Here is a 72089-nt window from a genome sequence, read left to right as displayed (position 1 = left end):
CAGTAAAATTCTCTCCGATGATTGAACATCCTGACTCCTGGTCTTCATTTCGCATATCTGGTCTATGGGTCAAAACTGTAACCCCCAACAATATATATATATATATATATATATATATATATATATATATATATATATATATATATATATATATATATATATATATATATATATATATATATTATAATAATAATAATTATGATTATTATAGATTGCTTTTAAAATAAAAATATATCTATAATTTTATAAAAAAGTATTCTGTTGTATGCTAAAAAAATAGAAATGTGCACACTGCGTGATGTTTAAACTATTTTGATCTGTAACCAAAGTCTGGACAAACAGGATATCATCTTGGTCAAGGAAGACGTGTCATGTAATGCTGATTCTTTATAGCTACGTAATCTGAGATTTATGTAAATTGGCATAATTGTTCATTTCCATCAACTTTTGAAGTTGATCAAATAAATACTGTTATCCACAGGGCTTTATAATTGCACTAAATTTAACGAAGGACTGAATTAATTTGTTAATTCTCATTCACTACAGGTATTCTAGATGAGACCGTGGATTATATCCAAGACCTGGAAGCCAAGCTTAAAAAAGCTTTACCACACCCTGACCTCTTCAGCCGGTATTGTACATCAGATGACCAGATGAGATTTTACACTAAATTTCCATCAGAGCGCGTGTTTAAGATCTTCTGGGATTCCATTGCCCCATCTGCCTCTCAACTGGTCTACTGGAGTAAAGCAAAGAGGATAAGTGAAGGCACCAGTGAAAACACCAGTCCCAGTCCCCCTCGCAGCATGCCATTAATTGATGAATTTCTAATTTACTGTATGAGAGTAGCTGTTGGCACGAAGGAGCAGGTAATTGCTGACATGTTCCAGATAAGTGTAACCACTGTGAGCCGTGTGACCATCACCTGGGCCAATTACCTCTTCTTCATTCTGGGGACGCTTCCTCTTTGGGTGAGTAGGGAGAAGGTGAAGTCAGTCATGCCAGAAAAATTCAAGAAATACTGTCCCAATGTCCGTGTCATACTGGACTGCACTGAGATTGCTGTGGCGACGGCCTCTTCACTGACCCTGCAATCAGAAACCTTCTCCCACTACAAAAACAGGACAACCTTGAAGGGACTGATCGGAGTTGCTCCCAACGGTTTAGTGACATTCTTCTCACCGCTGTACATTGGAAGCATCTCTGACAAGGAGATAACAAAGATCAGCGGAATCCTTCCCTTACTTGAGTCAGGTGATGAAGTGATGGCCGACAAAGGATTTATCATCGAAGATCTCCTTTCTGGTGTTGGGGCAAAACTTATCATTCCACCCTTCAAGCGTTCAGCCCAATTTACAAGAGAGGATACTGAGAAGACACAAGCCATAGCGCGTCTCAAGATAGTGGTCGAAAGGGTCATAGGCAGAATTAAGTCCAATCACATCTGGGACTCACCTGTACCTCTCACTCTTATGGGCACTGTCAGCCAGATCTGGCACAACTGTTGTGTTATGGTGAATTTTCAAGGACCTTTGTCTTTTGAAGAAGATTGAGATCTGGAGAGTATATTGCATGTGATGTTGCATACTTATCCTGGTTTTAGGTTTGCTCTCTTTTTGTCATTGATGTATATCTGTAAATAACTGCCGCTGTCACTTCCTTTGCTGGGTAAGACACATACCATATACCTCATACTCGGGAAGGTTAAAGGGTTAGTTCACCCAAAAATGAAAATTATCCATTACGCACCCTCAAGTCATCCTAGGTGTGTATGCCATTCTTCTTTCAGACAAATAAAAGTTGAGTTATATTTAATAAAGTCCTGGCTTATCCAAGCTTTATAATGACACTGACAGTTGCTCTATTTTTGAAGTACATAAAAGTGCATAAGTCCATCCATCCATCTATCCATCCATCCCTCTCTCTCTCTCTCTCTCTCTCTCTCTCTCTCTCTCTCTCTCTCTCTCTCTCTCTATATATATATATATATATATATATTAATGCTCCACACAGCTCCGGGAGGTTAGTAAATGTCTTCTGAAGTGAATTGATGCATATATGTAAGAAAAATATTCATATTTAATACTTTATAAAGTAAATGATCTAGCTTACTCTCTGAGCTATGTGGAGCACTTTAATGATGGATAGATCAATGCACTTTTATGTATTTCAAAAATAGAGCAACAGTAAGTGTCATTATAAAGCTTGGATTAGCCAGGAATATAACTCTTGATTTTGTTTCTCTAGAAGAAGAATGGCATACACACCTAGGATGACTTGAGGGTGAGTAAAATCATGGATAATTTTCGTTTTTGGGTGAACTAACCATTTAAGGGAAGGGATCTTAAATATTGTAACAAGCACACTTCTTATTCTGCTGTAAGTGGAACAATATCATTTTGGGCTCTTGTGTACCAGAAGCGACTGATTATTTTGACATTAAAGCCATTAACTGAATAAACAACTTTTTGTTTTAAAAAAAACTAATGTCACAGTTTTTTACATTAACATAATAACTTTGCATTTTATAGTACCAGTAAGTAAGGCAAGAAGGAACATTAGTGAGGTAATGTGATAATTTATTTGACTTATTTAACTGATTAATAAATTAACTATACGGGTTAATTCAGGAACCTAAAAAATGTTAAATAAGTAAGCACAACTGATTAATAATAAAACATTCCCATTACAGCATTGCAGCAAATATTTTAAAAGACATGTGAGAGTCAAAAGATAGTGAGAAACAAGAAACTGATTGATTGATTGATTGATTCATTTACATGAAACCTGTAAATATCTAATGAAAGTTTAGGACAGTTCGGTCTTCAGTGCGAGTTAAAGTACACATCCATGTATGTGTTGTAGTAAAACAGGTCTAATTTGTCCTTCATTATGTGTATGAATGAATCATCTCCCCAAATTCTTTCAACATATACATTTGTTTGAGTGTCCGTGACAAAGTCACACCACTCAAGGCCAGTTACGGCTAATTGTCCCTGAACCTGCCAGTAGTATCGGTGTGACTGCCTCAGGCTGACATAGCCATTTTCCCTCTTAAGGTGTGTAACACGGCAACAGTTGTCAGCACAAAATTAAGTGTTACAATACTCAGAATATGCTTTAGAATAGGGCTAGGTTCGACTCTCAGGAGGATAAAAATGAATTTTAGGCCAAAAGGTGTGGAACAGCTAGCAGCCAGCACATTTATTGCACAGAAAACACAACAAAAAAACAAGTGCCAGTGACCAGAATAATACTTTGTTGTATAGTCCCAGTACAATAATCAGAAATGGGAAAATTCCATTATTCAGTCTGGGTTGTGCGTAACTGGTCCAAGAAACAAATGAAACAAAATAGAAGAAATAAGAAGATTAAAAGAAAATGTCCGAAAGTTCTCCTGGGTTCTTCTCAAAGTCAGTGTGTAGTGTAAAAATGTATCTATAAGGCCTTTTTTTCCTACTACCCGGGTAATGTGTGTATAAAGTAACAGCTTAGCTGAAATCAAATGAATCCCGCGATGGAAACGGGTCCGAGTTGAATGTCCGCAGGTCCTTCACCGAATCACAGGGTCTGGCTCGCCATAGATCGCATAACTCACACAGTTGTCACAGGATGGAATCGGGCAACAAAAAAAAAAACAGTCTACACAGAACAAAACAACTCGGTTAACATCTCTTAATGTTCACAGTGTCGTCAACAATAAACTCCTTATGAGTAAATTTAAGTCGCAAAAGCATCACTCACATGCTTCACTCACACGTGCAGCTAAGCATATTACCATCAATACACGTGAGCATACAAAACTCACCAATAAATGTGTGTCCAACACACTGTTTAACTATCTGCATTTCAAAAACTCACTTTCATGTGTAAATCGTTTTTTTTTCTCCATATATATATATATACAAAAACCTACTCAAAATTAATTTGACATGAAATGACTCAATAAATCTCCATTTGTAAAACAAAATTTCTTTCAAAGAACATCATCTTTGAACTCTGACTGTTTTTTTCATTTATCATGACATATACAACTTTCTGAACATTAATCAGCGCATTCAGTAACATTTCCTTTAACACAGAAACTCACCAGTTCGCAGAAATAAAGTCTCTCAGTTAACATCAGTCGGAAATCCTTTTGAACCACAAACACACTGCAACGATTTATATGGAAAGTTCAAAGATCTCATATTAGAACGTAATATTTATGCAGTAATGATTTTATATTTATACATTTGAAATTCAGCGCTTGATCACCTCGTGCGTACCAGCAAAGAACGGTCTTCTTCTCTTAGTCTCTGGGTGTAAGCCAACCAACTCATATAGCGACCCCTTCAGGCAAACTATGGTACTACATAGAACTGTGTTAAATTCTAGGGGGTTACATCCTCCCCTCCTGAACCTGCATGCGTCTCTGCATGTAGAATATTTATAAGAGTTCAGATGTATCAGGCGCTAGTACTCTAACTTGAGGGAAAGCATCAGCTTGAAAGGCTTGGGTGAAAGCTTGGTTTAGACCTTCTAAAAGGGAATGCATAACTAATGCCAAAGGATTTCCTGACGACTTATAATTTAGTCTATCAGGTTGTTCCCTATGTCGTGTAGAACGTCTGAGTTCTGGGATCTCTTGAGCAGGTATGTCTTTATTCCCTAGTTCATGCTCGACACTCACAGTTTCACTGTTATTGTGTTCATCTTCTCTTGCTTCATTCTCTTTTTGCTCAGCAGGTTCAGCATTATTAAGAATCAACTCCTGACTGGACTCATCATTCCCATCAATGGACTTTTCCAAGGACTTCCCAGGTAAGTTATCCTCTGCCAAGACCTCTCCAGGTAAGCAGTTCTCTTCCAGAATGTTCCCAGGTAGCACCTTTAAACAGTCCTTTCCTTTCTTCCTGGAGGTTCAAATGGCCTTGCATTAGGATTCAATGTACTCCCACTTGTATTCTCATTTGTAAGGGTGGATCGCCTACAGTGGTTCTGACTGCAGGGTTGCCGAACGACTAAAGAAATGTTATCAGCGTGATGGTAGAAAACTGTACATTTCTTGTCTATAACCACCCACTGCAACTTATACCAACGACGGAAATAAGCGCAGTTACAATAGCAAAATATGTGGGAGAGCGTTGCTTTAATGTGACTATATTGTATTGCAATAGGGAGCACTTCAAAGTCAATACCAAACCAAAACTAGTTAGCAAATCATTTATAATTGAAAGAATTTAATGACAAAATCCGGTTATGGTTACACTTAAAATAGTTACAAAATAGATGAATGAGATGATAAAACTTATACCATTAATCGTACCCAGCATATATAGAATGTTACCTGAGAGATAGGGAGAGATAGAGAGAGATAGAAAGATAGAAAGAGAGAGAAAAAGAGAGAGCAAAGAGAAGAGCCAAAGAAGGCCCTAGAAGAGACAGTCAGAGCAAAAGACAGCGTCAGAGGAAAGAGACCCCCAGAGAAAAAGAGAGAAGACCGTCAGAGCAAGAAGTCCCAGAGAAAAGACCTCGAGCAACAGTTGCAATCTTCTTTTATACATCCCTTGACCATGTGACTGAAACCCTGAGACATTCAAACTGACCAGTCAGACCAGATTTCCCCCACTGTACTACAGGTGTGGCACCATTTGGCCTACAGGCCCTCAACATCTCTTTGTCTTTAGGAATCCCAAACAGCCCCACTGATAAGAGAGAGGGGGGTGGAACACAGTAAAACAAATGTCTTTGTTCAAAGAAAAATATCAAAATATCTTTGATTATTTTGGATTCTTTCAGTCCTCCCATGGCATATTTGGCCACGCTCATAAAGTGTCCAGAGGTGACACAGAACACAAAGACATTCTTCCAGTTGTGTGTAGATGTCATCTTCAGACTTGTCGTCCAGAAATGTTGCAAAAGCAGTTTGCCAGTTTGGTCTTTGTTCTCATTGCAGTCCTGCATGGGAAGACTCCATCAAATGGTGTTGCATCCTTCTTTGATATGCAAAACGTCCATTGAATACCTCACACCTCGAGAGAACAGTCACTGAAGGTATAGAGCAAACGCTTGTCCCTCTTCCTGAGGACACAGGATGTGAACTTGTCCAGCAGGTATCCTGTGATTAAAAGAACATATAGCACCACAAAGAGCAAAAGCATACATGGCATTTGTCATTGGTCAGAAGTTTGATATGGTCAGATTTAAATGGTCTCTAGCAATAAGCCGTTAAATCGATATACTTAATAAAGTGGTCAAGGTTGAGAATAAAAGAAGATCTCACAAGCTCTTACATTGTTTCTGGAAACATTAAAAATAATTTACATTATAACAAAACAACAATCATTGCTGGTTTTAAACCCTTTTTTTCATGAAGAGTATCAACAAAGTATTCAGTGTAACCAAATACAGAGATTCAATTGAATGGATGTCCTAAAACATTGTTCCAAATCAAGTGGACAAAATTCAAATAATCAAAAAAGTTCAAAATCAAAAACATTGTTGCAAGTCAAATGGACAAAATACACATAATCATATAAGTTTCAGAAATGTTTCAAATCAAATTCATTGTTACAATACAATGATAAAATAAATGTTTGCACTTAGGTAAGAATGAGAAATACTAACGTAAATTTTGATATTTAACTTGGTGAGACAAATAATAACTAACTGAATTAGTAAATCAAAGAAAAACAAAACAAACAATAACTGGAAGAAATTCACAGTTATAATACAGTCTAGATGTAAATAATTTTTTATGAGGCAGATATAGATTTGACTTTGTGTGTGAAGATCAAATCTATGTGAATGCATTTAGCTGTGGCTATGTGTGAATCATGCCCCAAACATGGTGAGGAGGGTTTACAATTGTGATGTAAATTTGGTCCTGTTGAACAGGCAGCCAGCTGAGAATGTGAGTGAGGTGTGGTTGGCTCAACATCTCCCCCCACCAATGTTTGAGTTAGAGGGCATGATAAAGTGCAAAAGTCAGAGTGACTGAATCCTGCTGTGATGAAAACATTTTCATGGTTAATGCAATTGTAAATTACAATGTAGCCAAAATGGCAATTCTATGCTCCTGTACATGGTTTTACTTCAGCTATATGAAAAATAGCAGAGTTTTCCACTTAGGAGACAAACAAATTCCACATAGAAACACATGAAACTTAAAATTGCTTTACAATTCAAGTATTAACGTTATTCCAATTTTCACAAGATACATGTGTGGCACCATGAGAGGTTCAGGATCTTAGCATTGTGCAGGTTCCCTGGACAAACACCACTTCAACAGTTTCTTTAGTATGCAGGCGTACAATTTTTTAATGATCAAACAAAAAGAGAAGTCAAGTTCAACATCTGTTCACGACAAGACAACTTAATCCTTCTGTGGCTCCCGATCCCTCTCCTTCCACAGCCACACACCCTCGCTTATATCCTGTTCCTCATCTCATTAGCTGCACCTGTTCTCTCAGGCAGCCTGGGTTTTGTAGTCCTTAACAGGCCGCCATCTTGCCCCCTCGTGTCCACGTGGGGTACCCTGGGAAGGGTAGTTTTTACAAGACGCCCTCTTGCTCCAGCCATCTTAGAGCAATGTATCTGTCTTCTACCACACGCCCTCTTATGATGCCACATACCCCCCTCCATTGCTCTGAGGCCCTTGGTTGGCAGGCCATTGTGAAGAGGACATCTTTGCGTGAGAGGGCATCAGCATTTCCATGGTACAGTCCTGGCCTGTGGACAACAGAGAAGTTAAATGCTTGCAGACTTAGAAACCATCTAGTTATTCTGCTATTGCTCTCCTTATTCCGGGCCATCCATTGCAGCGGTTGATGGTCTGCCATTAATACAAATTTCCTCCCCAATAAGTAGTACTTGAGTGTCTCTAGTGCCCATTTAACAGCCAGACACTCCTTCTCAATGGTGGCATAATTTTTCTCGTGCTTCGCCAGTTTCCTACTGATGTAAAGTACAGGATGTTCCTCACCTTTATGTGTTTGAGACAGGACTGCTCCTAGACCCACCTCAGAGGCATCGGTCTGCACCATGAATTTTTTTGTGAAGTCTGGGGATTTCAAGATTGGTCTGGAACACAGCATCATCTTTAATTTGGAGAAGGCCTCCTCTGCCTCTTTGCTCCATCTTACCATTCTGGAGTGTCTGTTAGATGTTAGTTCTGTAATGGGTGCAACCAGACTGGAGAAGTTGGGCACAAACCTCCTGTAGTAATTGGCCAGGCCTAGGAAGGACTTTACTTGTTTCTTGGTTTGTGGTCTAGGCCAGTTTTTAATTGCCCCAACTTTGGCTTCTTGAGGTTGTACTGAGCCCCTGCCTATTGTGTAGCCTAGATACTCTGTTTCGCTGTAGGCAATCTTACATTTTTTGGGGTTTGCAGTCAAGCCTGCCTCTCTAAGGGAATCCAGTACCTTCTGTACCAATCCAAGATGGCTTTCCCAGTCTGAACTACGGATAACCACATCATCTAAATAAGCAGCGGCATACTGCTGATGGGGTTGAAGAACACGGTTCATGAGCCTTTGGAATGTGGCTGGTGCCCCGTGAAGGCCAAAGGGTAAATGCGTATAATGGTATAGCCCCTCTGGGGTTGCAAAAGCAGTCTTCTCTTTGGCATCCGGAGCCAAGGGAACTTGCCAGTAGCCTTTTGTTAGGTCTAATGTTGTAATGAAGCGGGCTTTACCTAGCCTGTCAATCAACTCATCAATGTGGGGCATAGGGTATGCATCAAACTTTGATATCTCATTTAATTTCCTAAAGTCATTGCAGAACCTTACAGTACCATCTGGCTTGGGGACCTTCACTATAGGGCTTGACCATGCACTCTGCGACTCCTCTATGACCCCCAACTCCAGCATTTTCTTCACCTCTTCCTTGATAGCTTCTCGCCTAGCCTCTGGGATTCTGTAAGGGCGCTGCTGTACAGTTTTCCCTGGAACAGTATGAATCTCATGCTGGATGATTTTAGTATGGCCTGGAACTGGGGAAAACACATTTTTGTTACGATCAACTAGCTCCATCACCTCTTGTCTTTGTTGTGGGTTTAGATCTGGGCTCACCCTGACTTCTTCTCGTGCTGAATCACTGGACTTCTTTTGGGGAAGAGAACACACCATTACGTCTCTAGGGTGCCAGCGCTTCAAGAGGTTGACATGGTATATTTGGTCAGGCTTCCTCTTGCCTGGTTGCCTAACCCTGTAGTTTACCTCCCCTACCCTTTCCATGACCTCAAAGGGTCCCTGCCAGGAGGCTAAGAATTTACACTCTACTGTGGGCACAAGTACTAACACCCGGTCTCCCGGTTGAAATTCCCTTGGCTGGGCTGGACGGTTATAAATAGCCTGCTGCTCGCGTTGTGCTTTCTCCATGTGTTCCCTAACAATGGGGTAAATGGCGGCCATTCTGTCTCTCATTTCCCCCACATGCTCAACAAAAGACCTATGGGGGCAAGGTTGTTCCTCCCATGCTTCCTTTGCTATATCCAGCAGTCCTCTTGGCTTGTATGGGTACAAAAGTTCAAAAGGGGAGAACCCTGTGGAGGCTTGCGGCACTTCTCTAATTGAGAACAACAGATAGGGTAAGAGTTGATCCCAGTTTCTGCCATCTTTGTCAATGGTCTTACGAAGCATTTGCTTAAGGGTCTTATTAAAACGTTCCACAAGTCCATCTGTCTGTGGGTGGTACACTGATGTTCTTATCTGCTTTATCTTTAGGAGGGTGCAAAGCTCTTTCATTACCCGAGACATGAACGGGGTCCCCTGGTCTGTAAGGATTTCTTTTGGGATGCCCACTCTACTACTAATCATGAATAGTTCCTTGGCAATCTGATATGTTGTGGCTTTCCTTAATGGCACCGCTTCCGGGTAGCGAGTTGCATAGTCTACCACTACCAAAATATATTGGTGACCTCGGCCGCTCTTTGGGAGTGGCCCTATAATATCCATCCCAATCCTCTCAAAAGGGGTTTCAATGATGGGTAGAGGAACCAAGGGACTACGAAAATGAGGCTTTGGAGCGGAGCGCTGACACTCCGGACAACTACGACAGTAATTCTCTACCTCCTTGTGCACCCCAGGCCAAAAGAACCGATTTAACACTCTTTCTTTGGTTTTTTCCACCCCTAAATGTGCCCCAAGCAGATGAGTGTGGGCTAACTGCAGTACTGTGGCCCTATGGGTTTGAGGAACAAGCAACTGCTCTATCGTCTCCAGTGGCGCCTCCAGAAATTTTTCATAGGGGTGGCCAGATGGGGCCACTTAAAATCTTGGGGTGGCACACCAAAACTAGAAACCATAATTTCAGAATTGTATTCTTCTGGTGTAGTAAACCGGCCTGTAGCACGTCACGACACATAATTCTGCGTCGTCTTTTACTAAAAAATATTTTTGACTTATTTACTTACCAGTAGTCTTCGTCTTCTAACGTTAACTTCTTTACACACAAAATGACTTATTTTAAATATAAAATACATATATAAAAGTCTTGGGCATGTCAAAGATTTGTAACAACTTTAGCTTTGATGCATTGTTAGTTTTTGTGCAGCATCAGATTTTTTTCTCCCTCATTTACTGTTCGTGGCTGTTTTTGCCCCATTGACTTCCATTATAGCCACAAAAAAATTATTGGAAAGCCATGACACCATATAATCATGCATTCTTGATTGTTGGTGGTTTTCCCAGTTGGGAAGAGGTAAAATGTGTAATTTTTACAGTTGATAACCAGGTGGCACCATTAACCCTTAAGATAGGCCTGTGCTGAAAAAAAAGAAGCTTAGTTTCTGGCATTTGTATAGAGTATAATAACTGCATATAAATGAGGGATTAAAAAAAATGTAAATCTGATGCTGCAACTAACAATGCATCAGAGCCAGTGTTGTTACTAATCTTTGACATGTCCAAGACTGTGATAAAAGGTCAAAAAATATCCAGTCCACAATTACTTTTTATATTGAAAATAAGTTATTTTGTGTGTATGTTTTTTTCCAAATCAGTTTTGAATCCGTTTTTGAAAATAATTTATGAACTTAGTTAAAGAGTTAAAGAGTGATAAGAGTGACAATGAAACAATGACAGCAGCTCAACAATAAACATGGAATCAAGTATGTAAACTTGCAACAGAACACATTTTAAAGTATTTTACTTTTGATTATTTTATTTATTTCTAAAGATCTCTTTAGTAGCCTGTATTGGTGTACTTTAAAGGGATAGTTCACCCAAAAATGAAATTTCTGTCATCATTTACTCTCCCTCATGATGTTCCAAACCTGTATGAGTTTCTTCGTTCTGTTGAACATAAAAGAATATATTTTGAAGAACGTTTGTGACCAAATGTTTACTTTGGGGGCAACATTGACTTCCATGGTAGGAATGTGTCTTCATATGTATTCTACATAAAGAAATGTATACAGGTTTGGAACAACTTGAGGGTGAGGAAATTATGACAGATTTTTCATTTTTGGGTGCACTGTCTCTTTAAGCAGTCATTCTGAACCAGTAACCACTTTACTGACAATTCTGAAATTCAAAAATGTTTAATCATCTTTATTAATTTACTATTATGACTATATTATTATGTAATTATTTGTCCCATTTTAATCTAAATATTTTTTAAATATCAAACTGCTAAATGATAAATTGATAACATTAATATGCTATAATCTATTATTTAACCGTTCTAATATCTAGAAAAAGAAGTCTGCCAAGCTCTGATAATGTATGAAATATTATATTATCCATTAAAAAAACAATAGGCCTACCTTTAGTTCACGGATGTGTCTGTCATCGCATGCTTTCAGTCCGACAGTCTGAGATACTGAAATGCTTCTCTGCAAAGGGTGCAGTTTGTCTTAGGTTCATCTTAAGTTACTGGACAGACCCACTCATGATACCTTTTTTTTCTATTCAGCCTTATATCTGGAAATCCTCTTGCGTTCAAACTGTGGACGCGAGCTCGACATGTTTTTAAAAAAACGCGCAAGTTTCCAGCGCATGTTCTCGAGACTCCGTCGCTATGGCAGCAAAGCGCCGCTAAAACGCAATCTTGTGCATCGCGTCCGTATTGGTTTGATACGGGACGCGTCATTTTGCTTATTCTAAATATTGATTGGGACTAGTACCTAGCGTCCCCCCCAAACCTATGCCATGGCCAGCCCTGGCCACCCCCTGGTGGCGCCACTGATCGTCTCCTCCCCTTCTTTCTTTATTTGGTAGAGCAATCCTTTCTTGATTGCAAAATACGGGTAGGCTATTGGGACACCACTGATATCTACCTCATCCACTACTCTCACGTTCTTTAAAGCGTTAATGAACGTAGGGTCATTTAATTGGGCGGTTCCATACTGGCCTGTTAACCTCTTACCCCCTGGCACTTCTGGACCACTCTCACTTCCTTCGGTTGACCCTGGCTCCTCTGCTGGTTCAGAGGTAGACTCTGTCTCTTCCGGGTTGTCTCCCCCATCCGTCCATGTTTGCACTGGAAGGCAATGGTGTATTACACTTTGATCATTTTGATTTACATGATTTTTTACCTTTTTTCTGCTTTTACCCTGGAGCCGCTGTGGTTCTCTTGTTCTCCTTGCTTGTACATCCTGCCATAACATGTGAAACACAGGGCAATCTCGACCAATCAATACCTGTACTGGCAGGGAAGCCACCACCCCAGCTTGAATTTCATACATTCCTCTAGTGGTGACAAGTGTTACTGCAGATGTGGGGTAGTTACAGGTGTCCCCATGTACACATGAAACTGGAACTGGGTTTTCTTGTGAGACTTGCTTTGGGTTGACCAACGATTTGTGAATCAGGGTAATCATGCTTCCAGAGTCTAATAAGGCCTGTGGACTAGCCCACCTGGGGTTAGGAGCTCTAGGGGACTTTTGTTGGGGCGGTCCACTGAATGGGAACCGTGTGTTCAGCATATCTGCACTGGCTTGAAATCGTTCAATGGCTTCTATCATGTCTTGGGGGGAACTTGGGTTATTCTGACAGACAAATCGTTTGGCTTCAAGGGGTAGGGCTCTCACAAACCTGTCCATCACCAAGGAATCAATAACCTCGGTTGCTGAGTGCCTATCGGGCTCTAACCACTTCTTAGCCAAGCGCATCAACTCATGCATCTGGGTACGGGGTGGCTGTTCTTTCTTGAAGCACCATGCATGGAACCGTTGGGCCCTCCCAAACTCTGTAAGGCCACTACGACTTAGTATTTCTTTCTTTAGGGAGTCATAACTATTGGCTAGTGTAGGGTTTAGATCTAGGAATGCCTTCTGTGCCTCTCCCGATAAAAATGGTGCCAATAGCTTGGCCCATTGCTCTGTTGGCCATTTTTCGCTGACCGCAGTACTCTCAAAAGCGTGCAGGTAAGCTTCAACATCATCATTCTCTCCCATTTTCGGAATAAAGTCACCAGCCCGTATCTTGCTACCATCTTGAGTTTGTTTTAGTTTCAATTCTTGAACTTTAAGGTTATTAGCCCTCTTTTGTTCTTCCAGTAATGCTGCTTGGATTTGGTGCTGGATTTTACTACTTTCTATCATTGCTTTCAGTAAGTCTTCCATTTTACTATCAATTGACTGGGTACTTAGCTTAGAAAACAGGCCTGTGAGGTCCTCCACTTCACTCTGGAACATCAGCAGTCATCCAAGTGCCCGCATTCTCCACCATATGTGGCACCATGAGAGGTTCAGGATCTTAGCATTGTGCAGGTTCCCTGGACAAACACCACTTCAACAGTTTCTTTAGTATGCAGGCGTGCAATTTTTTAATGATCAAACAAAAAGAGAAGTCAAGTTCAACATCTGTTCACGACAAGACAACTTAATCCTTCTGTGGCTCCCGATCCCTCTCCTTCCACAGCCACACACCCTCGCTTATATCCTGTTCCTCATCTCATTAGCTGCACCTGTTCTCTCAGGCAGCCTGGGTTTTGTAGTCCTTAACAGGCCGCCATCTTGCCCCCTCGTGTCCACGTGGGGTACCCTGGGAAGGGTAGTTTTTACAAGACGCCCTCTTGCTCCAGCCATCTTAGAGCAATGTATCTGTCTTCTACCACACGCCCTCTTATGATGCCACACATGGTCTAGAATGCATAGCATCTACAACCTTTATCCTAAGTGTTTCATACAACACTTACAGTAAAGCAATCATGTGTTTTAAAGAATAAACTTAACTAGTCTATGTGTATTTATTAACACAAACAACTATAATGTGTTTTCAATGCGCACAATGCGTTAATACAATTACAAATTTGAAAATACAAACAGGATCATTGCAATTTGGATGTTTAACTATTAAACTCACTGCTGTTAGGCTGCTAGCCCACTAGCCAGTGAGGTTAATAGTTGAAGGCCTTGCATGAACAATGCAGTTAACTCACTGAGAGTTTACCTGCAAATGAACGATAATCTTTGCCCTTAGAAAGGAATTTCCTATCTTTCTGAAAGTAAGGTGGAGGTCGACCTCGGCCCAGTGACCAGCATTTTACCTCTAAATGGCCTATTTTCTGACAGGAACTGCAAAACCTGTTCTCTTTGCCATAGGTTTGTCTGCTATGTTCTCCTGGAGTTGGAGGATTTTTATGACTCTCTAATGCTTGAACACGAAGCGTACTGGTACATGACTCTGCGCTATTGCGGTGCTGCATCACCTTAAGAACTGAAATAGGCACATTTCCTTGAGTTGCACATGCATTTTCTGAACTAAATGTTTCAGATTCATTAGAGCAAGTCACCTCATCTAAGAAGTGAACATGCTTTTTAGTCCCATCGCTGTTAAGCGTTTTGGGATGCATGGACTTTTTAGCTATTAGCTTAGCCTTGAGATCTGCAATGGTCTCCTTGTGATTTTTACACTTCTCAGTCAGGGCTAACTGATCAGCTAGTAATTTATCTAGCTGTGCTTGAAGATATTGAATCTTTGCCTCAGACTTTTCTGCTTCAGCATTTTTAGAATCAATTCCTTTACATTTAGCCTCTAGGCTTGATAGTAGAAATGGTGTCACAACATTATGTAGCCTTTTACAACTTATGAAGTTTAAAGCCTCAATTATTTCACCATGTTTTGATTTCTTTTGGTGTTTGCCAATTATGTCCCACCATTTAAGCATTTTATCATCTGAACTGTTGATTCCAATATCCTCTTTCTTAAGTTTGGACAAGATAGGCTCAACTTTTTCGCTCCATAAAGCAAACAATATCTCACTTTTATCAAAAATGTTCCCTTCCATCCCGAGGTGATATTCTGAATATTCTCAGATTGTACAGTAATGAGACTACTGAAGCTGTTTAAAACCTTCTTCTTGGATGAAGTTCTGTTTCATGCAATTCATAAACAATGAAAACAGACTTACCCAATCCTTAGTCAGAAGGCCAGCTTTAATCCATACACAAGATCAATTGTGGAAAAATGTCCTCATTCTGACGAATTTCAGAAAATTCACTGCAAGGGATCCCGGGTTTTGGCACCATCTGTAAGGGTGGATCGCCTACAGTGTTTCTGACTGCAGGGTTGCCGAACGACTAAAGAAATGTTATCAGCGTGATGGTAGAAAACTGTACATTTCTTGTCTATAACCACCCACTGCAACTTATACCAACGACGGAAATAAGCGCAGTTACAATAGCAAAATATGTGGGAGAGCGTTGCTTTAATGTGACTATATTGTATTGCAATACAAAAGTCAATACCAAACCAAAACTAGTTAGCAAATCATTTATAATTGAAAGAATTTAATGACAAAATCCGGTTATGGTTACACTTAAAATAGTTACAAAATAGATGAATGAGATGATAAAACTTATACCATTAATCGTACCCAGCATATATAGAATGTTACCTGAGAGATAGGGAGAGATAGAGAGAGATAGAAAGATAGAAAGAGAGAGAAAAAGAGAGAGCAAAGAGAAGAGCCAAAGAAGGCCCTAGAAGAGACAGTCAGAGCAAAAGACAGCGTCAGAGGAAAGAGACCCCCAGAGAAAAAGAGAGAAGACCGTCAGAGCAAGAAGACCCAGAGAAAAGACCTCGAGCAACAGTTGCAATCTTCTTTTATACATCCCTTGACCATGTGACTGAAACCCTGAGACATTCAAACTGACCAGTCAGACCAGACTTCCCCCACTGTACTACAGGTGTGGCACCATTTGGCCTACAGGCCCTCAACATCTCTTTGTCTTTAGGAATCCCAAACAGCCTCACTGATAAGAGAGAGGGGGGTGGAACACAGTAAAACAAATGTCTTTGTTCAAAGAAAAATATCAAAATATCTTTGATTATTTTGGATTCTTTCACATTCCTGACTTTGTCGTAAGGTACTTCTCGAATAATGGTTATGGTAGGACATGATGTGTCTTGTGTGGTTTGAGGGAAATAATAATCCACCTCAGCATCAGGGTCCTGGACTGATTCTTCATTAGGATAATGAAACTCATTCTCCAACAATGTTTCTTTTGGGCAAGAGATTTCCTCTCTCTCCTCTTTGTCACTTTCATCAGTGGGATTGGTGGAAGTCAAGAATCCACAGGGCAAAAGCAAATCTCGATGAAGTGTTTTTTCTGGACCATTTGTCGTAAGAGGTTTTACTACAAAAACAGGAGACTCGTTTATCTGTTTGACCACTTGATAAATCGTGTTGCTCCATCGATCAGCAATCTTATGTTTACCTCTTATTCCCACGTTTTTGACAAGAACACGGTCCCCAACGTGCAAGGTAGACTCTCTCACCCTCAGATTATACCTTTGTTTGTTACGAAGAGCTGTCTTCCTGCTGTGTTCAACGGCAATTTGGTAACTCTCTTGTAAACACTCTTGCAGCTTTTTGACATACTCCGTGTGAGTGACTTTCTTCCCTCCTTCTGGTTTGATACCAAAAGCCACGTCTATGGGAAGACTTGGCTGTCTTCCAAACATTAACTGATAAGGAGAGAAACCAGTTGTATCATTTTTGGTACAGTTGTAGGCATGTACCAGAGGTTGAACATGGTCACGCCATCTCACTTTCTCTTCTTCTTGGAGAGTACCAAGCATTTGAAGAAGTGTGCGGTTAAATCTTTCTACGGGATTCCCGCGCGGGTGATAAGGAGTTGTTCGAGTCTTCTTTATCCCTAGCAGGAGACAAAGATCCTTAATCACCGCAGACTCAAAGTCACAACCTTGGTCGCTGTGTAACCGTTCTGGAATCCCGTAATGCACAAAGAAGCTATTCCACAGAGTTTTGGCAACTGTCTTTGCCCTCTGATCAGCTGTAGGGACTGCCACTGCGTATTTAGTAAAATGGTCCGTGATAACTAGGATGTTCTTGGTACCTCTGCCATCTGGTTCTAGAGAGAGATAGTCCATACAGACTAATTCTAGAGGCCTGCTGGTTTCTATATTGACCAAAGGAAATGCTCTTTCGGCCTTAGCCTTCCTCCTGATGCACCTCTCGCAAGTATTGACTTTGCGTTCAACATCTAAGAGCATCCTCGGCCAGTAAAAGCGTGTGCGGACCAGATCTAAAGTCCGCTCCCCTCCCATGTGACCTACTGAGTCATGCAGGGCTTCCAGCGCAACTTCCTGGAACTTCTGAGGAAGCACAAGTTGATAGGACAAATTCCCTTGGTTCATACGCTTTCTGTATAGTACTCCATCTATGAACATAAATTGGTCCATCACTCTGAGCATCAGCTGAACTTCTCGGGTCTCATGACATCTGACACGGTATGAGAGTCGCTTACCAGTATTCAGGAGTTCAATCTCTACTTATTGTGGGATCCCTGGACTGTTCTGCAATCCACTCTTGCGGTGACATTCTGGGGAGAGTGCTTGACCCAGGAATTAAATCTGCCTGCAAGAACTCTGCTGGAATGGCATCAGCATTCATGGCCAAACATTCCAAAGCAGCAGGTGAATAAAATTCATCTCCTCCTGCCTCAAGCTCACACAATTGATGCTTCTGGCAAATGGCTTTTACTGCTTCATTATTAAACGAGGTTACATTTCCTTCTTTCATGAACTGGGAAATAAATTGATGGATACCGTCATCCTCCATTTTAGAACTGAAATCCATGTCTGGTTGGGCGTGCGGCCGCCGGGACAGAGCATCGGCGTCTTGATTTTTCTTCCCGGCCCGGTACTGAAGGCTGAAATTGAAATTTGATAAGGATGCTAGCCAACGGTGTCCAGCAGCGTCAAGCTTTGCGGATGTTAAAATATACGTCAGCGGGTTATTGTCTGTCATGACGACGAACTCTGCTCCATACAGATAGTCATATAATTTATCTGTTATCGCCCACTTCAATGCTAAAAATTCCAGCTTGTGTGTGGGATAACGTTTCTCACAATTTGATAACCCTTTGCTGGCAAATGCAATAACCCTGAGATGGCCGTCTTGCTCTTGGTATAAGGCAGCACCCAGGCCATGCAGGCTGGCATCTGTGTGGAGGATATACTGCAACTTTGGGTTTGCAAAACCCAACACTGGGGCTGTGGTGAGTTTTTTAATTAATGTCTGAAAGGAAACATCACACTCGGGTGTCCATCTACTGCCAAAAGGCTTCCTAAAGTCAGCATTGGATAGAAGTTTAAACCCCTTCTTCTTCCGGGGTGGACAGTAACCAGCGGTAAGGGCATTTAAGGGCTTTGCGATCTTCGAGTAGTCCCTGACAAACCTCCGATAATACCCAGTGAATCCTAGGAAGGATTTTAGCTCACTGATGTTGGTGGGTTTCGGCCAGGTGGTAAGTGCCGAGATTTTATCGGGGTCAGTCTCCACACCATTCTCTGAAACAATGTGTCCAAGGTACTTTACGGACTTCATGAAGAACCGACATTTGTCTGGGGACAACTTTAGGCCAAACTCTTTCAATCTGTTTAAGACCTTCATGAGGCGTTCCTCGTGTTCCTCTAGACTACTTGAAAAGACGATTAAGTCATCAAGGAAAACAAGTACTTCTTTTAGATGCAGGCTGCCCACACATTTCTCCATAACACGCTGGAAGGTGCTAGGTGCATTCGTCACCCCCTGTGGCATCCTGTTAAACTCCCAGAATCCCATCGGTGTCACAAACGCTGTTTTGTATTTGTCCTCCTCTTCAACCTCAACTTGATAGTACCCCGATTTCAAGTCCATAACAGAAAACCATTTAGATCCTGTTAAGGCGGAGAACGTCTCTTCAATGTTGGGCAGTGCATAGGCGTCCTTTATTGTTTGATTGTTCAACTTCCTGTAATCTATGCAGAGTCAAATGGAACCATTCTTCTTTTTTACAACAACTATGGGTGAAGCGAATGGACTTTCGGACTCCCGAATGATCTTTGCATCCTTGAGTTCCTGAAGGTGAAGTCTAACAGCCTCATGATCAGAAGGGTGGATAGGCCTTACCCTTTGTTTAAAAGGGCTTGGGTCAGAGAGGCGAATTCTGTGCTTAACTGCCGTGGTATGTCCGTAATCGAGATCATTTATAGCAAAAACTTCAGGAATGGAATTTAGTTTTTTTGCAATTCTGTCTCTCCATTCTTCAGAGAGAGGTGAGCCGGTGAAATCAAAAGTGATCTTGTTATCATGACAGGTAGAACACATGGTGTTGCAGTGAACTACGGCGGAGGGAGGAAGCATTTGGGGCTCATTCTCCTCAATAGAGGTATCCTTTAGCAAAGACAGAGCAGATGGAACGTAAAGCTCAGCTAAGCAACATTTCTTTGGAAGGGTGATTTCATGAGCGGTTCCATTCTGAAGAAGGATAGGAACTTTGAATGATGTTCTTCTGGGGCTTGTGAGGACATAACTACAAAGAAGCAAACCACCAGGAAGACTGGAGTGAGCGCATGGCTCCACCACAAGGGGAGAATTTCCAGCTGTAGACACACCTCTTACATATCCATCCAGGACTATCTTCTGACCAGCAGGTATTCTGACATTCTTTTTCCCTTTCAACTTGACCTGGCCCACTTTGCCATTTTGTTGCTCAATGGTGTATCTGCGCAACAGGTTCTGGACTAGAGGTGAGTGTGGACATCGACTGTTGAGAAAAGCACGACCATTACTGTTTGTGACACAAGACTTGAACAAACTATCTAGGGTGTTAGTGCCAATAAGTACTGGGATTTCAAGATTGAACTTGAAGTCGGGAATGACCAGTGCTAGAGTGGTGACCGCTTCAGCTTTTCCAGTGATATATTCAGGGAAACGCATGCTCACTTCAATATAGCCCAAATAGGGCACAGTCTGACCTCCAGCTCCTTCGAATTCAATGAGATTGTCCAGGGAGAGAATTGGATGGGATGACAAGTGAGCATCATAGAATGACTTGGACACAGTTGTCACCTGTGACCCTGAATCGAGAAGGGAGACGCAGGGGTTCCCTTCAATGACAATTTCAGCAGTGCATCTGGGACCTATAATACTAGGACTTAGATCATTGTCATTTGATGAAACACGGGAATGGGCTTGACTCTTGATTCTTTCTTCAGTTAATCCATTGGGACAATTCTTTCTGCAAAGGGCCCCAGTATGTCCCATTACTGAAACCCGACTCGGTTTAACGGCATTCCGTTTCTCTTTGTCCAGTTTGGTCTACTAGGGCTTTGTTAATGGAGCCTTCACATAGTCTGGCTACATGGCCATCTTCTCCACATCTAAAGCAGAACCATGGCTTTGGAGGTTTACTTGTTACTTGCTGGACATTTAGCTCTCCTTTAGCTGGCATGACTTTTGGGCTTTCTGCTAACTTAGGCTCACGTCCTTCTTTCTTTTTAGACTTGGATGTCAACTGCATTTGCAGGTCGGCCACTTGCTTTCTCAATGCCTCAGTCTCAGACAGGCAAGCTTGCAACACACCAGGGTCGCCATAAGCAGAGACATCAGTAGCAAACTGTGCATGACTCATAACCTTATGCTTTGAACCACCTATGTGTCGCTGGATCCTATCAAGTTTTGCAGCTCTTCTGTCTTCTTCAGTTCTGAGCAATAACAGCAACTCAGCAAAGTCAGGTGGTGTCTTTGTTTTAGACTCAAGCTGAAGAGTAAGTATCAGGGAATGATCCCAACACCCACGCTGGAATTGTTTCAGTAAGTGGCGATTTGCGGAGGACTGTTTTACTCCCTCCCGCCTGACAGCAGTGCTAAGGATGGTCTGCAGTCTCTGCAAGTAGTCAGAAGCCTTTTCACCAGTGTCCTGGTGAGTGTTTAAGAACCTGGCAAAGATTTCATCGCCATCCTCCACCAGCCCATAAGCAGAATCAAGAAGTTTCACATAATCACGTGGAGGGGCAGTGGAACCAAGTTGCTTGAACACATCTGAGGCCGGTGGTAAGAGACTTTCAAGGATCCTCCTCCGCTGAACATCTGGAGGGAGAGAATCTTGTAGCAACAGGTCAACATGGAGGCACCATGTGTCAAAATCGGTTTCACCTGGGGGTTTGGGAACTTTGCCAGAGAAGGAACGCAGCCATTTTGAATGCGCTTGTACTGCAGAAGCCTCATTTTTAATGACATGTTCAACGACTTTGCGTTGCACCTCAGGTGGGTTTAATTCATCGGAAGTAAGTGAATTCAATGCAGACTTTGGAGTCTTTCTCCTCCCTACTGGGTCAGATTTTCTCTCTGAATTAGGCATGATAGCCTTCATATTTGATCTTTTAGACTGCAATTTCGTTTTGTGTCTTTGCAGGATGGATGTGCTCTGGTCAGAAGATGTCGCATCTGAACCACTCTCATCACTACTGGTCGCACTTGCATCTAGTGAAGGATGTTCAGCTTGGGCATGTGACTGCTTAAGTGGGGCTAACACTTTGACACTATCTACATGCCAGATAACTGTGGGGTCTCGCACATTTTTAATCTCCAGAGGGAAATCAGGCTCCATGAGTGCAACAGGAGTGTGTGTATCGAACTCTACTACTGCAGTAGACTGCCCTGACTGTACTGTACTGGGGGCCACTCTCACTACTTTCACCACAACTCCATATTTTTCAAGAGTTTCGGCAATTTCATCATCAGTGTCTGTATCGGTAATGCCTAAAACACACACGGTACATTCTGCTTTGACATTGTAGCATTTCTCAATATCCGAATAACTAATTTTTTTTTTCAAAACACTTTGCAAAATGTGTACAGGAAATGATTATAAAATAAAACTCTGTTCAATCAAATAACTTGTGCTCAGGCTGTAATTATCCTCCTGGCTGGCTCGCCACAAAAAGGGTTGATGTAACACGGCAACAGTTGTCAGCACAAAATTAAGTGTTACAATACTCAGAATATGCTTTAGAATAGGGCTAGGTTCGACTCTCAGGAGGATAAAAATGAATTTTAGGCCAAAAGGTGTGGAACAGCTAGCAGCCAGCACATTTATTGCACAGAAAACACAAAAAAAACAAGTGCCAGTGACCAGAATAATACTTTGTTGTATAGTCCCAGTACAATAATCAGAAATGGGAAAATTCCATTATTCAGTCTGGGTTGTGCGTAACTGGTCCAAGAAACAAATGAAACAAAATAGAAGAAATAAGAAGATTAAAAGAAAATGTCCGAAAGTTCTCCTGGGTTCTTCTCAAAGTCAGTGTGTAGTGTAAAAATGTATCTATAAGGCCTTTTTTTTCCTACTACCCGGGTAGTGTGTGTATAAAGTAACAGCTTAGCTGAAATCAAATGAATCCCTCGATGGAAACGGGTCCGAGTTGAATGTCCGCAGGTCCTTCACCGAATCACAGGGTCTGGCTCGCCATAGATCGCATAACTCACACAGTTGTCACAGGATGGAATCGGGCAACAAAAAAAAAAACAGTCTACACAGAACAAAACAACTCGGTTAACATCTCTTAATGTTCACAGTGTCGTCAACAATAAACTCCTTATGAGTAAATTTAAGTCGCAAAAGCATCACTCATATGCTTCACTCACACGTGCAGCTAAGCATATTACCATCAATACACGTGAGCATACAAAACTCACCAATAAATGTGTGTCCAACACACTGTTTAACTATCTGCATTTCAAAAACTCACTTTCATGTGTAAATCGTTTTTTTTTCTCCATATATATATACAAAAACATACTCAAAATTAATTTGACATGAAATGACTCAATAAATCTCCATTTGTAAAACAAAATTTCTTTCAATGAACATCATCTTTGAACTCTGACTGTTTTTTTCATTTATCATGACATATACAAATTTCTGAACATTAATCAGCGCATTCAGTAACATTTCCTTTAACACAGAAACTCACCAGTTCGCAGAAATAAAGTCTCTCAGTTAACATCAGTCGGAAATCCTTTTGAACCACAAACACACTGCAACGATTTATATGGAAAGTTCAAAGATCTCATATTAGAACGTAATATTTATGCAGTAATGATTTTATATTTATACATTTGAAATTCAGCGCTTGATCACCTCGTGCGTACCAGCAAAGAACGGTCTTCTTCTCTTAGTCTCTGGGTGTAAGCCAACCAACTCATATAGCGACCCCTTCAGGCAAACTATGGTACTACATAGAACTGTGTTAAATTCTAGGGGGTTACAGGTGCGCAACCTGTGAAGCATCATGTTTTGTAGTGCTCTTCACTTCTACAAGTCCAAACGGCGGTGACTCTGAAGGGTCATAGACCCTACCGTCTGGACTAGCCCCAAGATGTGGTGCTTCTGGGGGAATGACAAAAATCTGGATCTGCATTTCCCTCCCAGGAAGAGCAGGCCTCTCGAAAACGACTGGCAGTTAACCGTGGTTGATGTAACTGCGCCCACGCAGGACATTTGGACTGCTGCCTGGTCCCCTTCTCAATTTCACTTGCCATTTGTGGTGACACTTGCAATGACTGTAGGTGCAGTTGTTGGTGCAATGTTGGAACAAAGTCCAGGTTATAGAAATGATGCTGATCTAAAGGAAGAGCCGGGAATTCAGGAGCCAAATGGTGCAGGATAAGGTCACTGGATGTTTCTAGTGTAGGTGGACAATGGTATGATAGGGGGGATCCACGTGGAACACGGCCAAATTTGGATGGCGTCAGCTCTATCTCAGACAAGCCATCTAACACAAGAGCAATGAGAGGCTGGGGTTGCACATCATGCATTTTGGCTCCAGCAGACATCAATTCAGGATTAGGAAATGGTCCTAAAGAAAGAAAAGATACAGTAAGTCAACATTTAATTCAACATTTTGATTTTCTAGTAAATTTAAAATAGACATAAGTTGTCTTCTGAGACCTGAGTATGCCTGGTACAATGTGGACCTAAGACCACTCTTGCCCACTGTTGTTGGCTTTCGCACCACCACATCACTCACAGGTTCTAGATGGATTCCCTAAAATTCAGAATAAAATATGATTGCTGTGTGTAGCCTGGCTCCACCCGCCTACGTACTTCCACTTAATTTTTATTTTCCTTCAGTACTATGAATGAAATGCACAAATGAAATGAAGTGAAGGGGTCTAATTAGGACCAGGCAGAGGTGTGTGTGTGTAGCAGTATTTCAATCATCCATCCTTAAAGGGATAGTTCTCCCAAAAATGAAAATAGTCATAATTTACTCACCCTCATGTTGTTCCAAACCTGTATAATATGGAGCCAGAATGGTGACTTTAAAATTTGGCATCACAAATTAAAATTGTCATTGAAAACAAAAGCAGAACTGAAAAAGGAAACATTGGCATTGAAACATTTGCATTGAAAACAGTTGTATTGGCATTGAAACAAGTATTGGCAATGAAAAAATAAAATAATTAAAATCTTACAATCTTATTCTTTTATTGTATTGGGATTTATTTGTATTTTTCAATGACAATCTTCAGATTTTTTCTTCATGTCACTCTTTTTCAGTGACAGATTTTTTTTACAATGTCAGTTTTTTTTCAATGTCACTGATTTTCAGTTTCAACTTTCTGTCACGGTTTTGGGGTGGAGAGGGGCGGGGTCTGAGGGGAGGGGTAAGTAGAGCGTAGTTTGCATATCATTTGCATATAGGTATACTGAAGCAGTAGGCCGAGCGTCACTTTACTGGAACCCGTCGTCAGCTCTGAAGCTTCTGGCATGACAAATGTCCAGTTTACCGGGAACTTCCAAGCCGCAAGTAAGTCTGTTTTTTTAATCTGCCATTTACATGTTTATTGGCAGATTTAAAAAAAAAAAACAGACTTACTTGCAGGCTAAAAATAAATAAATCCCAATATAATAAAATAATAAGATTGTAAGATTTTAATTATTTTATTTTTTTCATTGCCAATACTTGTTTCAATGCCAGTACAACTGTTTTCAATGCAAATGTTTCAATGCCAATGTTTCCTTTTTCAATTCTGCTTTTGTTTTCAATGACAATTTTAATTTGTGATGCCAAATTTTAAAGTCACCATTCTGGCTCCATAGTATGAGTTTCTTTGTTCTGTTGAACATAAAAATATATTTGGAAGAATGTTTGTAACAAAGCAAATAGAGCAACCATTGACTAACATTATTTATTATTATATATTATTTTTATTTTGTTTATTAATATTTTTCCCCTACTATGTTAGTGAATGGTTGTTCTATTTGCTTGGTAACAAACATTCTTCCAAATATCTTATTTTGTGTTCAGCAGAACAAAGAAACTCATAAAGGTTCGGAACAACTTGAGGGTGAATAAATTATGACACAATTTTCATTTTTGGGTGAACTATCCCTTTAAGTCATGTGAAAAAGAGTTGGCTAAATAAACAACCTTATCTTAAACCCACCTGTGTTCTCGGCCTATGCCATCGCTGTAAATCACTTGTGCAGGCCAGAGGTGGAGGAACAGTCTTCTCGCCAAGCTGCAAATAATGTGCAGTCTGAAATAGGAGGGCCACAATGTGGTTGCAGAAACCTTTTCCAGCTACGCAGCTGCAGGAATAGGCCATCAACTGTCAGCAGCAAGTGATATCTACTCACACACACACACACACACACACACACACACACACACACATAGGGAAATGCTAATAAGAATTGTGTACATCAATGTTCATGACAGTACATCACTGTCAGGAGTAAATGGAAATAACTTTTTATGGAAAGAATTGAAATAGCAGTAGAGAGTTATAACTTATAGATGAGATGGAAGAGAAATAGTTCAGTCACAGCTCCTGCACATAATTGAGGGAGATTTCCCTCCTAGCCTAGTTTGTGAGGCTCCTCGTTTTTCCTCTGTGATGGGTAGCATCTAGCCCTCACAAAAATCTGCCCGTTTACTACATTTGATACTGACACGCAAACACACGGACATAAACACAGACATTGTCAGAGAAAAATGTTAACTGATGATGATGCCATTCGGGTAACATTATTGTCGCTAACATACACACAAGACGTTCACTTGGACAACCATAGACAGAACAAATTGATACCATAATGCCTAATTAAAAGCAGACTTTAATGTTTTAGTAATATAGTCTATGTCCTACTATACATACATAATGTCTAAGTGGACACGCAAATAATTTGTCACTCAGTAAAAGTTAACGTTAGCCAGATCGCTCTCTACTTACCTTGATAATTATGAACAAATTCCTCGTGGAAAAATTTGTATCCTTTATTAATTTTTTTATTTTTGGTGATGGAGTTTTCCTCCACGAGTCTTGAAACATCCGCAAATGTTATATTTGGCAGGTTAGTTAGTGCAGTTGTGTAAACTAGTCTCTGGTCCATTTTGCCGATTTTGCCGGGTGATGTATTACTTTGTTGACGCTTGACAGGAACTCCGCTTCCACAACGGTTACGTATTTCCGGTTTTTGTGAGAAAGGTCTATTGAACTGCCGGTATTTTGTGTGTGTGCAGAACTGTGCCACGATTCACACGAACAGTGTGAGAAACACGGACTTGAAGCGCTTTTGTATAGAAAAGTAAACTGCGTATTCGTTTTGGCCGATTGCAATGTATTTAGTTCAATAAAACCTGTAATGTAAGCGGTTATGGTTTTAGTTAATGATTTACCTCAGATATGAGCGAGTGAGCTTCAGTGCATTGCGCTCAGACTGCAGAGATGTGCTTGTGTAAAAATCAGGACGCAGTGAATAATTGATCAAAGTGCGGAGAAAAGTTGCGGTGATTGGTCAAAATTGCGAGTCGCACTGCATTTTCTGTAACGTCCGTGATAGTTCTGTCACAAAACGATACATATCCTCACACTTTTTAAGTGGGTATACGGAAATCCTTGTCCTTTCCTAGTGGGTAGGCCTATACGGCGACACGGATGACATCATTACACAGAATCGGTGGGAGAAAAACAGGACATTTTAAAAATGTTTTTTCTAGCCTGCCAAGAAAAAAACGGGAAAGGGTGGAAGGAAACTTGAAACTTCATTACATTTAGTAAATAATCCATTAAACAAGTTGCGATTTGAGGAGCGTAAACTAATATTTAACTTCAAGGACATGCCCATAATAAAGGACTTCTCATGAATACCCCCACTGGAACAGGTTTTCCCTGTAACTGAATATTACGCAACCCCAAAGTGAAACTCCGCCCATTCATTCATTCATTCCTTCATCCATATAGTGCCCCTTTGATGACATCACCTGGAATAACAGTGAGGACTCACGTCATGTGATTCTGGCAGCATAAATAGAGGATCAGAATCAATCTGAGAGACAGACTGCCTGAAAATACAGTTTATTTCAGCCAGACTTTGATCATCAGCACTGCAGCAATGTCAGAAATTTCATGTGGACAATGGAGCGAAGAGCAGCTTGTCGATTCAGAGCAGAGGTCATAAATCCTCTGCTTAATATCATTAATTCATCCTTGACATTAGGATATGTAGCCTACCGTAAACTTTTAAGTTGGCTATAGGCCTAATTAAACCACTTAAAAAAAACACAACTTGATCTTAAAAACCACTTCAGCTCTACTTGGGCAACTTATAAATGACTTACAACTGAACATTATTATAAAGTGTTACCCAATCTTGAATCAAAGGTCCAAACCATTTGTTAAAATTAAAGTTGTGGTACTTGACTGCTGTAGCAATGAATATAGACACAGTTTAGATGTTAGTAATTTGACCTGATGCACCACTCAGTTAATTTAAAGAAACAATAAAATAAAACCTGATAAGACTTTTACTGAGTGTAATTGAAAACAGTGCAGTGATTAAACCTAGCCATGGCTACACATGTTGACATGGTTTGACAGATATATTAAAGCAAAATCCCCATAAAAAAAGAAAACGGATAAAATCAAACTCTATACTACACCAAAGAAAACCCCAAAACCTATAGGCATGTATCGGCACACAAATCATTAGAGGATCATTGGCCATTTGAAACATCCTAAAATGTGAAATACACCAGTATAAAAACAATTGATTGCTTTTCCCTTTGTGTTCATTAAGTGATGCATTTTTTTAAAAAAGAACAAAAATCATTCCGGAGATCTCTATTAAAAACCATTAAAAACCAATCCTCTGCATCTGATCTTGGGCAGCATTAGAAAATCATTCTTGCCCTGGATATAAATGCCTTCTAGAATTTGTCAAGTTTGAAGACTGCACTTTCTCTATGAACAACATCTACAGGTAATTCTTGGGTATGATGGGGTCTCCGTACATGCAGTCCTCTTCAATGGCGAGATTGTAGTGACTCCCACTACCGCCCTCGAATGCACTGGTGACTATTCTGAGCCAGCCTTTCTCTCCCTAAATAACAAGAGCAGGACATAGATTCAACATCTTGATTTGTGTATAGCGATTCACCAGCATATCTTTTCAGGATTTGCGTACCCATGGCTCTCCCCAAGAGTTACGAACAATCCAGTATTCCACTCCACTCTCATCAACGCCCCAACCAGCTACAGATACGATGTGGTTTATTTCGGGATCCTGTACGTATTCCCAATACAAGCCACCAGTGTACGCATCAAGCTTCTCTGTTGCCCTAATACCACAACTACAAAGGCAAAATGTAAAATCTCCAAACGTTGGTTCAAATATAAGACCTAATAATACAAATCCAGTCTGTATACCTGATGGGTCCTCCAGAATAGATCTCAGCTTTCATCTGGTCCAGCCCATTGACTCTGCCATAGTCTCCAACTTTCCAGAGGGTGTAGTTCGTGATATTTTTGCACACGCCAAAGGTTGTGCAGGTTCCACACTGATTAAAGGGTTTACATTCTGGAAGAAAAAACAGAATAGCACATTAAATTATTACTGCAGGCCAATCATATTGACTGCATATCCAATCTAGCAAGATGCTTAAACCAGACAACATTTTTTACCCTGATCCTTGGCCTGGTAGTTGTTGCAGGTTTCATCAGGAATGCCGTTAGTCTTCGCATATTTCCACACTCCAGAATGATCTCCACCATGGCAGGAACCCGCACCGCCACAGTCAATCACGTTCTGGACAGAGAGATATGCAGGAGGCCATGCTGCTTTCCGCTTGATGTTGATACGATCTGACATAGAGAAATAAATCAATGACTTCGAAATTATGACTTGTTCATTGATCTGACGCAACCCGACACAACACCAACAGTATTAATTAATAACACATTAAGGAGTAGCCCTATTTTAAACAGGGTTTTAGCTACTAATGAGAAAAAAGGTTGCCTTTATAAGTGGAATGACATTGAATAGCTATGAGCAAATGCGTTCCTGAGAGGATTTTATGCAAGAACAAGAACGCAAGCCTTGGCGTAGAAAGAACAAAAAAGGTGGCAGCTTTTATTGAACATATTCTGATGGGTTATTATGGGGAATATGATGATTGATATCTTTCAATCATGTAATGCTCTGCAGAAGAGAGAAATTATTCTCACTGCTTCTCTTGTGAGAAGTGAATCTCAGTTATACTGATCCACAGCTTGTGATTGGCTGTTCCCTACTGATGTCACAGCTAAACGTCTGAACTCAGGATCAAAGCCTGAGTTGACAGAGAAAGCTGATGATCAGCATCATGGTTAGCCTGACGTGGTCATACTCAATTCTGAAACTGGGGTTGAAGCAACTATTATGTGATATATAGACCCATGAGTGCGAATTTTAGCAGGCATCCTTGCAAAAATAACACATTTTACCCCCCAAACACCATTTTTCCCCCGGAGAACCCTCCGAGAAGCTATTGTTTAGGGCTACCCTTGGCAACCCTGTCTGCACGCACGCTGAAAAAAACGATCTTTGCCGGTGTTGTAAAAAAATAAAATAATTTAATGATAAACAGAGTACTTACCCAACATGATCATCATCTTTGAGAGAAATTGTGAAGGTGAGTGACGATACAAACAAGCTCTCCGTTTAGGATTCAATTAAATATAATCCAAGCCCCTTTGATGACGTGATGATTACGTTACTGTTAATCATCTGTCCGTCATCGTCTAAAGCCCGCCCTGATGATTTCATTGGTCAGAACAGTTTCTGTTCGGGGATAATTTCTCCTCTATGGAGCGATGCCAGACCGAACTGCCCGACCTAAAAATATTGTGGGCGGGGCTAAGTTTGGCTGGCATCCAGGCTACATCATGGTAGCAACAAAGCCTGAATAGATTGGTTTGGTTTTGTCAAATCAAAACTAATCCTGTAACCCTGAGTTTGTTAAGCTACCATCATGGTACAGGCCCCAGGTTAGGATTAGTTATTATGTTGACAAGCGCGTGTGTTGTTTAAGACTTAGTTTAGAGACCACGATTAGAGAACTGCTTGCTAAAATTCATAAAGAAATATTAATGTTCATCATAGTTCAAATTGCAAGTTTCACCCACAGTCAGGTGATTGACACTATTGGTGCGAGACGCACTCGCAGTCGCAATCATGTCAGTTTATGATTTGTGTATAACTGATCGCATGGTTTTCGGTTAAAATGTCAAAATGATTGCATATTATTTGAAAAACATTTAAAAATTATTGCAATATCATAATTATTATTATTTTGTCAGCTTTATCACGGGATTATGATGAATAGGTCTATGCATGTTTTAACCAAGAGGGAAAAACGAGACATCCCGGGTGTCCTGAGACACAGTACAGTGCTCTTCTGTAAGGTGTACTGTATCATATAGCCTACCTTCTGACGTTCATATTTTGTTCTGTAACTGGAAAATAAGGGAAGCTCGCTTCACGTGTAGCCTACATGATCCGCATTATGAGGCGCTCACGCTTTTGTAAAGAGCGCGACATCTAGCCTACTGTTTGAATATTGATACAAATTTAACAGGAAGTGGTGTTATGACAAAATCAGTTTATTTATATCTCAGTCATGCCCCCATCTTTCTGCAAAATGCTTACTGTTTACTTTAACTGTAAAAAAGGGATTCTTTGATTCTTGTTTTGAAGGCATGAAATGAATGAAAAGAATTAAGGCTATATGTATTATTACTTTCATTTTACAGTTAAATTATTATTATTATGTAATCAGGGAGTTTTTTTATGTCAAAAGCACATTGTTCCAATATTAACTGACTACCTCTTTGCACTTCAATAAAAATATTATGACTTTATGATATTTGTCATATTGTTTTTGCTGTAGTTTTTAGGGGGTTATTTTCCTGTAAAGATAGAGATATATATCGTATATCGAGATATAGCAAAATATCGCCCAGCCCTTGGGTAAGTGCTATCTGGTAACCATTGTTTATATTTTAAATCACCAAAACAAACACGCCCCTACCCCCAAAAAGGGTCCCACCCCTATTTTGATAGCTCCACCCTAATCCAGGTCGAAAATTCAATGAAAAAGTTACCCCTTCCATCACAAAAACACAAACTTGTTCTCATGAACAACTCGATAGTACACAAGCCTCGACAGTCCAACTGACGACATATTACAATTATGACCAGATTAGAGTTAGCGATCACAAAAACACAAACTAGTTCTCATGAACAACTCGATAGTACACAAGCTAGTCCAACTAACGTCATATTACAATTATGACAGGATTAGGATTATATAGATTATGAAAAGAGGAAACAAACATATATTAGGAGCATAGTATCTTACTTGTAGGATTGTGACTTGTACTTTGTGAGCTGACGCTTGAAACAAACAGTGAGGAGATAGTTAGATGCTCCATACAGTGTGGAAATGAACAGGTCTTTATCATTGCTGAAGTGAGCCACAATACGATCGCAAATGGACAAACAAGTGAACATGACACACAAGCATATTCAAGCAAAAAACAGCATATATTAGTTCTCAGCTAATGTCCGTTATGTGTGTCTTGTGTTTTAAATAATGACGTTGAGCCTCTCTTCTCACCATCAAAAGTAGACACGCCCCTTATCTGCTGATTGGCTACAAGTTTGTTATTCCACTCAGCCCGAGTCCTTTTTCTAAAACGGTTTTGAAATAACACTTACCCCACCTTTAACATTTTAACAACATTTTCTCTCACCTGCCAAAGCACTAGTACTTCCATGTGCCCAGCACGAGCCGCAGTACTGGGGTATGTGTTGGTTGCGTGTGGTGCTGACGTAGTTGATGCCGTCTATGTTTCTCCAGTCCCATTCTTTGGGGGGATCTTTTAGATTCATATATTCATAAGGACGTGGTCCAGTCCTTAAGAATACAAGAAAAAGTTGTTCAGTCACCTACATACAGTAGATTCTTCATAAAACCACCGAAAGTACATTCATCATACATAGTATCAAGGGAGGAAAATTCAGGAAAAAACCTCATCCAGGCCATCTGTTCTGTGTTCACAACCAAAAATCTGAAATGAACCTTAAACCTCTCATGATGGCTACCTGTTCACCTCTTTGCTGTGTTTTTCTCATCATAATTTCATGTGATGAATTGCCATGGCATAAAAAGTGCTGATCAAAAAATGGGAAATCTGATTCACGCACTACGCTGGAAATCAAAAGGAAATTTGAGTGCATTGCATTGTGGGATACAGCGCTGTGGTTAATACTGCACCTACACTGTAACAAAATATTTAGAATAAAAGTTACCTGGTTGCCTTAAAATTTTGAGTTCATTGAAATTAAAATTGAGTTAATACAATGACAATTTTTTGAGATTCGACAACCTTAATTAAAATATTATTAAAAGATTTTGTAAGCATATTGGGTAATTGTGTGTGTTTTATTTCTGATGAAGCAGTGAAACATGCCAAATAGTGTTATTTTCATGATTTATCAATTTTTATGTGGTTCAGATACCATAATATTTTGAGTTTCTATTTATTAAACAAATTTCCTTCATTGTATCAACTCAAATTTTTAATTTCAATAAACTCAATTTTAAGGCAACCAGGTTACTTACTTTTTTTAAGTTAAACCAACAAAAAACAACCAATTTTTTTTACAGTGTATTAACAAATCTGTTCCAAGCAGAAAATTCTTATAAGATACACATTTTATACGACAAAAATAGTAAAAGTAGTAGTTTTTCTGAACATAGCTAGCCCATTTGAGCCAGGATTAAAAAAATAATAATATCATAATGTACCAACGCCCAGCTTGGCTAATATCTATCAGATGCCAGAGCACAATATTAAAAGGTTTTATTCTGTCATGATTTACTCACCCTCAAGATCTCACAAACCTGTTTGAATTTCTTTCTTTATTTTCCTGAGCACAAAAGATGATATTTTGAAGAATGTTGCTGACAATACAGTTGAGCGTAACCATTGACTTCCATAGAAAAAAATAGGCTACTGGTTTCCAGTTACCTATATTCTTCAACATATTTAACAGAAGAAAGAATCCCATACAGATTTGGAACAACACACGGGTGAGCAAATTGGTGACAGGAGTTTCATTTTGGGGTGAACTAACCCAAATTAACCGTGTTAAGCACAACAGGAAAATACATTAGCATGAAAAAACAATCACAGGAAATAATTAAAAATGTTTGCATTTTTCACAGCATGAGATTACGGAGAAAGTTTATTTTTTTGCTTACAGACCCAGAACAGATTTTTTTTTATTTTTTTTAATCTTTTTTAAAAGACATCTCAGTAACATTATTGCTGCCTTCACGAGCTATCGGAATTATCGTAAATTATTTGTCAAATTTTATTTGTGATATTATTTCACGTGAAAGCAGCATAGCAAGTCGCCTGACTCGATCCCTAAAACTCTAGTTAGGCAGCGCACTGGATTTTGAGACAGAGTTTCAGATTTCTTGCAGTAGGTTACTCGGGAATATAAATCACATCCTAAATCGTATAAAGTTTAGAAAGGTGATGATCTGTCATACTTCACTTCTTGTAGGGTTGTCCGCGGCTGGGGTCTGTAGCAGGGGTCATCCTCATTAAAATACTGTCCGGCGAAAACACCCGACAGAGTAAACAGAGAAAAGAGCAGCACGCGACCCATGTTGAATCTCAGGCGGTCGATCATGACCATCACTGAATCTGAGCTGCGGTTTGATCCTTCGGGTCTGCCAGGAGGAGGGGTGGAGAAATTATCGAAACTAACTCTTTTATTGGATATCTCCTAACGAAAAAAAAAAAGGTTTATAAATATTGTATATTTGTCAGATGCTCTCTCTCTCTCACACACACACACACACACACACACACACACACACACACACACACACACACACACACACACACACACATTTGCTACATTTAATTTGCTTCTATTCTCATTTATTTTAATACATCTCCTCATGGACTGAATATGGAGAGGCGGTTACTTTCAAGCCCATAAAATACTTTCAAAATGCACTAAATTACCCACATTAATGTTTGATTGTAATGTGTTAACTTAAAAGAACGTGTTTAAACATACATCATTCTATGTTCTCTTTAGAGTTTATTGCGTTTTTGAAACCTAATTAAAATAATACAAAGCGGAAAAAAATACTAAATGCATCACCATAAATAATGAGAGAATTAAATGACTTTGATTTAGTGACAATAAATGTCCATGATTTTATTGTTGCTGTGCTCCAGTTTTTTTCTTTTGAGTGGTGTGTGTGTTCGTACCCTTACTGATTATTTAAAGGTTAAACACATGAATAGTGCCAGTGTCACACACTTCAATGAAGAATGAATTACTCTTTTGACTCTAAAATTTCTTTAGAAACAGAATTCAGTCCATGCTGGTTTTTCTTCATTCTTTATGTCAAATTCTTATCTTGTGTCAATGGTGATTTCTAAAGAAGACAACTCAACAGATAATGTAACGATGGAATATTTAACGACAACATTTTTAATCTAATGTATTTCAATCGGAAGTAAAATTCGCCACGTTTTCTATGATGGGTAGATTTAGCGGTACGGTTAGCATAAGGGGATAAAATATACAGTTACAGTCAGGGCCGTGCACAGACATTTTGAGGGGCAGTGGCCAAAACCAAAAAAAGTGGCACTAAGGGGGTTGAGTATAAACTTAATATAGAGAATGAATAACAAACCTTTTCCAATACTGTAAATACAACTGTTAGGCTTTAATGCTCATTCAGTGTATGTTGATGTAATTATGCTTCCAAAAAGTTGATTCTGTGCTAATTTGATTTCTTTTTTTTTTGTTCTATTGGAGATTTAAGTAGCAAATGAGAATCACTAAAATTATTTAATATATTTTGAGACAAAGGTCTTGTTTATGATTTTTGTAAATCATATGCAACAGATTTACAATAACAGAATATGTAAAAGTATGGTGGGGTAAAAGGCATATTTAGCATGATAATTAACAGCTGACTGACTTTAACATTTGTTGACATGACATGGTTATGAGTCAGATGATTAATATATCATATTAAGTTGGGTGTCCACCTTAAAGATAATCCAGCCTGTCCTCCTCCGAAACACGATATAGGTCCATATAGGTCGTTTGTGCATGCAGCGTATTACGACCTATAGTCACGTTTTAAAAATGAAGCGCCCACTAGCTGTCTGATTAATAATGACAGTCTCGTTTTTCGGGTGTGTCGTCCTCAAATGAACTTTGACCGTAGTTGTCAATAAAAAAAATGAGATGACAGGAAGGAGTCACCCTGAACTTTGTAATCCAGGTGGGTTTTATTTTGTTCTTTTTAAATTATCATTCTGATTGTCTGCAATTCATGTGTAAGTGCAGTATGATGTTTACAAATCAGTTGCAAATGCCACCGAACGAACGCGATTTTAGTAACGTTAACTGTTGCTCAATCCTGTTAGTAAAAGCCAGGTGACCACAAAGCTTACCATGTTTTTACCACAGCAACTGTGCCCTTGTGAAAAAGTAGTGTGCTTAATTGTATTGAAAGTGTATTTTTTGTGCACTTAATATATTTAAAGTATATTTTTTAAAAACTGCACTTGTAGATAATATGATATAATTAAAATTAAGTGCCACTTAAGTGTACTTAAAGAGAATACACTTTAATGACAATATTTCTAAACACACTTAAGTACACTTTTTTAAAATTCACTTTGTAATAATATCTAATTAATTTGTATTTTTAAAAAGTACACTTTCATGACAATATTTATAAACACACTTTAGTACACTTATAATAAGTGTACTTTGTAATAATATATAATTAATTTGTACTTTAAAAAGTACACTTTCATGACGATATTTATAAACACACTTTAGTGTACTTTATGATAATATCTAATTAATTTGTATTTTTAAAAAGTACACTTTCATGACAATATTTATAAACACACTTTAGTACACTTATAATAAGTGTACTTTGTAATAATATATAATTAATTTGTACTTTAAAAAAGTACACTTTCATGACGATATTTATAAACACACTTTAGTGCACTTTTAATCAGTGCACTTTATAATAATATCTAATTAATTTGTACTTTAAAAAGTACACTTTCATGACGATATTTATAAACACACTTTAGTGTACTTTATGATAATATCTAATTAATTTGTATTTTTAAAAAGTACACTTTCATGACAATATTTATAAACACACTTTAGTACACTTATAATAAGTGTACTTTGTAATAATATATAATTAATTTGTACTTTAAAAAAGTACACTTTCATGACAATATTTATAAACACACTTTAGTACACTTATAATAAGTGCACTTTGTAATAATATATAATTAATTTGTACTTTTAAAAAGTACACTTTCATGACAATATTTATAAACCCACTTTAGTGCACTTTTAATAAGTGCGCTTTGTAATAATATCTAGTTAATTTTCACTTAAAGTACACTTGTATGACAATATTTATAAACACACTTAAGTGCGCTTTTTAAAAATGCACCTTGTAATAATGTCTACACCTAAATTTACTTAAACCATTTTAATTATGAGTTTGTTTCATAAAGTACACTTATTTTACTAATGACAAAGCACATGGAAAATAAATGATTTTTTTTTTTATTAGTTGTCCAAATTTACATTGATTAATGTATTTTTCTTCAAAATTTCACTCGCTTACACTCCAGTACAACATACTGTTGAAATGTTATAACTAGCTCCTATGAACTCAACTACAAGTGTCAGTTTTCTACATAATTTGACATTGTCAATCTTTGAGAGGAGTTGCCTAATGTACTGTAGGCTACTTTACATCTGTGTACAGAATAACCTACTTTCAATATTATGTTGTTGTATGGCGATTAAACGTCTCAGGTTACGTATGTAACCCTAGTTCCCTGAGGGAACGAGACGCTGCGTCGAAACGCTGTGAGAACGCCTCTGCGTTAATGCGTCGTGAAGCGCCTGTAGAACCATTCCATCGGAAAAAAGATCGATCGTCGGCGTGATGACGTCATCGACCGGAAGCTATAAAGCGTCCGTGAAAACAAACAGGAACTAACTTCTGATAAAGCCTGAAGTAAGTGATCACGGACACGCCGGGAGTATGGCAAAGCGACGCAGCATCTCGTTCCCTCAGGGAACTAGGGTTACATACGTAACCTGAGACGTTCCCTTTCGGGGAACTCGAGCTGCGTCGAAAGGCTGTGAGAACGCTTATACCCACAACGCCATAGGCCCAAGTGTCTCGTATGTGTGAAGCCGAAGCGCACACGGTTACGAGAGTACCTGCGCCCCAACAGTAGATGCCAGGTCTAGTTTGTAGAACCTGACGAAGGTTAATGGAGACGACCATCCGGCCGCGTTGCAAATATCATGGAGGGAAGCCCCCGACAAAAGTGCTTTCGAAGCAGCCATACCCCTGGTAGAATGCGCCCGGACAGCCAGTGGAGACGGCTGCCCGGCCGCCTCGTAAGCAAGTGAAATGGCCTCGACCACCCACTTGCTCATCCTCTGCTTAGATACTGGGGCCCCTTTCTTAGGGGGCCCGAAACAGACAAACAGCTGATCGGTTTTCCTCCACAGGGCAGCTCTGTGGACATAAGTATCTAGTGCTCTAACATGGCACAGCAGATTTAATCTTTCCTGGTCTGACGTCGTGAAAGGAGGAGGACAGAACGCTTGAAGAGTAATGGGGCCCCGTGGGCTCGTAGGAACCTTGGGGACATAACCCGGCCTGGGATGTAGAAAGGCTTTCACCATCCCCGGCGCAAACTCTAGACATGAGGGGCCTACAGACAGGGACTGAATATCTCCTATTCTTTTGAGAGATGAAATAGCCAAAAGGAATATAGTCTTGAGGGTGAGGAACTTGTCTGAAACCTCCTCCAAGGGTTCAAACGGAGGCTCGGACAAGCCCCGCAAAACAATGGCTAAGTCCCATGCTGGGACCCTCGAGTGCATAACAGGCCTCAACCTTAAAGTGCCACGGAGGAAACGTGTAATCAGAGGGTGTCTTCCCAAAGACACTCCACCCAAAGGGACGTGGAAGGCACCCAAGGCCGCCACGTACACCTTTATTGTGGAGGGGGTCAACCCTGCCGAGAACCTTGCCTGCAGAAACTCCAGCACTGTACCAACCGGGCAGTTAACTGGGTCCCACTGGCGTTCTCTACACCATGCTGAGAAAAGTTTCCATTTCAGAGCGTACAGTTTCCTCGTGGACGGAGCTCTGGAGTGGAGGATGGTCTCCACGACCTCGGCCGAGAGACCTTCCTCTATGAGCCTAGCCCCCTCAGAGGCCAGGCCCACAGTTTCCACATCTCTGGGCGTGGGTGCAGGAATCTCCCGCCCGCCTGAGAGAGTAGATCCCTCCTGGTCGGAATCTCCATCGGAGAGCCTTCCAGGAGAGATATCAGGTCCGAAAACCATACTCGGGTCGGCCAGTACGGAGCCACTAGACGTACCTGGGCCCCGTCCCGGCGTACCCTCTCCAGAACTCCTGGAAGCAAGACAATCGGGGGGAAGGCGTACAGAGGTAGCCTCGGCCACTCCTGTACCATGGCATCCAACCCCAGCGGGGCTGGATGGGTCAGAGAAAACCACTGCGGGCAGTGAGAATTCTCCGCCGAAGCAAATAGGTCTATTTCTGCTCTCCCATATACCTTCCATAGGAGCTCCACCACCTCTGGGTGGAGTCTCCATTCCCCGGGCCTCGGCCCCTGCCTCGACAGGCTGTCCGCTTCCTGATTCAGGACCCCCGGGATATATACTGCTCTGATCGACAGTAATTTCCCCTGGGCCCACAGGAGGATCCGATGTGCCAATTTGTCCAATGGACGGGACCTCAGACCCCCCTGATGATTTATATAGGCGACCACCGATGTGTTGTCTGACCTGACTAGCACATGGTGGCCCCTGAGGTCGGGCAGGAACTGTTTCAATGCAAGAAACACTGCGAGCATCTCTAGCCGATTTATGTGCCAGTGCCGCTGATGTTCCTGCCATAGACCCTGGGATGAGCGACCACTCATGGTCGCCCCCCAGCCCGTGAGAGAGGCATCTGTCGTTAGCGTTACGCGACGAACATGAGCCCCTAACACGGGACCCTGAGATAAAAACCCCGGGTTTTTCCACATGACCAGAGCACGTAGGCATCGCCGCGTTACTGTGATCGTGCGGAGCGGATTTCCCCTCAGGGAGAATCCTTTTGTCTTGAGCCACCACTGCAGTGGCCTCATGTACAGTAGGCCAAGAGGTATAACATTGGACGCTGCTGCCATGAGACCTAACAGTTTCTGGAACTGTTTCACAGTGACGGCCCGGCCTAGCTTCTGTTCTTTGACTGCTGCCAGGATCGATGCTATGCGTGTTGGCGATAATTGCGCCCGCATTATTACCGAGTCCCAGCTCACACCTAGAAAAGTGGTTCTCTGAGCCGGAGAAAGCACACTCTTCTTGGCGTTCAGCCTCAACCCCAACTTTGACATATGTGCGAGAACAGCATCTCGATGCTGAACTGCCATCTGCTCTGTATTCGCTAGAATCAGCCAGTCGTCGATATAATTCAGTATGCGGATGCCCTGCAGACGCAACGGCGCCAGAGCTGCATCCACACACTTGGTGAATGTGCGGGGTGACAGTGCTAGACCGAAAGGAAGTACTCGATATTGGTATGCCTCTCCCCCGAAGGCAAACCTGAGAAACTCCCTGTGATGTGGAAGGATGGAGACATGAAAATACTCATCTTTGAGGTCTATGGTGACAAACCAATCCTCTAGTTTGATCTGCGACACAATCTGTCTGAGTGTGTGCATCTTGAACTTGAGCTTGGCCACCGAGCGATTTAGTAGACGCAGATCTAATATCGGGCGTAAGCCCCCATCCTTCTTCGGCACGATGAAGTAACGGCTGTAAAACCCAGACTCCCTGCTGGGAGGGGGAACCCTCTCTATAGCCCCTTTTTGCAGGAGTGTCTGTACTTCCTGTGCCATTACCAGAGCCTGCTCCGGGCCCACCTCTGTAGGTAGGACACCGCTGAAAGGAGGTGGCCGACTTTTGAATTGAATGGCGTACCCCTTTTCTGTTATCTGCAGGACCCAATGAGATATATTTGATAGACGTTTCCACTCGTCTAGAATATCTACTAAGGGAACCAGCCTCTCGAGGCTGGCCTCTGGTGTACTTTGAGCAACAAGCACAGTGCCCTGAAGCGGCGAACCAGCAACCGACTGCGCCCCGGCATTGCGGCGGGGTTGGCAGCGCGGCCCCCAGAGGGTGCCGCAGGGAAACGGGTACCGTTGGCAGGGGTAAACACCGTTTCCCTACGGGGGAACCACCCTCAGCGTCCTGACGCTTCTGGCGTCAGGAACGCTTTGACGAGGCCTTCTTGGCGATCAGGACTGTCCTCAGATCAGCCCTGCCCCTCGAAGGCCTCGTCTGAGAGCGCCGCCCCTCGTCCCCGTGCTGAGGGGGAGTTCGAGTAGCGACGCTCTGCTTCTATTTTGCCCTGTGCGAGACGCTCGTACTCGGTTTGGGCTGCTTGATGTCAGCTGCTGCTGGATGGTGCAGGTGAGGGCAGAGATAAGGCAGTGCCCGTCTCTAACCCCTCTGCAACGTCCAATTGTGATCCCCACGACTGCAGCCTCCGCTCCGCCTCGGCGGCAGCGGGACCAGAGCCGCGGGGAATACGAGCCGAGGCACCCTCCTCGAAGAGTGCCCGGCGGGAGCGCAGCGTTCTCAGCGGTAGTCTTTCGCAATGCTCGCAAGCAGCCCCCTCGAGGGCTGCCTGGGCATGCTGCGCTCCCAAGCATGCAACACAGAGAGAGTGTGTATCCCCACCCGTGATGTAGCGTGGGCAGGGAGGAACACACTTCCTGAAATTGCTGCTTTCACTCGCCATTTCTATCTATTTATTTTCTCTTTTCTTTGTTAATATAGGAATATTTAACAAAAAGGGTGGAACATCTCTGATAATAGACAGACAAAAACACCAAATAGACAGACAGGTTCACACAGATCGCTTGCTGAAGGCTCAGAAGCTAGTTCCTGTTTGTTTTCACGGACGCTTTATAGCTTCCGGTCGATGACGTCATCACGCCGACGATCGATCTTTTTTCCGATGGAATGGTTCTACAGGCGCTTCACGACGCATTAACGCAGAGGCGTTCTCACAGCGTTTCGACGCAGCTCGAGTTCCCCGAAAGGGAACACACATTTAATTGCATTAATTGCAAGAAAAAGTTGAACAAATCTAAACCAAATTAATTTGCATTCAAATTCAGTTAAAATAGGCTACATTTCATTTTAATCAGACTCTAAACATGATTGACTTTTAGTTAGGTGAATGAGTCAAGTTCTCTGAAATACAGTCCAACTACACAGTGTGTTAGAACAACCTGAACAGAAATGAATAATTAATAAGTGATTTATAATCAACATTTAATGCACGAAATATCTTATTTTATATTTATACTTAATATTTCAATGCGCATGCGCCAAAAATACTACGTCATGATTTTGAAAAATGCGCGGTCCGCCATGATTGCGTCATCGCGATGCGTGAGGAAAATTAAGCTGAAGAGAACAGACAACAGAGGAGTGAACCGTTTGGATCATTACAGATGAGACGTTATATGCTACAAATAACGAGTCAAGTAAGTATATCTTGATATAAGCTCTCTTGATTTTACATTTTCACCGTAACATGGTAGCTCTCTATTACGGTGTAACGTTAGTTATTTAGTTTAATCGCAGATAGGATAGACGCACTATGGACTCGGGAGGTGCTTAACATTAATCATGTTTCCTATGTATTTATTGTATTATTCATATTCATGTATCTAAGATTGCATTATAATAATTTCTTAAATCGGAATGTGATCGCCGGTGTGGGCATGTTCAATGAATTTGTCTGCTGTAAATACAATATTTTAATCGAACTCCTACTTTTTAAATGGACAGAAGACATTTAACGTTATATACATTTATTCCATATATTAACTTAACGTATAACAACAACCAGTAATGAAATAATGATTTTAATATGTTCTTTTCTTTTTGCATTTGGAGAGTAAGATGTTAAAGTGTTTTTAATATTTTGTGCTTATTTTATTTTATTTTATTTTATTTTTTATTTTGTAGGATCAATACAGATGTGTTATTGGAGATCCAGTGCAAGCTGTGTTGAATCACAGAGCCATCTTGATGAGGTCAAGTTAATGTTAATTATGAATTTATGCCCAGCCATGACACAAGCTAAAACATTGCTATCAAGTCTTTAGCTTTTAAATGCTTTGCATCTTGTCCATTTGTAAGTAATACATTCCCACTTGTGCATTTACAGATCCCCTAATCATTATATATTTTACAGGCCACACACCCAAAGGAATGGAGCCGCAGCATTGCTGTGCCAGGCGTGGTAAATACAGGAACATCCTTCATGGAGATGGTGCGAGGTGAGCTGAAACTTGCAAGGCAAGATGAGGAAAAATGCAAGAATACTTTTCTCAATTTACATTGGTCTTGGGTTATTTATCTATATTTAAGTTATGTTTAATTCCCTGTAAAGTAGGAATAAAAACCATTATTAAAATGTTCTCTATTTTTAAAGTCCAGTGTCAGTGAAGATGATGTGCTCAGTGGGATACGTGAAGGAACCTCTCCAATCATTCTACCCTGATGACTGGGGTAATTCATCACATAGGGGATGCAGTTGTGGTCAAAAGCGTACACACACCATGCAGAATAAACTGCTTCATCAGGGCAGTACTAAATAAAAAAAGAGACAACATGCTCATTTTTATGATCCCTCTTATGGCTATTTCTTTTTTTTCTTATTTTTTTTCATACAGATACTGCTGTGTGAATATAAACTGTACATCTATCGTTTTAATTTAATTGAGCCAATTATAATAATGGATAGATCTGTTTTATAAAGAAGTTTTTTCTTTGCGTTTTCTTTTTCTTTCCTCAAGGTATATCTTTTTTTCTTTCCTGCCTCTTTGGAACATGTCCATTCACATCTACTGTGGAGAGATGGTGCGCCAGTTTCCTACTGTTGGAGAGCTTCTGGGACATTGACATAAACAGCACTTTCCAAACAACTTGAAAAGAGTTGGTGACAAACAATTTTGTGTGCCTTTGGAGTTCTTCAGTTTTTTTGTTTTTTGTTTTTTTTCATTCACTGTAATGCTGGAATAAGATTTTAGAATAAACCTTTTGGTCCTAATTTTGGTGCTAGTAAAGGTTTAAGAGCTTATAAGTTCAGTAACACTTTACAATAAGATCTAATTTGTTAACGTTATTTAATGTATTGACCAACATGATCTAATTGTGATCTAAAAGTGATTTCTTTTTATTTATTTATTTTATTAAATTTATTTATTAAATTTATTAAATTTTACAGTGTTTATTAATAGTTGTTGACCTTGCTTAATAAATTATAGTTCAAAGCTAGTTAATTAAATTTATAGTCATTGTTCATGCAAGTTAACAATGCATTAAATAATTAACATATACACCTTTTGATTTTAAGATTGCATTAATAATAGGGGTGTAACAGTACACAAAGCTGACAGTTCGGGGAGGAACACTAAATATAAAAATGCTTTTTTTAATTATTGGTTTACTGAACAAATTGTAATTGTCCTAAACTAAAGGTTTCTTAAAGAATTAAAAATATAATATAAAAAATATCTCTACTAATTATTATTATTATTACCTTTATTGAACCAGGAGAAAAACTCACTGAGATTAAAATGTCCTGTCCTGGCCAAGATAGGCAGCTGTGTTTGCATGTACAGTTATACATAAAAAGTCACATAAAAAACATAAAACATACAACCAGTCAAAACCAATTACACACCATTAATTTACTCTCAAAATTATGTAGTAAAATTTTAAAATGACTAAATGTCACCAGATCTTTTAGCTTCAACTCAGTCTGGAGCAAATTCCAATCTGAGGCTGCGACATTTTTGAAGGACGTTTTACCAAGCTTAACTCTAACAAAGGGCACACAAAGATTATAATTTGATTCAGAATGTAATATATAATTGCCTTGTTGTTTCTGTTTAATCAAACGACAAAGAATGCTGTATAGTGTAGACTATATAGGGAGGCCTTACTTGCACTTGCATTTTATGCAAACGTGTAAACTTCTCATGCATTAACTTATAAATCTAATTATAGGTTAGATTTTTTTCAGGTTTTCAGGTTAAGTAGAATATGATGAATATATAGGCTAATATAATGCATACATTTAGTGAAAGAGTTCATCTCTCTCGTGTTTTATCGACATCTTTCTGCTGTTGAAACACTGAACGATTACACAATGTGATACATTTTAGTAAGTTGTAATGTATCTGTAACAAAGTTCGATATAATGAGGAAGGAAGAGGACACGGGGTCGGCTGGACGGTTGATGCTTGTCTCTTTATTTTCTCTATAACTCATAAACACACACTCAGGTGTGGATTTACATAAACACGATCACACGATCACTTCCGGGTCGGCACTTCCGGCTTCCGGTTACTCAGTCTCTGTGGGGGTTTGGCATCAACCGTCCGATCTCTCTCTCTCCTCGATCTCCGGTTCCACCGATGTTTTATACCCTCTCAGCGCTCATTACTAGAACGAGAGACAGGTGTTATTAATCTGCTTCCAACCCACTCACTTACCGCTTGTCCCGCGGCTCTCTCTCCCGCTGCAGACCTCGCTGAACCACGCCCCCCTTGCCACATACCCCCACCGCCCGACTCAGGCCGGGGAGCCGTCCGGCCTGCAGCCCCCCCCCCCCCATTTCTGGAGAGGAAGTCGGCCACAGCCATCTGAGCACCCGGCCTGTGGACCACCTGGAACTTAAAAGGCTGAAGAGCTAGATACCAACGGGTGATCCGCGCGTTGGTATCCTTCATGCGGTGGAGCCATTGGAGAGGAGCGTGGTCCGAACACCTCTGTGGCCTTCGTGGCCTTCTACCTCTGCTCTCGATATTGTTCCTACCCAATTTTTTAAACAGGTATTTGATAGTGTTGGGGTCTGGATTCTAGAAATTATAAATAAGAGCCTTCTTTCTGGGTCTGTTCCTGCTTTTTGTAAACATGCTTTGGTTAAACCTCTGTTGAAAAAGCCAAACCTGGACACAACTGTCCTATCACATTTTAGGCCAATTTCTAACTTACCGTTTATTGCAAAAATTTTAGAGAAAGCTGTGTTTTTGCAATTAAATAGTTTTTTGGCCACTAACAGTATTCTAGAAAAATTCCAGTCTGGTTTTATGAAAAATCATAGTACTGAGTCTGCACTTCTAAGAGTACTGAATGATATTTTATTACTAGTTGATTCTGGGAACTCAGTAATTTTAGTACTCTTAGATTTGAGTGCAGCTTTCGATACAGTGGACCATAGCATTCTTTTATCACGCCTTGAAAAGTGTGTGGGAATCCAAGGAACTTCCCTGAGCTGGTTCAGATCTTATCTTAGTAATCGAACCTTTTCAGTAGGTATTGGTCATGCTACTTCATCTGTAGCATCTCTTACCTGTGGTGTTCCTCAAGGGTCTATTTTGGCTCCCATTTTATTTTCCCTTTACATGCTTCCACTAGGTTCAATTTTTAGGAAGCATGAAGTGTCTTTTCATTTGTATGCAGATGACACCCAAATCTATTTACCCCTAAAACATAATGACAAGCATGGCTTAGAAACATTGCTTGCATGCTTAGCGGATGTACAATCTTGGATGTCTTTGAATTTTTTGCATCTAAATGAGTGCAAGACTGAAGCAATTGTCTTTGGGCCTTCAGTTAAAAAAGGAAATCTAAATCTTAACTGTGGTAAACTAAACTCTTATATCAAACCAACGGTTAAAAATTTGGGAGTTGTTCTTGATCTGTCCCTTAAATTTGACAAACATATAAATTCGGTTGTAAAATCATGTTTTTTCCATCTTAAACTACTGTCTAAAGTCAGATCTTTTTTATCTTTAAAAGACCTCGAAAGAGTTATACATGCCTTTGTTTTATCTCGCTTGGACTATTGTAACTCTTTGTATATCGGATTACCTCAATCTTCGATTGCAAGGCTTCAGATGGTCCAAAATGCCGCGGCTAGGTTTTTAACTAAGGTTCGTAAACGCGAACACATTACTCCAGTATTAGCGTCTCTTAATTGGTTGCCAGTGCATTATAGAGTTGAATTTAAAATTTTGTTGTTTGTTTATAAGTCGTTAAATGGTTTGGCACCTGCATATCTGTCAGATATTTTGATTGTAAATAAGTCAGTTAGATGTTTGCGATCCTCAGACAGTATTACATTGGCATATCCTAGAACAAGATTGAAGTTGCGAGGTGACCGTGCGTTTTCAGTGGCTGGTCCTAGGTTATGGAACAGTCTTCCATTATCTGTGAGGTCTGCATCGTCGATATATGAATTTAAATCGAAGTTACAGTCTTACTTTTTAAATCAAGCATTCCATTCATTATAACTCATGGTTTCCTTTTAAGCTTAAATTTAGTGATGTATTGTTATTATTATTATTATTATTTTTTTAAATTATTATTATTATTATTTTTTTTAATTTCTCTTTTATTGTTGTGTTTATATTATTATTTATTATTCTTATTTTTATTACTGTTCTTTGTACAGCACAGTGGTCAACTTTTGTTGTGTTTATTTGTGCTTTATTAATAAATAAATGAAATGAAATGAAATGAAATGAATGAACAGAGGGTGAACTCCCGCCCCAGAAGGTAGTAGCGGAGGGTGAGAACGGCCCACCTGATGGCAAGGCACTCCTTTTCGATGGTGCTGTACTTAGCCTCTCTCTTCGAGAGCTTACGGCTAATGTACAGCACCGGCCGCTCTCCCCCCTCCACCTCCTGGGCCAGGACTGCGCCCAGCCCCCTGTCCGACGCGTCAGTCTGCAACAGAAAAGGGAGAGAAAAGTCAGGGGAGTGTAAAAGCGGCCCGCCACATAGAGCAGCCTTAACTCGGGTGAAGGCCTGCTGGCACGGCTCCGTCCATTGGACCGTATCTGGTAGCCCCTTTTTAGTAAGGTCAGTCAGAGGGCTGGTGAGGTCCGAATAATTTGGTATAAACCGTCTATAATATCCCGCCAGCCCCAAGAACTGCCTTACCTCCTTTTTGGTCTTGGGTCTCGGACAGGTTGCAATTGCGGCGGTCTTATCAATTTGGGGACGCACCTGCCCATGACCCAAGTGGAAGCCCAGATACCTTACCTCCACCCGCCCAATTGCACACTTCTTTGGATTGGCCGTGAGCCCCGCTCCCCTCAATGACCTCAAGACCGCCCGGACATGCTGCATATGCCGCTGCCAATCGTGACTGTAAATCACGATATCGTCCAGGTAGGCAGCAGCATATGCGGCATGGGGACGCAAAATCCTGTCCATGAGGCGCTGAAAGGTAGCGGGTGCCCCGAACAAGCCGAAGGGAAGCGTGACGAATTGGTGCAATCCGAACGGCGTGGTGAAGGCTGTCTTTTCTTTGGACAATGGAGACAAGGGGATCTGCCAATAGCCCTTCGTTAAGTCCAATGTCGAATAAAATCGAGCCGTGCCCAGCCGATCAAGCAACTCGTCAACCCGCGGCATTGGATACGCGTCGAATTTCGACACTGCGTTCACCTTGCGGTAGTCCACACAGAACCTGACCGAGCCGTCAGTTTTAGGAACCAAAACGATCGGGCTCGCCCAGTCACTGTTGGACTCCTCTATTACTCCCATATCGAGCATTGCCCCTAATTCTTCCTGAACTACTTTTTTCTTGTGTTCAGGTAAGCGATACGGCCGGCTGCGAACTACCACGCCCGGCTCGGTCTCGAGAGATCTTTAGAGAGATCAGTGATTTGGGACAGTGAGAGGTGATCTCCCCCAGGGGCCAGCGCGACCGATTGTGCTTTGATGCTCGCCTCTGGCCCGAGATCATCCTCTCCCCCGATCACCGTCGCCAACAACACTGATTCCACCTCATTCCATTTCTTAAGGAGATTGAGGTGGTATATTTGACGTGCCCCGTTCCTATCGGACCGTATCACTTCATAATCGAGGTCTCCAACCTGTCGTGCGACCTCAAACGGCCCCTGCCACTTCGACATTAATTTAGAGCTCGATGTAGGGAGTAATACGAGCACTTTCTCTCCCGGTGTAAATTTGCGTAGTCTTGTACCCCTGTTATATGACCGGCTTTGACGGTCCTGGGCTTGCAACAAATTCTCCCTAGATAGCCGCCCCAAGGTGTGGAGTTTTGTTCGCAAGTCCAGCACATATTGAATTTCGTTCTTGGCCAAAGAAGGCCCCTCCTCCCAAGTTTCTCGTAGGACGTCCAGCACCCCCCGGGGCTGCCGTCCGTAGAGAAGCTCGAAGGGGGAAAACCCCGTGGAGGCTTGCGGGACCTCTCGCACAGCGAATAAGAGGGGTTCTAACCACCGATCCCAATTTTTGGCGTCTTCCTGTACGAATTTACGGATCATGGATTTAAGAGTGCGATTAAATCGTTCGACCAAGCCGTCTGTTTGTGGGTGATAGACGCTTGTCCGAATAGATTTGATGCCCAATAATCCGTATAATTCGCTTAACGTGCGTGACATAAACGCCGTGCCTTGATCAGTGAGGATTTCTTTCGGAATCCCCACTCGGGAGATTAAACGAAACAGTGCGTCCGCAACACTCTTCGCCGAGATGTTGCGGAGAGCCACTGCTTCCGGATATCGTGTTGCGTAGTCCACGATAACTAGCGCAAAACGATGTCCGCGTGCGGATCGTTCTAATGGCCCGATGAGGTCCATCGCAATTCTCTCGAAGGGGACCTGCATTAATGGAAGGGGGCGCAATGGCGCTTTTGGGGCGGCCAGTGGATTCACCAACTGACATTCAGGACAAGACGCGCACCACCTGCGCACATTGTCGTGAATGCCTGGCCAAAAAAATCGGGTCATTAAACGATTCAGCGTGGCCGCCTGTCCCAGGTGGCCCGCCATTGGGTTAGAGTGAGCCGCCTGGAAAAGCATTTCCCGGCGGCTCTTTGGTACTAACAACTGGGTTGTATCCACTTTTGTCTGAGCGTCTTGGGTCACTCGATACAACCTGTCCTTAATTATGGCAAAATAAGGATACGTGACGGGCAATGCGGGTTGAAGGGACTGACCGTCGATAGTGCAGACCTGCTGGAAAGCATGTTTTAGGGTCTCGTCTTGAGACTGCTCCAGAGGGAAGTCATCGCGGTCCGAGAGAATCAGTCTCTCGACCCCGCTCGGTTCCTCTGAAGCAGTTCCCGAGGGCCCCGTATCAGTCTCGCCAACCTGCACACGCACCGCCCCGTTCCTAGCCTTGTTCTCCCAAGCGGCATCCGCGCATAACGACCCCAATAACGCCGGAAAGGCGGGCCAATTCGTCCCCAGAATTAGCGGATGCCGGAGGTGGGGACTAACCGCCACCTCAACACTATGATTTTCTCCCCTAAACTGTATCGTGACTGGGACAACCGGATATTCCACCACATCCACGTGCACACACCGCACCTTAACCATGCGGCTTGTATCCAATGCCCCAGGCTGCATCAGGCTTTGATGGATCGAGGTTTGGTTACATCCTGAATCCACCAAGGCCTGATATGTACCCCCCTTGATACTCACAGGAATTTGGTACTCTCCTGCTTGATCAGGGGTGGTCCGCTGGAAGTCCGGGACCCGGATCATTGTCCCGATGTCCATCATCGGACATCGGTCCACAAAATGGTCCGGGTCGCCGCACCGCCAGCAGGCCAGCCCAGGCCTGCCCGCCGCCCCTGCGGCGGGGAGTGGGTTGGAATATGAGCACGGAGGGGGGGTGGAACCGGAACCGTTATCCCCGCCCGACCCCAGCAGCCCCGCCCCCCTGGGCGGGGCCCTCGAACTCCCGTACTGCCCTGGGCCCATTCCACCCCGGCCTCTGGGGGGAATGCGAGGGGGCCCTGGAGGGCGGGACCTAGGGAGAGGGACAGGGCGAGAAGGAGAGACAGAGGGGGGAGAGAGAGAGAGGGAGAGGTTAGTAGGGGCTCGCCGACCCCCGGGCACGCCACCAGATGGTCCTCCGCCAGGTTGATGGCCGTCGTCAGCGACGTGGGCCGGTGGCACTGGACCCACTCGGCGGTCTTCTTGGGTAGCCGAGCGATAAACTGCTCCAGTACCACCAGATCGACGATGTGGTCCACGTCGCTTCCACCGGCCAATAGCCATTTGCGGCACACGTCCCGGAGCTGTTGGGCCATCGCGAAGGGTCGGCCGGCCTCACCCCACTCCAGCGAGCGGAACCGCTGACGATGCTGCTCGGGGGTCCGACCGACCCGCTGGATGATGGCCCTCTTCAGGTCTTCATAATCCAGGAGGTTCGCCACCGGCAGTTGTTGGGCGGCCGCCTGGGCTTCTCCAGTGAGCAGTGGTATGAGGCGCACCGGCCACTGTGCCCGGGGCCACCCGCAGGCCTCCGCTGCTTTCTGGAAAAGGTCGATGAAGGCCTCGGGATCGTCCTGTGGCCCCATCTTGTGTAGGGGCACGTGGACCGGTGCGCTGGCGAGCCCGGCGGCTTCGGTGCGAACCTCCCGGTCTACCCAGCTCCGGAACCTCTCGCGGTCCTCTTGCTGGCCGCGGACGATGGCCTCGAATCGGCGCTCCTGGTCCGCCCGCAGGTCCAGCATGGACTGGTGTTGTTCCTGGTGGAGGGCCGCGAGAGAGGTGATGATGTCCGCAAACGGCGAGGCGGAGGGCGTTGGTGTAGTCATGGCGGCGGCGCGGTCCTACTTCCTTCCCGGGTTTCGGCACCACTGTAACAAAGTTCGATATAATGAGGAAGGAAGAGGACACGGGGGTCGGCTGGACGGTTGATGCTTGTCTCTTTATTTTCTCTATAACCAGTGGTGGGCCGTCAGGGCCAGCAGGGCCTTCTCTGCTGGCCCTGTCAAAATCATTATATATATATATATATATATATATATATATATATATATATATATATATATATATATATATATAGTTACGATTATATTTCCAGAAAGAATGTATTTATTTTTGGTGTATTTTCCATATGTCATCATCTAAACGCATCACAGCCCCGAGGACCAGCACTAGTAGAATAGCTTGCCTTCCATTGAAGCTGCTATTTTCCATTGGACCATAGCTTTGACTGACGTGGGTCATTAGCCAATCAAAATTTGATGTGTAGTGATAGAACGGCCCAGAGGCCCAGCGATGTGTCGGTGTGCTACCCCCTGCTGATGTCATCAGCCGTCTGAACTTTTCGCGGGTTGTGAGAATTCTGTGTGAAATAAACTATGGCCGCCGCGGATGACGGGCTGCGTGCGAATGATGTCAAGCCGGCAATGTTAGCTAACAAGCAGTGTTTTTTCTGTTTCTTTGGATGTTCTCTTCGTCCGTATTTTTGTTTGTTTAAGAGTATTTGTGCCAGCTGATTTTGATTCTTTTCACCATTTGCCTTAACGGTGACACGTGAGTGCAGTATCATCAATAAATAGTCAAATTGCCTTTTTGTCTAGCGTGTACTTTTTGCTTGCCCCCTTCCCAACGAACACTATGAAAGCAAAGTTCGTAGTAGTATTGCGTACAGTGCATTATTGTATTTTGCGTGTGTGTGTGTGTGTGTGTATTATGACACACAGGAGAGGGTGAAATATGAGGACATTGGCCATGTCACTTTTCAAAATGCTTATAAATCATACAGGATGAGGTTTTTTTTAGAAAGTAAAAATGCATAATGTTTCCTGTGATGGGTAGGTTTAGGGGCAGGGGCAGTGTAGGGGGATAGAAAATACGGTTTGTACGGTAGAAAGACCATTGCGCCTATGGAATGTCCCCATATGTCACAAAACCAAACGTGTGTGTGTGTTGTTATGGCGACGGCGTGGGGCTTGTTGATCGCGTGTATGTGTGTGAGTGTGTGTGTGTTTGTGTGTGCGTGTTGTTATGGCGTGGGGCGTGTTGATCGTTAGTGAAGGCCCTGACTGAAACCCCACGGTACGCTACTGTCTATAACTCATAAACACACAGGTGTGGATTCACATAAACACGATCACACGATCACTTCCGGGTCGGCACTTCCGGCTTCCGGTTACTCAGTCTCTGTGGGGGTTTGGCATCAACCGTCCGATCTCTCTCTCTCCTCGATCTCCGGTTCCACCGATGTTTTATACCCTCTCCGCGCTCATTACTAGAACGAGAGACAGGTGTTATTAATCTGCTTCCAACCCACTCACTTACCGCTTGTCCCGCGGCTCTCTCTCCCGCTGCAGACCTCGCTGAACCACGCCCCCCTTGCCACAGTATCCTTAACATACCTTCTGATGTTAATTCATGTTAATTCTTTGACTATGACAAGGTGATCACATTCACTCGTGCCGCGTTGCTGCTTGAACTGATGTGTCTTTACAGTGATCTGTCATGTCACATTAAAGAGCATCAATATGGCATCACTTGAATTTAATGATAAAATTGACAGAATACATATGTTCTTGTGTTTGTGTAAATAGTTTTTTGGGTTTTTCTTGGGCATCAAAAAAAAGTTTTTAATGTATATTTGTTTTACAGATTGTTTTGTCAATAAATGTAGAGGATTTAAATTTGGATGTGTTTATTATACGAAATTGCAGCTGTATTATTTGAAAAATGTAATTATGAATGTATTTCATTATATTAGAGTGTACATGTAAATTACGTTAAGGTATATTTAGTTCATATTAATTGCTTGTTTTTAAGACAGTAGAATGGATGTCAGTACATTGAGCAGTGCACTTTAATTACAATTTTAATACACTAGAAGCGATTATGAAAGTACATATAAAGTTGTATTTAAGTACCACTTAAGTTGTTCCAAAAAATCACTCTTAATTGCAACTTATAGTATTTTATTTCAACTTAATATGTGATAAATTTGAAATCAATTACATATAATGTGTGTTAAGTACACCGAAAACATTGCATTTAATTCACACTTAAGTGTATATTTAGCTGACATTAAAGTATGTTTTAGTTCACATTAATTGCTTGTCAGTACATTGAGCAGTGCACTTTGATTACAATTTTAATACACTAGAAGTGATTATGAAAGTACATATAAAGTTGTATTTTAGTACCACTTAAGTTGTTCCAAAAAATCACTCTTAATTGCAACTTATTGTATTTTATTTCAACTTAATATGTGATAAATTTGAAATCAATTACATATAATGTGTGTTAAGTACACCGAAAACATTGCATTTAATTCACACTTAAGTGTATATTTAGCTGACATTAAAGTATGTTTTAGTTCACATTAATTGCTTGTCAGTACATTGAGCAGTGCACTTTAATTACAATTTTAATACACTAGAAGCGATTATGAAAGTACATATAAAGTTGTATTTAAGTACCACTTAAGTTGTTCCAAAAAAATCACTCTTAATTGCAACTTATTGTATTTTATTTCAACTTAATATGTGAAAAATTTGAAATCAATTACATATAATGTGTGTTAAGTACACCGAAAACATTGCATTTAATTGCACAATTAAGTGTATTTGGTATAAGTATATTATCTGTGTAATAAGTACACTTTATAAAAGTACACTAAAGTGCACTTTTTTTCACAAGGGTGGTTTCACTGTGTACTAATTGAAAAGCATAACACAACACTTACTATTGTTTTACCTCAGTATCCATAGTTTTACTGTAGTATTTGTAGTTAAAACATGGTACCATACCATGATTTTGACACAGTAACTGTTTTTACTGTGTACTATTTGTATTTAAGCACTATGACTACAACACTTACCATGGTTTCACTACAGTAAATGTAGTTTTACTGTGGTACGTGTAGCTAAAGCACAGTAACCATGGATCTTACCATGGTTTTACCTCAGTAATCATAGTTTTGCTGTGGTGTTTGTAGTTAAACAGTAACCAAAACATATACCATCGTTTTTACCACAATAACCAGAGTTTTACTGTGGTATTTGTCATTAAAGCACTGTAACCACGACACTTACGATGCTTTTAAAGCAGTAACCATAGTTTTTTTCTGTGGTAGCTGTAGTAAAAAAGCATAGTTACACAAAACCTTACCATAGTTTCAAAACAATGACTACAACACTTGCCATGCCTTTAATGCTTTTTTGTTATTCAATATTTATGTTATTGTTAATATTTTTCTGTCTTGCAGTTTCTTCAGATCACCTGCTCCTCCATCTCCATCTCCCACAACAACCTTAAATCCAACAGTTATTTTAAGAAGCCATTTCTTGCAAAAGCTCACTAACTGTCTGTCTGTCAGCTTTTTTTCTGAACTGTATTTTGTAAATCATCTACACATATCTTGGCATATTTTTGTTATTTTCATATTTTCTACACATTCTTGGCAAAACTCAAAATCTAATTTTGACCAGTTATGTCAGAAAGCTGCTAGTATTAACAGGGAACTTGAACTCAAAGCTCCCAATGCTGATCTTGAAGAAGCTGCAATGGAGGCTGAACAAGTCCTTTAAAGGTTCAGCCCTTCACAGGTAAAGGTGAACACATTTAGCTTTAACAGATTTGTTTTGTATTAAGGAATGTATCTTTATTATGTTATGTGTTATTAACTTTCCTTAAAGTCCTTCCTCTTATATATATTGGTCACAGATCATTTTTAACACTGCCTCAACATGCATATATTTCTCTTTGTTTCAGCTGAAAAGGAAGTGATGTCAAGGGCTTGTTTAACCTGTCTTGTTCATGGAGTGGGATGAATTTGGCGGTTTATGGAGAAGACGAAAAGAAAAGAAGAAAAAGCTGCAACGGTAAATATTTCCAGTGGTATGTCTGTTTTTGTCGTAACCCTTGATTGAACATCACTGCATTTACATTTCGCACAGAATTGGAGGTTTCTTAGGCCCTGTCCACACGAAGCCAGCGCTTTCCTAATCCGATCTTTTTTCCCCTCGTTTCAAGAAATATCTGCGTCCACACGAGATTAAGAAAACGGACTAAAAACGATGTAGTTTGCATGCCAGGCCAGTGTGTGGCGCTGTAATTCTGCCACAGAAATACACTAAAAACGGAGAAGAAGAGTTGTGGCTAGAAGGGGTATAGCAGTGGTCGGAGGTGAGGCAAAATCTCACAATAAAATAATAAATACATTTGCAACTTAACAGATGTGTTTTATTAATGCCTACACCTACCCCAACCCAAAACATACCCTTACAATAATGCAGATACGTTAATTAAATGACGCGATGTTGATGTGCGCATGCCCAGTGCCCGTAGTTGTATCCCTTTAACTCTTCACTGTGCTGGATGTAGTGTGATGACATCACCGTTTCAGAAAATATACGGATTTGCTGTACACACGAAGACGGAAGATGATCGTTTTCAGATTTACCCACTTTGGGACCCGGTTTCGAAAAATATCGGATTCATGCTTCTAAAACGCCGGATCTGTGTGGACGAAACGCTGATACAGTACAAAATGTATACGTATACAGCTAAACGCGTCTCCGTGTGGACCGGGCCTTAAACTTTACATATCACACTGCTCCATCAGTAAGAATCTAATAAAGCACGGTTAGTCAAACTCGGTCCTGGAGGGCCACTGTCCTGCAGAGTTTAGCTCCAACCCTAATCAAACACACCTTCCTGTGATTTTCTAGTGATCCTGAATCTAGCTTGCTCAGGTGTGTTTGATCAGGGCTGGAGCTAAACTCTGCAGGACAGTGGCCCTCCAGGACAGAGTTTGAGGAACCCTGTAAAAAGTGTCATGTCAACGTAGTAGTAGTTCACACAGATTGTTTATATATGTAAATACGCACTACACCTTACGTCTTTTGCAATATCTCGTGCATGACATAACATTATAAAAAGTCGGGGCTCAAGTTAAAATCAGTTCAACTTCTCATCTCGAGACCTTGCGGGTTATTTTCCCATTCCACTGCCCGCGACTCGCGTTTTTCAAAGCAAACACGATTTCTGTGTGAAAAAGGCCATGATTCATTGTCTCGCTATCACCAGAACAAGCTCAATTTAAGATTGAACATTGGTCTGGGGAGTCTGCTCAGAATTTTCTACTGCACAAGAGGCATGATCAATGGGCATAATTCAAATGACTTTGTTTGCAATTGATAGTCCATCAAACAATCAGACCACAAGAGGCGTGAGCAATAAGCATCGACCTATCGCTTCTCTATCCGTCATCGTGTTAAATCCACCAATAGCCCACCTGGTGGATAAGCCAGTCTGTGATTGGTTCCCGCAAAAGTGTGTAACAAAAGCAGTAGAAAGGAATGTGCAGGTTTCCAGACTGAGCTGCAGGGTGAAATCAAATCGCTGGCAGATCGGGCTGGGTTTATCCAGTCTACATACTTCATACAACCGCAATAGGGATATTAGAAAATGTCTGCAATTTTAAGTGATAAAGCTTTATAAAGTCAGGATTCTGATTGATTGTCAATGTTTTTATTGTTTCATCTCATTTATTTTAATAAAATTATCTTTCATCATGTCTTGCAGGTTTTCTCATGGATTGTTCATTCTCTATCAGCTCTCTGCATTATCAAACCCAATGGCCCCTTTGCTAACAGTAATCACTCACTCGCTCGCTCATAAACACACACACTCACTCGCTCACTCACTCACTCACTCACTCGCGCACGCGCACACACTGTTACGCCCGCCTGTTGCCCCCTGCTGGCTCTGCTAGACAGTGCAGATGTTAGTTGGGCGACAGGTGTATTCTATCAGTAATCAACCCTCTATTATGGCGTTTGGGATATAAGGTCTGGGTGCTCAAGAGTTGCTCTCGCGCTGCTCTGGAGAGTTGAGTGTGAGTGGTGAGTAGGCGGGTGGCAACACTGGACTGTGACTGGAGCATTGATGGAGGGAAGTGACGGTAGTACCGGAAGTGATCTGGAGATGGAGGGAGAATCTAGTGGTAGGAGTACAGAAGTAATGGATTGGAGTAAAATTGCCAACCGTAAGAGAAAGAAAATCTCTAGAAACGAATCAGGAACTGATAGTGGAAAAGGAAAAGAAAGGATGCAGGCATGTACAAGCAAGGAGGATTTGAAGGTAATGATGAAGTTTGCAGAGAGCAATGTAATCAATCCGGTTAAATTAACCAAGGCACTTAAGAAAGCAATAGGCAATATAGAGAGTGCCAAGAATTTGAGAAACGGAAATCTTCTAATTTTCTGTAAAAATGAAAAACAACAGAAAGCTGCCCAGGGCATAAAATCAATATGTGGACAATCAGTGAGTTGTACAATACCGAGTAAGAGAGCTTGGTTAAGGGGAGTGATCTCTGGAATACCAATTGAGGTTTCCAATGAAACAGTAAAGAGCAACATATCAGGGGCCAAGGTGCTTGAAGTGAAAAGACTCAAATGTGTACGAAACAAAGAGAAAGTAGATAGTCTTTCACTAATGATTCAATTTGATGAGGAAAGAATGCCAGAGAGAGTGTACATTGGATATGTCAGTTATGTGGTAAGAGCATATGTACCTCCTCCAATCAGATGTTTTAAATGTCAAAAATATGGGCATGTAGCTGCAGTCTGTAAGGGAAATCAACGATGTGCTAGATGTAGTGGTAACCATGAATATGGAAAATGTGAACAAGGGACACAGCTAAAATGCTGCAACTGTGGAGGCGAACACAGTGCTGGCTTTGGGGGATGTGAGGTACATAAGAACGCTGTAAAAATTCAGAATGTCAGGATGCAAGAGGGAATATCATATGCTGAGGCAATTAAAAAAGTGAAACAGACAAAAGTGGGTCAAGTAAATGAGAAAACAGCTCCAATGAATCAGGAAAATATATCAGTATCGCAACCTAGAATAAATGAGGAATTTCTCAAAGTTGGAAAAGTTGAATTCATTACATTTTTAGCTGAGGTAATAAATTGTGCTGCACAAACCGAAAGCAGAACGGAGAGGATAAAAATCATAATTAAGGCAGCTGAAAAGCATCTACAGTTTGGAGATGTCTCCCTGGAGCAAGTAAACGAAAAACTCAAGGGTCAAGTAGTAGAGGCAACATGTGGAGGCTCTTAATGGTTTTACTAGTTTTACAGTGGAATGCAAGGAGTTTAATCGCAAATGGGCAAGAGTTTAAAAAGGTAATAGAAGATAAGGAATGCAAACCTCATGTTATATGCATACAAGAGACCTGGCTGAAACCTCATTTAGATTTTGTGATGCAAGGATATACAGGCATTAGAAGGGATAGACAGGCAGGTAATGGTGGAGGGGTGGCAACATTTATTAAAAATGAAATTGCATATAGAATATTAGAAATAAATGAAGAATATGAATCCATTACAGTAGAAATATTTTTAAGGAAACATAGTGTTAAAGTAATTAATTTTTATAATCCTTGCAATAGGTTAAGTATTGAAGTGTTAGGAAACATAATCAATATGGGGATTAAAAAAGTAATATGGTGTGGGGATTTTAATGCATATAATACTTTATGGGGAAGTGGTAATACATATCACAATGGTAAAGTAATAGAAGAAATGATGGATTTAAAGGGTTTGGTGTGCATGAATGATGGTAGAGCTACAAGAATTGATGTAACTCGGGGTACTTGCTCACATATAGATTTAACACTGGTGTCGGAATGTTTAGCAGGGATGTGCGATTGGGATGTTTGGGAGGACTCTACAATAGGAAGTGATCATTATGCTATTAGTTGTAAAATAGGAGTGGTGGTTAGTGAAATTATAGAGGATAAGATGTGTAGATGGAAATTTAAAAAAGCAAATTGGGAGGCATTTAAATATGTTAGTGAAGTAAAGTTACAAAAGTTGTTTTTTAATGAGGAATTGGACAGTGTAGAAATGCATAATGAGAAATTATGTCAAATTCTGTATAGTACAGCTGAACAAATTATTGGTAGAAGCAAAGGAATAAAAAGAAATAAGTCAGTTCCATGGTGGACCGAGTTATGTAGTGAAGCAATTAAAGCTAGAAATAAGGCTTTTAAAAAGGTTAGAAAGAAGTATAAATTTGATGACCTAATTCAATATAAAAAAACACAAGCCAATGTGAGAAGGGTTATAAGAGCTGCTAAAAAGAATTACTGGAGAAGTTATTGTGATTCCATAGGGGAGAAAGTAGATGTCAGTGAAGTATGGGGTATGATCAGAAAGATGGGGGGTTTAAAAAGAAACTTTGGTCTACCTGTTTTGAATAATGAGGATAGAATAGCTGTGACTAATGTAGAAAAGGCAGAAATGTTAGCAGAGGTGTTTGTTAAGGTACACAGTAATGATAACATATCAGAAGAAATGGAAATAAATAGAGAGCAAAGTATAAAGGAACATCCAAATATTATGATGGAGAAAGAGACATCCAATGATAATTTTGATGTGGAATTTTCATTGTATGAATTAAAGAGAGCAGTTGGGGGAGTTAAGCAAACATCTCCAGGAAAGGATGAGATATGATGCTATACGATGATAAAAAATTTATCCGATGTGTCTTTGAATTATATATTGTGTCTTTTTAATAAAGTCTGGAGAACAGGGAGACTTCCTATATCATGGAAACATGGGGTTATTATTCCTATATTAAAGCCAGCTAAGAACAAGCATAATGCTACAAATTATAGACCTATAGCGTTAACGTCGAATTTGTGTAAAATAATGGAACGTATGATTGTATTCAGATTGAGCTATTTATTAGAAAGGAAAGGAATTATTTCACCTCATCAAAGTGGATTTCGGAAAGGACGCAGTACTTTAGATGCTGCCATATGTTTAGAGATGGATATAAGAAAGGCTCAAGTCAATAAGGAGGTGGTAATAGGTATATTTTTTGACATTGAAAAAGCTTATGACATGCTTTGGAAGGAAGGGCTATTAATAAAGTTAGAACAATTAGGGATAAAAGGAAGAATGTTTAACTGGGTAAAAGATTTTTTGCTGAATAGAACAGTCCAGGTAAGGGTTGGAACATCATGTTCTAGAATATACCGAATAGATAATGGTACTCCACAAGGAAGTGTGTGCAGTCCAATATTGTTTAATATAATGATAAATGATGTATTTCAAAATGTCAAATTAGATATAGGAAGATCTCTTTATGCTGATGATGGAGCAATATGGAAGAGGGGGAGAAATGTATCATATGTAACACAAATCATTCAAACAGCCGTTAATGACGTGGAAAAATGGGCCAATAAATGGAGTTTTAAATTATCAATTGCTAAAACCCAACTAGTCTGCTTTGCGAAGAGAAATAATATCCCTGAAATAAAAGTGAAGCTGTATGATCAGGTTCTGGAACAAGTTAAAGTTATTAGATATTTAGGGATATGGATGGATTCTAGGTTGAATTTTAATACACATGTACAGAAATTGTTAGAAAAATGCAAAAAGGGTATTAATGTATTAAGATGTTTATCAGGGATGGAATGGGGAGCTAGTCGAAAGTCGATACAAAGAATATATTGTGCCTTGATCAGGTCAGTAATCGATTATGGATGTATTATTTATGGATCTGCATCAAAATCGCTTATTAAAAAAGTTGAATCAATTCAGGCACAATCATTAAGAATCTGTTGTGGGGCTTTTAGAACATCTCCTATAGCAGCGTTACAGGTTGAGGTAGGAGAAATGCCCATACATATACGTAAATTGAAATTATCAATGAATTATTGGATTAATATTAAAGGGCATTCAGAGACACACCCAGTCAAAGAAATATTAAAAGAGTGTTGGGAGTATGGAAATAATAGTATTACTAGTTTTGGTTGGACAGCAAACAAAGATGCTTTGACTTTAGGTATTAAGGAAATTCCAGTTAGTCCATCTATTGTTATTTCAGATATTCCTCCTTGGTTGCTTCCTACACCTCAAGTCGATTTTTGTCTTCAATATAAACTCAAGAATGAAAAATCCATACCTAAGGAGGTTGTTGTAAAAGAGTATTTGGAACAAGCATATTCCTCAATGCTCCATATATATACAGATGGGTCAAAGGATCCTATAACAGGATACACAGCAGCAGCTGTATACATTCAGAGATTCCAGGTCAACATTCAGAAAAGAATAACTAATTATGCATCTGTTTTTACAACTGAGTTGATAGCAATTCTATTGGCGATTCAATGGGTGGAGGATGTAAAGCCAATAAGGGTAGTTATTTGTTCAGACTCTATGTCAGCATTAAATAGTTTAATATCAGGGCAGTCAACAACTAGAACAGAATTAATATATGAGATTCTAATAATTTTTTTAAGAATACAGGAAATGGGTATAGTCCTGAAGTTCATATGGGTACCTGCACATGTGGGAGTACATGGGAATGAAACAGTTGACAAACTGGCAAAACAGGCATTACAACATAACAATATTGAAGTACAAATTCCACTAAGTAGGGTTTAAATAAAAGGAAGAATTAAAGAATACATGAATAAAAAGTGGCAAGAAGAGTGGGACAGGGAAATAAAAGGCAGACATCTTTACAATATTCAAAAACGAGTTGGCAAAGGGAGAGAGTGTTTTAATAGTAGGAAAGAAGATATCATCATTTCACGACTCCGAATAGGACATTCTGGATTAAATCATTCATTGTTTATAATAGGGAAACACCAAACTGGATTGTGTACCGCATGCAGTGAAGTAGAGACTATTGAACATGTACTTTTACATTGTGTATTATTTAGCAGGGAAAGAGAAGAGTTTATTAATAAATTGAAAGATATAGGATTAGTAAATTTTAGTATATCAAATCTATTAAGTTGTGCTTCAGGAGAATCAAGGATACAGAGGGAAATACTTAGTTATCTCAAAGAAACAGGATTGGATAGCAGAATTTAAAATTTATATATGGCATAAATATTATTTATTTATTTAATTACCTTTAATTACCTTTTTTTTTTTTTTTTTTTTTTAAGTCCCTGTTGATGCTTCACACTCCAGTCCAGTTGGTGGCGGTAATACACCATAAGTTGGATTGTCAACCGCCATTAAACAATACAAGAAGAAGAAGAAGAAGAGTTGCTCTCGCTCTCTCTCGCCATGTTTCTCCTGTTTATGTCATTTTCTTAATAGAACCTTCTTTATTGATTTTATGTGTCAGAGAAATATTTTGGTTACCACACGCGTGTTTTCTTTCTCCCCCTAGACGTTGGTTTTCTTTTGTTTGTTAAATAACTGTTTTCTTGTTTTATCAATAAATTGGTTTATTGTTTTAACCATTTAGTGTTTGCCTCTTTTATGTTGCGGCATATGAGCCAGCCGTAATATAAAAATGGGGTCTCGTTCCGGATTTTGAGCGTTTGTTTGAGGGAGTATTTGTATTGTCTCTTCAGGGTTTCTTGAGGATTGGCTTGCACTCCGGTTAGTTAGAGTGTTTCAGCTGGGCTGCGCATGAGCGGTCCTTCCATCGGAACACTATTTGTTGTTTTGTTGATTTCTTTTTATTTTGTTTGGAGTTTTGGAAGGAAATCCTGGGTGGGGGTACGCTTCTCGTGCAGCTGAGCTCATTTGGAGTACAGCTGTTACGAGGCTTAGCGTTTAAAGTCGCCTCGAGCCCGGCAGTCCTTTGAAGACTAGTTAGGATAGTTTCAACAAGCAGGTATATCGGAGATGTAAGGCCAATGGAAATCCTGGTGAGTACTCTATTTTTCTCCCTGTTTATCGTTAAAAAAAATTTATAAAGAGAGCATGTTGCTTGTTGCGTGTTGGTATTATGCGAAACTCGGTTTTGTTTACACAATTGTTGTGTTAGGGACAACCGCAGGTTATAGATAATTAGTGAATCGGGAAATCGCCTTTGTAGCCTATTGAGGACGGCCGATTGTTCACTAATGGTAAATTAACACTGCATCACGGGTAATGCGGGTTGTATAAATTCCTATTATAAACCAGGATCGTTTTTTCCACATTAAAGCACTAGAATGTTTATTGAAACAGTGACTTTGGGGCCTGTGGAGATTAAGTTGAATGATAAAAGCTAAATGTGGTTTTGAGTTTATTCATTCATCTTATGTTTCTAGTGTTGTTTAGTGGATTATTGTGCTAGGCTGTATGAAATGTTATCTCAATATGGGTGATATTGAATAATCATTTCAGTCTAGGCTGTTTTCTGGCACTAGGTAATTTTTTTTAAAAGGAGGTTTATTGAGATTATTTGGATTTATTGTGGTACACTTATCAGCTAATTTAATTGCGTAAGTTTATGCTGGTTCAAAATGACTTCAAATGAGGAATTGAATGTGGAGCTTTCTGAAAAGTTTCTAGATAGGTGCACCAAAGAACAACTTTTAGAACTTGCAGAGAGTCATGCTATTGTTTTGACTAGTAATGACAAGAAGCCCAAAGAAGATTTGTTAAGGGCTGTTAAAAGCCAGTTGATAGCCAAAGGAATTCTTGGTATGGGAGATGAGACTTTTGGTAAGGTACTATCTCCAAGAGTAGGGAGAGATGTAATGTCAAGAGAGAAACAAACACAGTTTGAGACGGAGAGACTATCGTTTGAAGGTACTCAAGCATTAAAAGATAAGGAATGGGAAAGACGACTTCAGTTAAAACAATTGGAGCTTGAACAGGATCGTGAGCATGCTCAGGTTGAGTTGAGAAAATTAGAGTATGCACGTGAGAGTGAACGTGAACAAAGGCAGTACGAGGTGAGGAAGCTAGAGCTCGAACTGGAAGTTAAGAAAGCTGAAGCTTCTAAATCTATTCCGGTTGTGCGGCCTTCTTTTGATGTTGGTCGAAATATTAAGATGGTGCCTCCATTCTGTGAACGTGACGTAGATAAGTATTTTGCTCATTTTGAAAGAGTTGCTTCTTCTCTAAAATGGCAAGAAGTTTGGACTTTACTTCTACAGTGTGTGTTGAAAGGGAAGGCTCAGGAAGTGTTTGCTTCTCTTTCTGATGAAGAGAGTGCAGATTTTAAACAAGTAAAAACTGCTATTTTAAGACCGTATGAGTTAGTGCCCGAGGCATATCGCCAACGATTTCGGGGCTACAAAAAAACTTGAAAACCAAACTTATGTTGAATTTTCTAGAGAAAAAGAGATTATGTTTACAAGATGGTGTCAGTCTAAGAGAGTAGAAACTTTTAACCAGTTGAGGGAGCTAATTCTGGTAGAAGAATTTAAAAACTGTGTGCCAGGATCTGTGTCTACTTATTTGAATGAGCAAAGGGCCTTGACTCTGTCAAATGCGGCTGTGTTGGCTGATGAATTTATTCTGACTCACAGAGTTTCTTTTCCTGATAGAGCATCAAGTGATCAGGGTAAAAAGTCATTTCGCAATCGATGGACACCTCCAGTGATTACATCAGGCACTGTGCCAGGTGTGCCTCCTGTGAGTCAGAATGTTTCACCAGATAAGAAAGGTAAGGTGGTCTGCTTTTACTGTCACAAAGTAGGACATAAAATCTCTGAGTGTAATGCTTTAAAGAAGTCAGTAAAGCCAGTTGGATTAGTTGGGCTTGAACCACTGGGGATTCATGTAAGCAAACAAAATTCTAGGGATAAAAAGGCGATATCAACTCCGGTAGAAGTTGGGGATCATTATACAGAGTATGCTCCATTTATTACTACTGGTATTGTGTCTCTGCCAGGACGAGAGGAGAACGTTTCTGTGCAAATCCTAAGAGACACGGGAGCTGCTCAGTCCTTCTTGTTAGAAGGAATTCTTCCACTCTCCGGTCAGACGGCAACCGGGGAGGATGTGTTAATTAGGGGGATAGAAATGACTTTCTTAAAAGTTCCCTTACATAAGGTACATCTTGCCTCTGATCTCATAACTGGTGATGTGATTGTTGGGGTGCGATCATCTCTTCCAGTGCCAGGTGTTGCTTTTATTCTGGGGAATGATCTTGCTCAAGGGAATGTTTGGGGAACATTTAAACCTGTACCATATACTGTTGTAGTCTCCACACCTGTGTCTGCAGAGATTCCTGATGAATGTGGTCAGAAATTTCCCCATGTGTTTCCTTCCTGTGCTGTCACTCGAGCCAGAGGAAAACAACTTAAAGCTGACCGATTGTGTGACCTTTCTGACACTCCTAACAGTGAGGTAATTATGGAGAGAACTTTACCTGTTCATTCTGTCAATTATGTTGATACCAGTGGTCTTCTACCAACAACTGAAGTTGATGGTGGAACGGTTGAAGATGAACCACTCGGTATGACTTTAACAGATAACATCACTGGGGGTTCATCTGACTACCCTTCTGAGGAGTCTGTCTCTTGGGAGAAGGGAAAATCAGAAAATCTTCTCCCCTCTATTCTGAATGTCTCTCGAGAGCATTTGATTCAAGAACAGTTAACTGACGTAACTCTTAAACCTTTGCTCTCAATGATTTCTATGGAAGGAGATATTGAGACTCTGTTACCTTCCTGCTACTTTTTAAAGGAGGGTCTGTTACTTAGACGGTGGGTCAGTGAAACAGAACCAGTCACTAAAGCGTACGTTCAAGTGGTAGTTCCTCTTAAATTTAGACAATCTGTGATCTGTTTAGCTCATGATGGAATGGCTGGACACATGGGGGTGAGGAAAACCTATGATCGATTGCAACGTAAATTCTTTTGGCCTGGTTTAAAGAGGGATGTGGCCAAGTTTATTCGAACTTGTCATGTGTGCCAACTCACGGGTAAGCCAAACCAGAAAATTCCTGTGGCTCCTCTTCAACCTATTCCAGCAATGTCAAAACCATTTGAGTATTTGCTCGTTGATTGTGTAGGTCCCTTACCTAGATCAAAGAATGGTGATCTGTATTTACTAACAGTTATGTGTTTATCTACTCGATATCCAGCTGCATATCCTGTCAGGTCCATTACTACGAAATCTATCCTCAAAGCTTTAACTGACTTTATGTCAACATTTGGCATTCCCAGAATTATCCAGTCTGATCAAGGCTCTAATTTTATGAGCCGTCAATTTGCTAAGGCTTTGCAGCAATTAAAAATCAGCCATAATATTTCCAGCGCATACCATCCTCAGAGTCAAGGGGCCCTCGAAAGATTTCATTAGACCCTGAAGTCCTTGTTGCGGTCGTATTGTGTTGAACTTGGGTCTGATTGGGAGGAGGGGCTGCCTTGGCTGCTTATGGGTGTTAGAGAGGTTATTCAAGAGAGTACTGGATTTAGTCCAAACGATCTGGTATTCGGCCATGAAGTTCTTGGTCCCATTGCAGTTCTTGCTGATAACTGGGTCTCTACGGAACCTTCCCAAAATGTGCTGTATTACGTTAGTGGTTTCCGATATCGGCTGTATGAAGCTCGGGCAATTGCTCAGAGAAAACTGGGGAAGTTGCAGAGTAAGATGGAGAGGTTGTTCAATAAACGAGCAGTCTCTCGGAAATTTGAGGTTGGAGACCAAGTTCTAGCTTTGCTGCCTCTTGTAAATAACCCTTTCCAAGCCCGTTTTGCAGGTCCATATCCTGTCCTTAAATGCCTCTCTGGACAGAATTATCTGTTGAAAACCCCAGAGCGACGTAAGGGAGTACAGGTTTGCCATGTAAATCTGTTAAAGCCCTATTTTCCTCATACATCTTCTGTTGGGTTAGTAACCACTGTAACAGATGAGTCATTATATTTGAGTGGAAAAGGGACTTCCCCTTCAAAGAGTTCTTCCTTGAATTGCATTGGGGATGACTGCGTCAATTTTCCTTCTCAAGGTATTATTGAAGGACGGTTGAATAATTCTGAGATGTATGAAAAATTGGTCCATTATCTACCCCATCTTTCCCAGTCTGAGAAAAATGATATTCTTCAGTTAGTAGAGTCTTTTCCTAACTTGTTTTCTGATGTGCCTAGTTGCACTACAGTTATTGAACATGACATTGATATGGGTACAGCTTTACCAATTAAGCAGCATGCCTATAGGGTAAATCCTCTGAAGCGGGAGATGTTGAAAAAGGAGGTTGCTTACTTATTGAATAATAACCTGGCTGAGGCCAGTTTTAGTGCTTGGAGTTCCCCTTGTCTTCTTGTAAATAAGCCCGATGGATCCAGATGAATACAGATTTTGTACAGACTATCGTAAGCTAAATTCCATTACTAAGCCTGATTGTTATCCTTTACCTCGCATAGATGATTGTGTGGACCGAGTCAGCTCTGCGACGTTTGTGAGTAAATTTGACCTTTTAAAAGGGTACTGGCAGGTTCCACTGACTGCTAGGGCAAGGGAACTTTCTGCATTTGTGACACCTGATGACTTCCTCCAATACCGTGTCATGCCATTTGGGGTTCGAAATGCTCCCGCCACCTTCCAGCGCCTTGTTAACAGGGTGTTGTCTGGTTTATCTGGCTGTGAGGCTTATTTGGATGATGTGGTCTTGTTTAGTTCAACTTGGGCAGATCACATAGACCAAATATTGGACAGGTTTGTCCAATTGATGCGAAGATTGAGTCTATCTGTGCTTTCCCAGTGCCTACAAATCGTAGAGAACTGCGTAGGTTTCTGGGAATGGCTGGGTATTATCGTGGGTTTTACCCCAATTTTGCATCCATTGTGACACCCCTGACTGATCTTATCAGTACTAAAATACCTTTTGAGTGGACTACAGCCCCACAGCAGGCATTTGATGGCGCCAAGGCCCTGTTGGCTAGTGCTCCTGTGCTTGTTGCACCAGACTTCTCTAAATCCTTTTGCTTGGCTATAGATGCAAGCGATACTGGAGCTGGAGCAGTTCTTTTACAGAAAGGTGAAGATGGAGTGGAACATCCAGTCTGTTATTTTTCAAAAAAATTCAACGTCCATCAGCGAGTTTACTCTGTTGTGGAAAAGGAGGCACTTGCCCTTGTTCTGGCTATTCAACATTTTGAAGTTTACTTGGGATCTTCTGCCAGTCCAATTGTGGTCTATACAGACCATAATCCTTTAGTGTTTTTACACCGAATGAAAAATCATAATCAGAGGATAATGAGGTGGAGTCTCATTTTACAACCGTTTCCCCTTGATATTAAACACATTCGGGGTAGTGAAAATGTTATTGCTGATGCCTTATCTCGAGCGTGAGTGTATATTTTGTAGTTTGCTCCCCTTTTTTTCCCTTTCTCTCCTCTTTCTATCCTGCTTCCTAGGGCCCAGGAAGCCGGAACCAAGGGGAGTGAAGGACGACGGGTGGAGAACGGTTTTTTTTGGACATTCCTAGAGGAATGTTTTTTGTGGGGGAGGTGTTACGCCCGCCTGTTGCCCCCTGCTGGCTCTGCTAGACAGTGCAGATGTTAGTTGGGCGACAGGTGTATTCTATCAGTAATCAACCCTCTATTATGGCGTTTGGGATATAAGGTCTGGGTGCTCAAGAGTTGCTCTCGCTCTCTCTCGCCATGTTTCTCCTGTTTATGTCATTTTCTTAATAGAACCTTCTTTATTGATTTTATGTGTCAGAGAAATATTTTGGTTACCACACGCGTGTTTTCTTTCTCCCCCTAGACGTTGGTTTTCTTTTGTTTGTTAAATAACTGTTTTCTTGTTTTATCAATAAATTGGTTTATTGTTTCAACCATTTAGTGTTTGCCTCTTTTATGTTGCGGCATATGAGCCAGCCGTAACAACACACAGACACACACACACACACACACACAAACCCTTTCTGCCAACTTCTGCTTATAGCATCTCTACTTGTATTAATTTCTCCTCTACAGTGAACAGTCCCAAATTATAAGCAACTTTTTTTGTTTTTTCTTTTTTTCTTCTTTTCTTTATAGTGGCACAATCTGGAGAAGTACCTGGGTGACAGAGGATGCTGTGCTGGGCACTTATGTTTGTCTTTAAACAGTTTGACATATCAATAAACATTGTGAAATGACTACAAAATGTGTGCATTCATTGTTTTGTTTTTACTTTTTTACTTTTAACTTTTTTTTTATTCTTATAGTTAAACTAGTAAAGTTAAGAATTACAAAAGGTTTTCAGGAAACACAGTGATTAAATGTATACTGTACATACACTATAAATACACTGTAAATATTACATAAGCACTATATTTAAATATTAGCTGCACTTATCTTAGGTCTTATCTTTAGATTAGTAGTTTTTTGTAAAACAAAGGACATTTTTTATTTTTTATTTTTATTTTTATTTTTCATACAGTATACAACTGCAGAATGTTTGAACTTAAAAGTTGTGCATTAATTAATAGTTGGGTAATGTATAGCCTACAATGGAAACCATTAGGCCCTTGCTTGGGGTGAAAAAAATCACTATAATGAACAAATCTATTGCTGCATCAGGTCAATCCCCTAAATGCAATCTGTCATTTTAGTTGTATTATATTTAATGGGGACAAATACATGTTTAACTGATAATCTGTTTATTCATCACAAGCCCCTGAAAGAACCTGTCATAAAATACCATATATGGGCAAGGAAGTGTGACGCATCTCCTCAACTGAGTTGTCATTGGCTTTGACTTTTTCCGGCACCGACAGGACTGGTTGTGGTTGGACAATCTTTTAACCCGTATTAAAAAAAGGTTAATGTTGCAAAGTACGTTTTGTTGTTATTATTACGTCAGTAATGCATTCAGTTAACAATGCGGTGTTGCTATGTTGTGAGAAATTACCTCTTTACCAAGATCCTAACCCTAACCCTAAGTGTAACTTCACTGAACTACAAACTAAGACAATGGCGTTCCATCGATATAGTGACAGAGGCTTATGGGTAATGCAGTTTAAAACGTGTAAGAAAGAAATTGGAAACATTACTATCTTTAATGAGCAAAGGGATATCTAATCATGTTCATTGTGTAAACCTCTATGAGATATTTGAGAGGCAGGCTGAATTTGGTATTTTACTTGAGCATTAAAAAAAAAAAAAACCTTTATATCACCTTTTAAAAGATAGATAGATAGACAGACAGACAGACAGACAGACAGACCGACCGAAGATAGATAGATAGATAGATAGATAGATAGATAGATAGATAGATAGATAGATAGATAGATAGATAGATAGATAGATAGATAGATAGATAGATAGATAGATAGATGGATTTTTAGTTGTCATACAAATTTTCTTTTTGAATCTATCATCAGACTTTGATGCTCTTCTAGGGGACTATACTTGGCTCCTGGGGATGGCAGGGCAGTAAAACACACACAGATGTATACTTATCATGGACAAGTGTGAAGTGTCACATTTATATTGTCTTTTAAACGACTTTCAATCTTTAATTCAGTCATAGTTAACAACAGAACGAGAATATACCCCCAAAGTTATCAAATGCTCATATAGAACATGCTTCTCAATGTATTTAATTAGAACAAGAATACAGTGTTAACAATAAATGAAGACATCTATTTAAACAACCAATACACCTTGTGACACTTCATTGTACTAATGTGCATGCTCATCTTGCTTGTAGTACAGGGTCCATGTTGATCTTTCTCTGGTGCATCACCTCAGTGTGTATGAAGTGTCTGTAACAATATAGCCGATACAATCTCTTCAAATGCATCTTTCAACCTTCCCTTCGCTGTAATTTGTCATATTTACTGTATTCGACTGAGCATCTAGGCAGCATCTATATGCAGTGGTTACATTCTAGCAAATTATTGTCCTAAATGTCATTAATATGACTAAATGTTCATGTCTCAATTAAACCAATCATGGTCATTTTATGTATTATTTATTTTAAATTATGTATTTAATAAACACCATGCTTAATACAGTTCTGCCAGAGAGACTCGGGAGAATAAATACTGTGACAATAATCCATTTTTTTAACAATCCAGCAAGCAATAAAGTACTTTGGCATAGGCCCCGTCCGTAGCTCGCAATCAGAGGGTATGGACTCTGCATATCCTGCCTGAAGATGAAGGCAGAGGCGCAGCCGACCCCCCCGTGAGGTATGGAAGGGACCATCCTGGTGGTGGTGGTGGGGTGGAGTAGGGAAGGATTTGACTTGGAGGTGGTGGGGAGGATGGCGGTGAATTGGGGCATCAGCATCTGCGAACTCAAACATGAGTAAGTACCGATCTTTTATACCCAAGTATTAGAATGTGATTGGATAGATAGAAGTTGAAGTGACGTAACAATTAAGTCTTCCTGGCAGAACTTTTGCTAAAGCTTTCATTTCTGCCAGAGAGACTCGGGAGAATAAATACTGTGACAATAATCCATTTATTAACAATCCAGCAAGCAATAAAGTACTTTGGCATAGGCCCCGTCCGTAGCTCGCAATCAGAGGGTATGGACTCTGCATATCCTGCCTGAAGACGAAGGCAGAGGCGCAGCCGACCCCCAAAAATGAGGTGGAAGAATGCTTCCACCCGGACGGAGCCTATCCCCCAAAACGGTAAATAAAATAGACCCACCAGTCTTGTGTCCTGGAGTTCCTATAGAGAAGAAGAACAAGAGTTAACATGTGAGGCATGGACATGGAACGCCGTCTGCTGATGGTTAAACAGAACTTGAAATTATATTTTGTAGATGGGCCCTACACATGAGCAATAAATATCTGCTGCTGCGTAATTGTAAACGTTTTTGGCCCTTGCTGATACCTCCAAAAGTATTATAA

At 40.7% G+C, this 72089-nt stretch overlaps 1 protein-coding gene and 2 long non-coding RNA genes across 5 annotated transcripts; 2 read left to right on the top strand and 1 right to left on the bottom strand.

Moving 5' to 3' along the window:
• Window positions 1-28486: 28486 nt before the first annotated feature.
• Window positions 28487-34234, bottom strand: LOC137072089 (cathepsin Z-like). Of its 2 annotated transcripts, XM_067440308.1 has the most exons (7): window positions 34116-34234; window positions 32634-32642; window positions 32305-32468; window positions 29194-29373; window positions 28939-29089; window positions 28697-28862; window positions 28487-28612 (listed from the first exon to the last, which is right to left on the bottom strand). In XM_067440308.1, exons 1-7 carry the CDS (start codon window positions 34232-34234, stop codon window positions 28487-28489), a joined length of 915 nt encoding a protein of 304 aa, XP_067296409.1. The 2 variants fall into 2 exon arrangements, with proteins under 2 accessions (XP_067296409.1, XP_067296410.1); XM_067440309.1 differs by lacking the exon at window positions 32634-32642.
• Window positions 34235-42784: 8550 nt separating this feature from the next.
• On the top strand, window positions 42785-43901 carry LOC137072088 (uncharacterized). Its single transcript, XR_010904619.1, has 3 exons — window positions 42785-43044; window positions 43200-43276; window positions 43564-43901. It is a non-coding gene; the product is annotated as an uncharacterized lncRNA (long non-coding RNA).
• A 10885-nt stretch (window positions 43902-54786) lies between these two features.
• Window positions 54787-69386, top strand: LOC137072087 (uncharacterized). 2 transcript variants are annotated; one of them, XR_010904617.1, is made up of 4 exons: window positions 54787-55130; window positions 55297-55406; window positions 57112-57181; window positions 69278-69386. It is a non-coding gene; the product is annotated as an uncharacterized lncRNA (long non-coding RNA). The 2 variants fall into 2 exon arrangements; XR_010904618.1 differs by having other exon boundaries at window positions 55297-55422.
• The last annotated feature ends 2703 nt before the right edge of the window (window positions 69387-72089 follow it).

The sequence above is a fragment of the Pseudorasbora parva genome, chromosome 3 (genome assembly GCF_024679245.1).
Source record: "Pseudorasbora parva isolate DD20220531a chromosome 3, ASM2467924v1, whole genome shotgun sequence".
NCBI lineage: Eukaryota > Metazoa > Chordata > Actinopteri > Cypriniformes > Gobionidae > Pseudorasbora > Pseudorasbora parva.
Note: the sequence above shows the minus strand (reverse complement) of the source record. Positions and strands in the feature narration are given on the sequence as shown.

What these genes read in the sequence shown, in the direction of transcription:
- LOC137072089 (XM_067440308.1), bottom strand. Translation starts at nt 34,234, where the DNA reads ATGGGTCGCGTGCTGCTCTTTTCTCTGTTTACTCTGTCGGGTGTTTTC. An exon ending in CTACCAGGCCAAGGATCAGG is followed by an intron (nt 29,090 to 29,193) that starts GTAAAAAATGTT and finishes TTTTTCTTCCAG; the next exon opens with AATGTAAACCCTTTAATCAG. An exon ending in ACTCTTGGGGAGAGCCATGG is followed by an intron (nt 28,613 to 28,696) that starts GTACGCAAATCC and finishes CTTGTTATTTAG; the next exon opens with GGAGAGAAAGGCTGGCTCAG.